Source organism: Triticum aestivum, chromosome 7B (assembly GCF_018294505.1).
Source record: "Triticum aestivum cultivar Chinese Spring chromosome 7B, IWGSC CS RefSeq v2.1, whole genome shotgun sequence".
NCBI classification, from domain to species: Eukaryota; Viridiplantae; Streptophyta; class Magnoliopsida; order Poales; family Poaceae; genus Triticum; species Triticum aestivum.
This window is the reverse complement of record NC_057813.1, coordinates 171990252-172062340: the sequence shown is the minus strand read 5'-3', so window position 1 is coordinate 172062340 and position 72089 is coordinate 171990252. Positions and strand designations below refer to the sequence as shown.

At 44.8% G+C, this 72089-nt stretch overlaps 1 protein-coding gene and 1 long non-coding RNA gene across 5 annotated transcripts; one reads left to right on the top strand and one right to left on the bottom strand.

Moving 5' to 3' along the window:
- Positions 1-15173: 15173 nt before the first annotated feature.
- Positions 15174-16643, bottom strand: LOC123158334 (uncharacterized). Its single transcript, XR_006479340.1, has 2 exons — positions 16351-16643; positions 15174-16265 (listed from the first exon to the last, which is right to left on the bottom strand). It is a non-coding gene; the product is annotated as an uncharacterized lncRNA (long non-coding RNA).
- Positions 16644-20234: 3591 nt separating this feature from the next.
- LOC123159283 (achilleol B synthase) lies at positions 20235-45868 on the top strand. 4 transcript variants are annotated; one of them, XM_044577111.1, is made up of 18 exons: positions 20235-20537; positions 27208-27393; positions 27898-27987; positions 28104-28289; positions 28897-28981; positions 30098-30264; positions 31024-31212; positions 31979-32092; positions 36900-37022; positions 37118-37237; positions 37571-37669; positions 42943-42999; positions 43295-43341; positions 43444-43587; positions 43672-43849; positions 45011-45085; positions 45188-45271; positions 45537-45868. In XM_044577111.1, the coding sequence occupies exons 1-18, from the start codon at positions 20340-20342 to the stop codon at positions 45648-45650; spliced, it is 2256 nt and encodes a 751-aa protein (XP_044433046.1). In that variant the 5' UTR covers positions 20235-20339; the 3' UTR covers positions 45651-45868. The 4 variants fall into 4 exon arrangements, with proteins under 4 accessions (XP_044433046.1, XP_044433047.1, XP_044433048.1 ...); XM_044577113.1 differs by lacking the exon at positions 20235-20537 and adding an exon at positions 26711-26867; XM_044577114.1 differs by lacking the exon at positions 20235-20537 and adding an exon at positions 28746-28753 and having other exon boundaries at positions 27210-27393.
- The last annotated feature ends 26221 nt before the right edge of the window (positions 45869-72089 follow it).

Genomic DNA, 72089 nt, shown 5'->3' with positions numbered 1-72089 from the left:
ATGTCCTCCATAAGCTTTGGAGTGACACTTGCGTAGGATATGTTCCTGTTCATGCTCAGGTACACAACGTCTAATAACACCATCTACTCCTTTATAAAGATGTGGGACATCCCAAAAGTAATGTCGCAAGTCATAGAAAAACTTTTTCTTTTGTTGGCATGTGAAGCTAGGCGGTATAAATTTAGCAACAATATAATTAGCATAATCAGCATACCATGGAGTGCTACGAGAAGTACTTATGACATTTAATTGCTCATCAGGAAAGCTATCATCAATAGGTAGTGGGTCATCAAAAACATTCTCTAACCTAGACAAGTTATCTGCAACAGGGTTCTCAGCTCCCTTTCTATCAACAATATGCAAATCAAATTCTTGAAGCAGGAGAACCCATCTAATAAGTCTAGGTTTTGCATCCTTCTTTTCCATAAGATACTTAATAGCAGCATGATAAGTGTGAATAGTAACTTTGGAATCAACAATATAAGGTCTAAACTTATCACAAGCAAACACCACTGCTAAAAATTCCTTTTCGGTAGTAGCATAATTTCTTTGAGCACTATCTAGAGTCTTACTAGCATAATGGATAACATTTAGTTTCTTATCAACTCTCTGCCCTAAAACAACACCTACAACATAATCACTAGCATCACACCTAATTTCAAAGGTAAGTTCCAATCAGCTGGCTGAACAACAGGTGCAGAGACTAGTGCTTTCTTAAGTATTTCAAATGCTTCTACACAGTCATCATCAAAGACAAACGGTACATCTTTTTGTAATAAATTAGTAAGAGGCCGAGAGATTTTTGAGAAGTCCTTAATGAACCTCCTATAAAATCTGGCGTGGCCAAGGAAACTTCTTATACCTTTGATGTCCTTTGGACATGGCATCTTTTCAATAGCATCAACCTTGGCTTTATCAACTTCAATACCTCTTTCAGAAACTTTGTGCCCCAAGACAATACCTTCATTAACCATAAAGTGGCACTTTTCCCAATTCAAGACAAGATTAGTTTCTTCACATCTCTGCAAAACTCGATCAAGATTGCTTAAGCAACCATCAAAAGAGGAACCATAGATGGAAAAGTCATCCATGAAAACCTCACAAATCTTTTCGCAAAAGTCAGAGAATATAGCCATCATGCATCTTTGAAAGGTAGCAGGTGCATTACATAAACCAAAAGGCATACGTCTATAAGCAAAAGTACCAAAAGGGCATGTAAAAGTAGTCTTTGATTGATCTTTAGCTGACACATGTATTTGAGAGAAACCAGAATAACCATCTAGAAAGCAATAATGTGTATGTTTGCGTAGTCTTTCTAGCATTTGATCAATAAAAGGTAAGGGGTAATGATCTTTCTTAGTAGCCTTATTTAATTTGCGGAAATCGATTACCATCCTATAACCTGTGATAATTCTTTGAGGGATCAATTCATCTTTATCATTAGGGACAACAGTAATACCTCCCTTCTTAGGGACACAATGGACAGGACTTACCCACTGACTATCAGCAACGGGATAAATTATACCTGCCTCCAGAAGCTTGAGTATTTCTTTTCTTACCACTTCTTTCATTTTAGGATTCAAACGTCGTTGAGGATCACAAACTGGTTTGGCATCAGCTTCCAATTTTATTTTATGTTGACATAGAGTGGGACTAATGCCCCTAAGATCATCCAGAGTATATCCAATAGCAGCACGGTGCTTCTTAAGAGTTTTCAATAATATTTCCTCTTCATGCTCTGAAAGGTTAGCGCTAATAATAACAGGATATATTTTCTTTTCATCAAGATAAGCATATTTAAGATTATCCGGCAACGGTTTAAGCTCAAACACGGGATCACCCTTGGGTGGAGGAGGATCCCCTAGGATTTAAACAGGCAAATTGTATTGCAGAATAGGTTCCTGTTTAAAGAATACTTCATCTATTTCCCTTCTTTCATTCATAAACATATCATTTTCATGATCTAGCAAGTACTGTTCTAAAGGATCACTAGGAGGTACAGCAATAGAGGCAAGACCAATAATTTCATCCTTACTAGGCAATCCTTCCTCACGATGTTGTTTACTAAATTTAGAGAAATTAAACTCATGAACCATATTATCCAAGCCAATAGTAACAACATTCTTTTCGCAGTCTATCTTAGCATTAACAGTACTCAAGAAGGGTCTACCAAATATAATGGGACAAAAGTTATCTTGCGGGCAACTGAGAACAAGAAAATCAGCAGGATATTTAGTTTTCCCACACAAGACTTCAACATCTCTAACAATTCCCACTGGTGAAATAGTATCTCTATTGGCGAGTTTAATTGTGACATCAATTTCTTCTAACTCAGCAGGTGCAATTTCATGCTTAATTTCTTTATATAATTCATAAGTGTTGGAAATATGCCCTAGAGGCAATAATAAATTAGTTATTATTATTATATTTCCTTGTTCATGATAATCGTTTATTATCCATGCTATAATTGTATTGATAGGAAACTCAAATACATGTGTGGATACATAGACAACACCATGTCCCTAGTAAGCCTCTATTGACTAGCTCGTTGATCAATAGATGGTTACGGTTTCCTGACCATGGACATTGGATGTCGTTGATAACGGGATTACATCATTAGGAGAATGATGTGATGGACAAGACCCAATCCTAAGCCTAGCACAAAGATTGTAGTTCATATGCTAAAGCTTTTCTAATGTCAAGTATCATTTCCTTAGACCATGAGATTGTGCAACTCCCGGATACCATAGGAATGCTTTGGGTGTACCAAACGTCACAACGTAACTGGGTGGCTATAAAGGTGCACTACAGGTATCTCCGAAAGTGTCTGTTGGGTTGGCATGAATCGAGACTGGGATTTGTCACTCCGTGTAAACGGAGAGGTATCTGTGGGCCCACTCGGTAGGACATCATCATAATGTGCACAATGTGACCAAGGGGTTGATCACTGGATGATGTGTTACGGAACGAGTAAAGAGACTTGCCGGTAACGAGATTGAACATGGTATCGGGATACCGACGATTGAATCTCGGGCAAGTACTATACCGCTAGACAAAGGGAATTGTATACGGGATCGATTGAGTCCTTGACATCGTGGTTCATCCGATGAGATCATCGTGGAACATGTGGGATCCAACATGGGTATCCAGATCCTGCTGTTGGTTATTGACCGGAGAACGTCTCGGTCATGTCTGCATGATTCCCGAACCCGTAGGGTCTACACACTTAAGGTTCGATGACGCTAGGGTTATAAAGGAAGTTTGTATGTGGTTACCGAATGTTGTTCGGAGTCCCGGATGAGATCCCGGATGTCACGAGGAGTTCCGGAATGGTCCGAAGGTAAAGAATTATATATGGAAAGTCCTGTTTTGGTCACCGGAAAAGTTTCGGGTTTTATCGGTAATGTACCGGGACCACTGGGAGGGTCCTGGGGGTCCACCAAGTGGGGCCACCATCCTCGGAGGGCTGCATGGGCCAAGTGTGGGAGGGGACCAGCCCCAGGTGGGCTGGTGCGCCCCCCCCCCCCCCAAGAGGCCCATGTGCCAAGAGATAAGGGAAAGGGAGAGTCCTAAAGGGGGAAGGCACCTCCTAGGTGCCTTAGGGAGGATGGACTCCTCCCTGGCCGCACCCTTCCTTGGAGGAAGGGCCAAGGCTGCGCCCCCCCCCCTTTCCCTTGCCCCTATATATAGTGGAGGGGAGGGAGGGCAGCCGCACCTGAGTCCCTGGCGCCTCCCTCCCTCCCGTGACACCTCCTCCTCTCCCGTAGGTGCTTGGCGAAGCCCTGCAGGATTGCCACTCTCCTCCACCACCACCAAGCCGTTGTGCTGCTGCTGGATGGAGTCTTCCTCAACCTCTCCCTCTCTCCTTGCTGGATCAAGGCATGGGAGACGTCACCGGGCTGTACGTGTGTTGAACGCGGAGGTGTCGTCCGTTCGGCACTAGGATCTCTGGTGATTTGGATCACGACGAGTACGACTCCTTCAACCCCGTTCTCTTGAACGCTTCCGCTTAGCGATCTACAAGGGTATGTAGATGCACTCTCCTTCCCCTCGTTGCTGGTTTCTCCATAGATAGATCTTGGTGACACGTAGGAACATTTTGAATTTCTGCTACGTTCCCCAACAGTGGCATCATGAGCTAGGTCTATTGCGTAGATTCTTTGCACGAGTAGAACACAAAGTAGTTGTGGGCATTGATTTTGTTCAATATGCTTACCGTTACTAGTCCAATCTTTTTTTGACGGTATTGTGGGATGAAGCGGCCCGGACCGACCTTACACGTACTCTTACGTGAGACAGGTTCCACCGACTGACATGCACTTGTTGCATAAGGTGGCTAGCGGGTGCCAGTCTCACCCACTTTAGTCGGAACAGATTCGATGAAAAGGGTCCTTATGAAGGGTAAATAGCAATTGGCATATCAGTTGTGGTTTTGCGTAGGTAAGAAACGTTCTTGCTAGAAACCCATAGCAGCCACATAAAACATGCAAACAACAATTAGAGGATGTCTAACTTGTTTTTGCAGGGTATGCTATGTGATGTGATATGGCCAAGGAGAATGTGATGAATGATATGTGATGTATGAGATTGATCATGTTCTTGTAATAGGAATCACAACTTGCATGTCCATGAATATGACAACCGGCAGGATCCATAGGAGTTGTCTTAATTTATTGTATGACCTGCGTGTCATTAAACAATGCCATGTAATTACTTTACTTTATTTCTAACCGGCCCATAGTAGTAGAAGTAATAGTTGGCGAGACAACTTCATGAAGACACGATGATGGAGATCATGATGATAGAGATCATGGTGTCATGCCGGTGACGATGATGATCATGGAGCCCGAAGATGGAGATCAAAAGGAGCAAAATGATATTGGCCATATCATGTCACTATTTGATTGCATGTGATGTTTATCATGTTTATACATCTTATTTGCTTAGAACGACGGTAGTAAATAAGATGATCCCTCATTGAAATTTCAAGAAAGTGTTCCCCCTAACTGTGCACCGTTGCAAAAGTTCGTCGTTTCGAAGCACCACGTGATGATCGGGTGTGATAGATCCTTACGTTAACATACAACGGGTGTAAGCCAGATTTACACACGCGAAACACTTAGGTTAACTTGACGAGCCTAGCATGTACAGACATGGCCTCGGAACACAAGAGACCGAAAGGTCGAGCATGAGTCGTATAGTAGATACGATCAACATGAAGATGTTCACCCATGATGACTAGTCCGTCTCACGTGATGATCGGACACGGCCTAGTTGAATCGGATCATGTAATCACTTAGATGACTAGAGGGATGTCTATCTGAGTGGGAGTTCATGAGATGAACTTAATTATCCTGAACATAGTCAAAAGATCTTTGCAAATTATGTCGTAAAGCTCGCGCTTTAGTTCCACTGTTTAGATATGTTCCTAGAGAAAATATAGTTGAAAGTTGACAGTAGCGATTATGCGGACAGTAGAAAGCTTATGTCCTTAATGCACCGCTCAGTGTGCTAAACCCCAAACGTCGTCTGTGGATGTTGCGAACATCGGACATACACGTTTTGATAACTAAGTGATAGTTCAGTTAAACAGTTTTAGAGTTGAGGCACCAAAGACGATTTCGAAACGTCGCGGAACATATGAGATGTTTCGAGGGCTGTAATTGAGATTTCAGGCTCGTGCCCACGTCAGAGGTACAAGATCTCCGACGATTTTCTTAGCCTGCAAACTAAGGGAGAAAAGCTCAATCGTTGGGCTTGTGCTCAGATTGTCTGAGTACAACAAATCACTTGAATCGAGTGGGAGTTGATCTTCCAGATGAGATAGTGATGTTTCTCCAAAGTCATTGCCACCAAGCTGCTAGAGCTTCGTGATGAACTATAACATATCAGGGATAGATATGATGATCCTTGAAGTATTCGCGATGTTTGACACCGCAAAAGTAGAAATCAAGAAGGAGCATCAATTGTTGATGGTTGGTGAAACCACTAGTTTCAAGAAGGGCAAGGGCAAGAAGGGATACTTCATGAAACGGCAAAACAGTTGCTGCTCCAGTGAAAACCCAAGGTTGAACCCAAACCCGAGACTAAGTGCTTCTGTAATGAGGGAACGGACACTGGAGCAGAACCACCATAGATACTTGGTAGATAAGAAGGATGGCAAAGGTCGATAGAAGTATATTTGATATACATTATGTTAATGTGTACTTTACTAGTTCTCCTAGTAGCACCAGGGTATTAGATATCGGTTCAGTTGCTAAGTGTTAGTAACTCGAAATAAAAGCTACGGAATAAACGGAGACTAGCTAAAGGTGAGCTGACGATATGTTTTGGAAGTGTTTCCAAGGTTGATGTGATCAAACATCGCACGCTCCCTCTACCATCAAGATTAGTATTAAACCTGAATAATTGACTTCTGGTGTTTGCGTTGAGCATAGACATAATTGGATTGTGTCTATCGCTATACGGTTATTCATTTAAGGAGAATAATGGTTACTCTATTTATTTGAATAATACCTTCAATGGTCTTGCACCTAAAGGAATGGTTTATTGAATCTCGATCGTAGTGATGCACATTTTCATGCCAAAAGATATAAGATAGTAATGATAGTGCCACTTACTTGTGGCACTGCCATGTAAGTCATATTGGTGTAAAACGCATGAAGAAGCTCCATGTTGATGGATCTTTGGACTCAGTCGTTTTTGAAAAGTTTGAGACATGCAAACCATGTCTATTGGTGTAGACGCATGAAGAAACTCCATGCAGATGGATCGTTTGGACTCACTTGATTTTGAATCACTTGAGATATGCAAATCATACCACATAGGCAAGATGACTGAAAAGCCTCGTTTTCAGTAAGATGGAACAAGATAGCAACTTGTTGGAAGTAACACACTTTGATGTGTGCAGTCCAATGAGTGCTGAGGCATGCAGTGAATATAGTTATGTTCTTACTTCTTGGATGATTTAAGTAGATACTGAGTATATTTACTTGATGAAACACAAGTCTTAATTATTGAATGGTTCAAGTAATTTCAGAGTGAAGTTGAAGATCATTGTGACAAGAGGATAAAATGTCTATGATATGATCATAGAGATGAGTATCTGAGTTACGAGCTTTGGCACGCAATTAAGACATTGTGGAAACTGTTTCACAATTAATACCGCCTGGAACACCATAGTGTGATGGTGTGTCCGAACATCATAGTTACACCCTATTGGATATGGTGCGTACCATGATGTCTCTTATCGAATTACCACTATCGTTCATGGGTTAGGCATTAGAGACAACCACATTCACTTTAATAGGGCACCACATAATTCCATTGAGATGACACCGTGTGAACTATGGTTTAGAGAAACCTAAGCTGTTATTTCTTGAAAGTTTGGGGCTGCGACGCTTATGTGAAAAAGTTTCGTCGTGATAAGCTCAAACCCAAAGCGGATAAATACATCTTCATAGGACACCCAAAACAGTTGGGTATACCTCCTATCTCAGATTCGGAAGCAAAAGTGATTGTTTCTGCAAACAGGTCCTTTCTCGAGGAAAAGTTTCTCTCGAAAGAATTGAGTGGGAGGATGGTGGAGACTTGATGAGGTTATTGAACCATCACTTCAACCAGTGTGTAGCAGGGCATAGAAGTTGTTCATGTGGCACCTACACCAATTGAAGTGGAAGCTGATGATAGTGATCATGATGCTTCGGATCAAGTCACTACTGAACCTCGTAGGACGACAAGGACGCGTACTGCTTCGGAGTGGTATGGTAATCTTGTCTTGGAGGTCATGTTGCTAGACAACAATGAACCTACGAGCTATGGAGAAGCGATGGTGGGCCCGGATTCCGACGAATGGCTCGAGGCCATAAAATCCGAGAAAGGATCCATGACTTTGGAAGAAATACTTGATGGTCGTAAGGCCGTTGGACACAGATGGATTCTAAAAGGAAGACATACAATGATGGTAAGAATCACCAATAAGAAAGCTCGACTTGTCGTTAAGTTTTCCGACAAGTTCAAGGAGTTGACTACGGTGAGGCTTTCTCACTCGTAGCGATGCTAAGAGTCTGTTGGAAATGGATTAGCAGTTACTGCATTATTTATGAAATCTTGCAGATAGAATGTCAAAATATTGTTTCCTCGACAGTTTTCTTGAGGAAAGGTTGTATGTGATACAACCAGAAGGTTTTGACAATCCTGAAGAACGCTAACAAATATGCAAAACTCCAGCAATCCTTCTAAGGACTGGAGTAAGCATCTCGGAGTTCGAATGTGTGCTTTGATGAGATGATCAAAGATTTTGGGTTTATACAAAGTTTATGAGAAACTTGTATTTCCAAACAAGTGAGTGGGAGCACTATAGAATTTCTGATGAGTATATGTTGTTGACATATTGTTGATCAGAAATGATGTAGAATTTCTAGAAAGCATATAGGTTTATTTGAAAAGTGTTTTTCATTGGAAAACCTGGATTAGGCTACTTGAACAATAAGCATCAAGATCTATAAGATAGATCAAAATGCTTAATAATACTTTCAAATGAGCACATACCTTGACATGATCTTGAAGGTGTTCAAGATGGATCAGTCAAAGAAGGGAGTTCTTGCCTGAGTTGTAAGGTATGAAGTTAAGAGTTAAAGCTCGACCACGGCAGAAGAGAGAGAAAGGACGAAGGTCGTCCCCTATGCTTCAGACATAGGCTCTATAGTATGCTATGTTGTGTACCGCACTGGAAGTGTGCCTTGCCATGAGTCAGTCAAGGGGTACAAGAATGATCCAGGAATGGATCATTGGACAGCGGTCAAAATTGTCCTTGGAGTAAATAAGGGACATGTTTCTCGTCTATGGAGGTGATAAATAGTTTGGCGTAAAGGGTTACGTCGATGCAACCTTTATCACCTATCCGAATGACTCTGAGTAGCAAACCGGATACGTATAGTGGAGCAACCATTTGAAATAGCTTCAACTGGAGCGTGGAAGCAGCATTTACAATATGACATGGAGAATTGTGAAGTACATACGGATCTGAATGTAGCAACCCCGTTGACTAAAACCTCTCTCACAAGAAAAACATGATCAAACCCGAGAACTCATTGAGTCTTAATCACATGGTGATGTTAACTAGTTTAGAGACACTAGTAAACTCTTTGGATGTTGGTCACATGGCGATGTGACCTATCAGTGTTAATCACATGGCGATGTGAACTATATTATTGACTCTAGTGCAAGTGGGAGACTGTTGGAAATATGCCCTAGAGGCAATAATAAATTAGTTATTATTATTATATTTCCTTGTTCATGATAATCATTTATTATCCATGCTATAATTGTATTGATAGGAAACTCAAATACATGTGTGGATACATAGACAACACCATGTCCCTAGTAAGCCTCTATTGACTAGCTCATTGATCAATAGATGGTTACGGTTTCCTGATCATGGACATTGGATGTCGTTGATAACGGGATCACATCATTAGGAGAATGATGTGATGGACAAGACCCAATCCTAAGCCTAGCACAAAGATCGTAGTTCGTATGCTAAAGCTTTTCTAATGTCAAGTATCATTTCCTTAGACCATGAGATTGTGCAACTCCCGGATACCGTAGGAATGCTTTGGGTGAACCAAACATCACAACATAACTGGGTGGCTATAAAGGTGCACTACAGGTATCTCCGAAAGTGTCTGTTGGGTTGGCATGAATCAAGACTGGGATTTGTCACTCCGTGTAAACGGAGAGGTATCTCTGGGCCCACTCGGTAGGACATCATCATAATGTGCACAATGTGACCAAGGGGTTGATCACAGGATGATGTGTTACGGAACGAGTAAAGAGACTTGCCGGTAACGAGATTGAACAAGGTATCGGGATACCGACGATCGAATCTTGGGCAAGTACTATACCGCTAGACAAAGGGAATTGTATACGGGATCGATTGAGTCCTTGACATCGTGGTTCATCTGATGAGATCATCGTGGAACATGTGGGAGCCAACATGGGTATCCAGATCCCGCTGTTGGTTATTGACCGAAGAACGTCTCGATCATGTCTGCATGATTCTCGAACCCGTAGGGTCTACACACTTAAGGTTCGATGACGCTAGGGTTATAAAGGAAGTTTGTATGTGGTTACCGAATGTTGTTCGGAGTCTCGGATGAGATCCCGGATGTCATGAGGAGTTCCGGAATGGTCCGGAGGTAAAGAATTACATATGGGAAGTCCTGTTTTGGTCACCGGAAAAGTTTCGGGTTTTATCGGTAATGTACCGGGACCACCGGGAGGGTCCCGGGGGTCCACCAAGTGGGGCCACCATCCTCGGAGGGCTGCATGGGCCAAGTGTGGGAGGGGACCAGCCCCAGGTGGGCTGGTGCACCCCCCCCCCCCCCCCCAAGAGGCCCATGCGCCAAGAGATAAGGGAAAGGGAGAGTCCTAAAGGGGGAAGGCACCTCCTAGGTGCCTTAGGGAGGATGTACTCCTCCCTGGCCACACCCTTCCTTGGAGGAAGGGCCAAGGCTGCGCCCCCCCTCTCCCTTGCCCCTATATATAGTGGAGGGGAGGGAGGGTAGCCGCACCTGAGTCCCTGGCGCCTCCCTCCCTCCCGTGACACCTCCTCCTCTCCCGCAGGTGCTTGGCGAAGCCCTGCAGGATTGCCATGCTCCTCCACCACCACCAAGCCGTTGTGCTGCTGCTGGATGGAGTCTTCCTCAACCTCTCCCTCTCTCCTTGCTGGATCAAGGCATGGGAGACGTCACCGGGCTGTACGTGTGTTGAACGCGGAGGTGTCGTCCGTTCGGCACTAGGATCTCCAGTGATTTGGATCACGACGAGTACGACTCCTTCAACCCCGTTCTCTTGAACGCTTTCGCTTAGCGATCTACAAGGGTATGTAGATGCACTCTCCTTCCCCTCGTTGCTGGTTTCTCCATAGATAGATCTTGGTGACACGTAGGAAAATTTTGAATTTCTGCTACGTTCCCCAACAATAAGGTATAACACTAGCACTAGCACCCATATCATATAAGCCATGATAACAATGATCTCCTATTTTAACACAAATAACAGGCACGCCTACCACAGGTCTATGTTTATCTCTATCACAGGGTTTAGCAATTCTAGCAGTTTCACCAGTGAATTGAATAACATGTCCATCAATATTATCCGACAAGAGATCTTTAACAATAGCAATATTGGGTTCTACTTTGACTTGCTCAGGGGGTGTATAAGTCCTAGTATTGCTTTTACGAACAATAGTTGAAGCTTTAGCATGATCCTTCATTCTAACAGGGAAAGGAGGTTTCTCAACATAAGAAGTAGGAACAATAGGATCATTATAAGTGACAATCTTTTCTTCAACTTTAATAGGTGCAACTACTTTTACTTCTATGGGAGGATGATATTTAAACCACTTCTCCTTGGGGAGATCAACATAAGTAGGAAAAGATTCACAGAAATAAGCTACTATCTGAGAGTCAAGTCCATATTTAGTGCTAAACTTACGGAAAATATCGGTATCCATAAAAGATTTAACACAATCAAACTTAGGTGTCATACCTGACTCCTTACCTTTGTCAAGGTCCCAATCTTCAGAGTTGCGTTTAATTCTATCCAATAAATTCCATCCAAATTCAATAGACTTCATCATAAAAGAGCCAACACAAGAAGTATCGAGCATGGTGCGATTATTATCCGAAAGCCGAGCATAAAAATTCTGGAGAATTGTCAATTTTGAGAGCTCATGATTGGGGCATGAATATAACATTGATTTAAGCCTTCCCCAAGCTTGAGCGATGCTTTCTCCTTCGTGAGGCCAAAAATTATATATATAATTGTGATCACGATGAACAAGATGCATAGGGTAATACTTTTGATGAAATTCTAATTTCACTCTTTTATAGTTCCATGATCTCGTATCATCACATAGCCTATACCATGTCAATGCGTCTCCCTCCAAAGATAAAGGGAAAGCCTTCTTCTTAACAACATCATCGGGTATACCTGCAAGCTTAAATAGTCCACAAATATCATCCACAAAGCGTAGATGTTCGTCAGGATGCTTTGTTCCATCTCCTGCGAAAGTGTTAGCTAGCAGTTTTTCCATCATACCCGAAGGAATTCCAAAAGGAGTTTCATTTTCAATAGATTCAGTAGGTTCAGTAGGTTGAGGAGAAACTCTTGGCTCAACTGGACGGGGTGAAGATACCACGAACAAGCCCCTCAAACAATTACTTTCCATAGTAACAAGTGATAGAAAATTTCAGCACACTAAATAAATTTTTCCTTACCAAATTCCACCTACCAAAGGCGCTTCACTCCCCGGCAACGGCGCCAGAAAAGAGTCTTGATGACCCACAAGTATAGGGGATCTATCGTAGTCCTTTCGATAAGTAAGAGTGTCGAACCCAACGAGGAGCAGAAGGAAATGATAAGCGGTTTTCAGCAAGGTATTCTCTGCAAGTACTGAAATAAGTGGTAACATATAGTTTTATGATAAGATAAATGGTAATGAGCAACAAGTAATAAAAGTAAATAAGGTGCAACAAGGTGGCCCAATCCTTTTTGTAGCAAAGGACAAGCCTGGACAAACTCTTATAATAGGAAAAGCGCTCCCGAGGACACATGGGAATATCGTCAAGCTAGTTTTCATCATGCTCATAAGATTCGCGTTCGGTACTTTGATAATTTGATATGTGGGTGGACCGGTGCTTGGGTACTGCCCTTACTTGGACAAGCATCCCACTTATGATTAACCTCTATTGCAAGCATTCGCAACTACAACAAAATTATTAAGGTAAACCTGACCATAGCATGAAACATGTGGATCCAAATCAGCCCCTTACGAAGCAACGCATAAACTAGGGTTTAAGCTTCTGTCACTCTAGCAACCCATCATCTACTTATTACTTCCCAATGCCTTCCTCTAGGCCCAAATAATGGTGAAGTGTTATGTAGTCGACATTCACATAACACCACTAGAGGGTAGACAACATACATCTCATCAAAATATCGAGCGAATACCAAATTCACATGACTACTAATAGCAAGACTTCTCCCTTGTCCTCAGGAACAAACGTAATTACTCACAAAGCATATTCATGTTCATAATCAGAGGGGTAATAATGTGCATATAGGATCTGAACATATGATCTTCCACCAAATAAACCAAGTAGCATCAACTACAAAGAGTAATCAACACTACTGGCAAACTACTAGCACCGATCCCGGACTTGGAGACAAGAATTGGATACAAGAGATGAACTGGAGATGAGATGGTGTTGGTGAAGATGTTGATGGAGATTGCCCTCTCCCGATGAGAGGAGCGTTGGTGATGATGATGGTGATGATTTCCCCCTCCCGGAGGGAAGTGTCCCCGGCAGAAAAGGTCCGCCAGAGCCCTAGATTGGTTCCGCCAAGGTTCCGCCTCGTGGCGGCGGAGTCTCGTCCCGAAAGGTTCTCTCTGATTTTTTTCTCATCGAAAGACTTCATATAGGAGAAGATGGGCGTCGGAGAGCCACCAGGGGGCCCACGAGGTAGGGGGGCGCGCCCAGGGGGGCGTCCCCCACCCTCATGAGCAGGGTGTGGGCCCCCTGGCCTTCATCTTTGGCAACGATTTTTCTTTATTTATTTCAAGGTATTCCGTGGAGTTTCAGGACTTTTGGAGTTGCATAGAATAGTCCTTCAATATTTGCTCCTTTTCCAGCCCAGAATTCCAGCTGCCGGCATTCTCCATCTTCATGTAAACCTTGTAAAATAAGAAAGAATAGCCATAAGTATCGTGACATAACATGAAATAGCAGCCCATAATGCAATATATATTATCATAAAAGCATAATGCAAAATGGACGTATCATACTACAATGTAATCGCTTGCCTAGATAATTTCTCACGCATGGATCAAGTGCAAATCCATCAATTGTATATGTCGACGGCACATACGATGCTTCCTTATGTTGGCCACGGCTTATTTTGTCTCATTATCCATGTTCTATTCTATGCTTCCAACCAAGATGAGTAATGTTGAGCCGTTGTATTTTCAAGCTTCCTAATTTTTGCCTTATTGTGTTTAATGAATAATCTTCTTAATTCTAATGCTTTGCTTCCTTAATAACCAACATCATGTCTCTGTTCATTCCCTCAATGTCCATATCTTTGTATTTGCTAACATAGTACACTTATTTTGTTTTCAGTGGAACCATGACAATGAAGCATGCGGAAGCAGAGGGTGTGCTTCTTGTCATCCACCACGTCACACATGTTCTCTCGACAACACCGCCCTGAGTCGATCCCCTATGTGTCGTGCTTACAACCCACCTGCACCACTCCCACTCCTTGATGCTTCCATACTTCACGTGTCTTGTATTTTACAAAATTTGTTCTTGCCATAGGTATCACCACTGAAACATGCCATGCTTTCACAGTATACTCCATATGTTTCTTGGTTCTAGGTAGTTTGATTCTAAAATTTGTTCTAAAATTGGTCTAGTTTTTCCACATAATTGCAATGTAAACATTATACGCATCATTAATAATGTACATGTAGTACCAACTGTTGATTCCATCCTATAATACCCATACATCATGCCTAACTGATATATGCTTCAAGTAGTTGTCTGGTGGCTTCGAGTCCGATAGTCGTCGTCAAGGCGGGTACATGGAGACACCTGGATCTACCTCAGAATGAACCACACACAAGATGAAGGGAAACAGATCTCTAGTCGTTAGAAAACAGATAGCATGGAAGCATCGTAATATTGGCGACTTGAAGGAATATGTTGTATGACTAGAGGAAGCAAGGAAATAAATTTATGCTAGGTTAGGAGCAAATTAGTTTTGCGATGGAAGCACTTTTTTGGTGGATGGAAACAAAAAGTTTCTTGTTTTGGAAACATAATAAAAGATATATTTGACTCCCATGTGGAAACAAATTGTTGGATGCAAAATTTTATTAGATTGAGTAAAGTTCTTGGACACTATTTCTACAGGTCCTAGCAAATTTTGATTGCAATAGAAGCAAATTGTTTCACCGATGGAAGCAAATTGTTATTCTGATGGAAACAAAAATAAAGAGGTACAGAGGACATAAATTTCATCTTTATCTTTACCTAATAATGAAGAAAATTAGATTTCTGTCGTCCGTCGTTGCGGCTGTTTTGCAAAAACGCCCTCCTATTTTCTGAAAATTGTAACCGCACTCCCTCTTTAAATGAAATCTACAAAACGATTCGGTTAACCCCTGGATTTATTAGAATTCAACCCGAGCTCCTTTCCTCTATGTTAGTCAGACACTCCCTCTCCAGCCGCGGCGGCGCAGGACTCACTCATGCCCTCCCCGGCGTTACTGTCGCCGCCTGGCCCTCGTCGGCCCTCCGCCCTGCAGTGGTGCGCCCGAGCTTGGGAGCGTCGTTGTTACGTCCGCGCTGGTCCTAGATCCTAGATAGAGGACCTCCTCAACCTTCGATCCCCTTGCTTCAATGGCGGCGACAACCCGTCCTTCCATTGACCGCCCGATTCCGGCCAACTCTAGCGCCTTCCCCGGGATGCCGCTCACGAGAACGGATCCCCTCGGCGCCCTCTACCTATTTGCCCTGCAGCCGGCCTTCCCCGCCGCCCCAGCGAGCCCCTTGGTCACCGAGGAGATGAGTTGCGCTGCCCGTGAGCACCTCTCCCGATTCCTCTCTTCTCTCGCCCGCATCGGCCGCGCCAGTAGGAGCATGCCGCGCGCCGTCGGCCATGGTTGTGGCCTAGAACTGCTGCCGCCCCTACCCTGCCATGCGCCGACGGCCATGGACCAGCCGCACGAGTAGGAGCACGCCACGGCGGCTGCGCATGGATGCGGCCGAGAATTGTTGCCCCCCCTAACTACAGCCTCGTCGCACCGCACCTTCCGTGCGCCCCTGTCCTGGGCGTGATGCTGCTGCCACCCGGTGCTGCTGCTGGGGCGTGCTGCTGCTCGCCTCTCCGGTCCGCCGGTGCCTCCCGCTCGGGCGGCGTCTCGGGCTGACAGGGAGGCACTGCGTGCGTCTGAGCTGCTGCTCGCATCGCCTCGCGACCACTGCTGGACTCGAGGGAGCAGCCAGCTGCGCACATACGGGGGAGGCCAGTGCGGGAGATGCCCCTGCTCGTTTGTCTGCCAACACCAAGCGAAGACCAAGTCCGGGGAGGCCGCAAGGGGGAGCACTGGAAGGACACGTCGCCGCCGCAAGAGTGAGCCGCTGCTTCCATGTTCCACGAGGGCGGCGCCATTGTTGTGGTGGAGCTGCTGCGTCCTGTTCGAGAGAGAAAAGAGAGGGTGATGAGAGAGAGGAAACCGAGGGTAGAAGGAGAGGGAGAACCGCAGAGGAGCTGGCTCACCGGCGAGGTCCCGCTGCTCTACTGCTGCTTCAGATCCCTGGCGGAGCGCTCTCGCCGCTCGGGCGCGTGGTATCTGGGAGACTTGCTTTGTGCAAGATAAACTGAAAACGAGATGGAGATTCAGGCTTTTACAAAGGATAAAAATAGACCATGTGTAAGCACACCAGAAGGGTTTGTGCACGCATCGCTAAGCACTGCTGGGGATGTCACACGAAGCCACCAGACTTCACACGCGTCGACCATGCTGACCAAACGAACCACGCAAAGGAGCAGGGGAGGATTATTAGAATCAGATCGGGTGCACTCCACAACAAGGAGGAAGAAAAGATACCGGCCAAATGAGAGCAGAATCGACAAAGATGTATGTTGTTGGCACCGAATTTACATTCTGATCTGCCTGCAATAATAATTGGTACCGCCCTTGGATTAACATGCACTTGCATGTTGAATTACTTTCGGCCTAACAATAAATGACGGGCAAAGCAAATAACAAAATATGACATGTGCGGAATGTTGATGCACATACAATTCTAAAAAAAATTGAATACGTGTCAATTTTTTCTGCCGTTCCAACCATGGGCCTATTTATTACCATTGCAGTTTGATCAATTCTCTCAAATACTACCTCCGTGTGGGATTAAAAGGCATGTGACAGCCAATTCTCTGGAACGAAGGCACGGTGTAGCTTTTAACATAATTTTTATCCCGTTGCAACGCACGGGCCATTTTCCTAGTTACATCAAAGTGATAAACGTAAATTTTATTAGAATCCAAATATTTATATAGTTTTTTCAAGATAAACAAGTATATACAGGAATAATTGGTAAGACATTCTCGTTTAGTTGAGTGATGGAAGCAAGTCAAACTTGGTTCTAAGATGCACGGCTCCGAGAATTAACTGCTAGACTTAAGTTATGATGCAGTCACACTGATCACATAATAAAAGCTGAACATTACCCTATCACCCCTCTCGTACAGATCTAACATCCATTAGCTATCAATCCTACGGCCACGCACTGGTCTATTGGTTCCCATCGTTCACATGTTCGGCTTGTTAACTACTATATTACTATTTCAGAGCAATAATGTAAGGCTGGTCATAGTGGGAGTAACATAGGTAGTAACATACATACCACATAAGCAAAAAAGATGATGTGTGAGATAATTAATGAAGAGAGACGCAAATAGAGTAACATAATATGTTACCATCACATAGCGGTTCCGAATGCAAAATGAGTCTACAAAATAATAAATGAGGTGATGCATGACACTGCACATATGTTACTACCCACTATAGAGGTAGTAACATAGACTAATAACATATGCATGTTACTAGTCTAAGTTACTCCCCACTATTACTAGTCTAAGCCATGTTGTCATTTACAAAAGGAAAAACCGAACATGACTCATCGTACCATTCTTTGTTAGGCTGGTTGTAATGCTAGTATCATAGTTAGTATCACGCATGTTAGGAAATTTCGATGAGGTGATATAGAATTAAACAAAGAAAGAAAAGGTTGGTATCATATCAATGATACCGTATCATAATAAATGTTATGCTACTATGTGTCATGCATGACAATAAATAAAATAGTACATAATATTAATATATGATACTATGCATGATACACTAGTATCATATGCATGATACTAGTATATGATATTAATATATGATACACTAATATCATATGCATGATACTAGTATATGATACTCTCCATTAAACCAGCCTTATGGACGCTAATTAATATATTCGGGCGACCCACACATTAGGCTAGTCATAGTGGGGCAAATTAGGTAGTAACATAGCGTATTTCAATTTTTTTTTTGCTTATGTGACATGTAGTTAATGAGGAGAGAGGTGTTTAGAGTAACATAATGTAACATAAAGCTTTCCGAGAAAGGATGAGTCTACAAACTAATAAATGAAGCCATCTATGACACTGCTATTATGTTACTTTGCACTATGAAGATAGTAACTTAGACTAAAAGCAACTCCAACGGGGCGACCCATTTCGTCCGTCGCCGTCAGTTTGGGTCGGCGCGGACAAAAGTGAAGGCCCAACGCGCCGACCCAAACCCAAAACGCGTCTGCGACGCATTGCGGCCAAAATTTGCGCCCCAAATGCGTCGGCGCGGACGCGGAACGGACGTCACGCGCGTCTTCTCGATGTCCGGCGCGTCCCCACCTGGCGGTCGTCCAACTACCCGCCCCCTTGCCGGTCAACTTAATTTATGACCCAGGGCCCACGCGTCAGCGACAACGATCGTCCTTTTTTAAGCCGACCGTGTGGCGGGGCCGTCCTCATCCACTTCCCATCTCATCTAGGCCACGCTCGCTCCCCCGTCACCGGCAAGCAAACCCTAGCCACCCCAGCCGTCCAAATGGGGCTCTTCTCCGGCAGCTGCAGCAAGTCGAAGGGCAAGGCCCTCGTCGTCCCCTTCCTCGCGGAGTTCACCCGCCTCCGTCTGCGTCGGCTCGCCGGCAGAGGCAGCGGGTGAACGTGCTCGTGCACCAGGCGGAGTGGCACTGGCGCCACCGCGTGCCGCTGTCGTACCCCGACGTGACGCTGCCGCACGACTGTCATCTGGATCCGAAAAGAATCCCAGTGCCGGCAGCGCCGCGGTCGGCTAGGGCGCATGCGGAGGAGGTGCGTTGCCGGCGGGCGCTCCTGACGCCGGAGCAGCGCTGCGGCGAGGCCTACACCTTCGACTCGCCCAACTGGGCGCGCTGGTTCGCCTTCGAGCACGAGGAGGCGAGGCGGCGCGACGTGCGGGAGGTCGACCGCAGCGTGCCGCCGCCGCGCTCATCGTCAGGGAGGAAGACCAGGCGGCAGAGGACGCCTACCAGGCGGCCCTTTCGGCCGTCTACCGGGAGAGCGAGGAGGACGAGTGGCGCAGGATGGAGGAGCATAAAAAGAAGAAGCTCGGTACGAGGCGGCCATGGCGCAGGCCATGGCCCTCTCCGCGGCCGGCGACTGCGTGGTGCCGTCGGTGGCCCCGTCGTTGCATGGGCCACGGCATTCCCCTGGGCCGGTCCTGCGCCGATGCTCATCGACCTCACCAACCCCGAGGACGACGACGACGATGACGCCTAGGATGCGCTGGGCAGCGCGCCACCTCGTAGTTAGGTTGTTTTTAATTTCTTTTTAATGCTAATATGGACGCGTGGACTCTTGCAGGCCTTCCTGGCCGGTTTTAATGTTTAATTAAGTTATTTTCAATTCAAATATAAATGCACAGTTTTTTTTATCGGCGCCGTCAAAATGGGTCGTGCGCGCGTTGGACACATACGTCGACCCAAACACGAAAGCGGACATCCGTGTCCGCCTAGCCGACCCAAACGGACAAAAAACAAAAAAAATCACCGTTCATTTGTGTCGGCCCGTTGAAGTTGCTCTAATGTCATATACATGATACTAGTATAAGTTACCCCACTGTGACCAGCCTTAAGATCATCGAGCGCTCTACACACCTACCACCTGTCATCGTACTGCGGAATTAAAGGGTGGTGCACTGCTACTATCTTCGGAAGCTTTCTGTCGTATCAGGCCGCAATTTATGGAAAAAATAAGAATAATCGGGTTGTTGATTTATATTGATTGCAGTGCGTGCGTGTCGACCTCATCAGAAACCCACAGTGCAACGGGAGGTGATCAAACCCCGGCCCTGTAGCACTCGTCCGGAGCGCGACACGCTGACAGCCCGTTTTCGACATCCTTCTCGTTCAAGCGTGCCCCCACAGCATCAAATAATGCGTGCCCAATAAATCCCCTTAATGGCCTGTGCGTGGTTCTGCGGGCCATCGGCATCACTTCATCAAGTTAGGTGGCAGGCAGCAACAGCAGCTTCATTTCACCGTACGGCGCCGGCTCATATAAACCCCTTCGGGCTGCATGGCTCTCCAGCCATAGCCGCAGAGTGTTTGGGGTCAGCGATAGTGATCGGGCATTTCGTGAGCTAGCTGAGCTAACCACCTGTTCAGAGAGAGATGTGGAGGCTCAAGGTGTCCGAGGGTGGCGGCCCGTGGCTGCGGTCGGTGAACAACTTCCTCGGCAGGGCAGTGTGGGAGTTCGACCCCGACTACGGCACACCGGAGGAGCGCGCCGAGGTGAAGAGGGTGCGCCGGGAGTTCACCGACCGCCGTTTCGAGAAAAAGGAGTCGCAGGATCTTCTCATGCGCATGCAGGTATATACTGTATATACTACTAGTAGATGGTCATGCATGCGTGCACATGTATATCCATAGGAGACCTGAGACCAGCCAGTGATATCATTTTGCAACCATATCAAGTCGAAAACCACATAAACTATATATATAGGAACCTCCGTTTCAAAAATATATATATATAGGAACCTATAAGGCTGCGTTTGATACAAAGTATCAGAAAAACTAAAGTATCAAAAACTACAGTAATTTAGTCAATAAGTACACAATACCATGATTTTAAGTTAGCAGAGTTTTTTGAAGTATTCAAAATACGTGTTTGCCTACAACACATGATGTTGTAAAATTTGTTGGCTAGCTGTTGTGGTAGCAATGCAAAGACATGCAGCTGGCCGGTTGTGAACTGTTCCCGTTGCGTATATCTAGCTTGGTAGGTTGGCTAGCCCTTGCCATTCGCGTCCATATGAACTGAAGCAGGTAGCAGCGGCACAGTGGTCCCCTCCGGTCCCATATGGCGGTGACCTCCGTGTAGCAGCGGTGCGGTGCTCCCCTCCGGTCACATATGAGGATGGGTCGCGACACCGTCTGCAGATACCAGCGGGCAGCGGCTAGTCGTCTATTCCATCACGGACGGAGCTTAGCAACATGCGGAGTGGGGTTAGGCATGGCCATGCGGAGGAAGGGGCTGATGGCCGGAGCGAATGGAGGGAGGGTAAAGGACAGTCTACTCACCTTTGGCTCTTTCATTCCCATGGCCGCCGAGGGATATATCTCCAAGATGGCGACAGCGACGGCGGTGGGAGCGATGCCTCTTTTTTATATCGAGCGATTTATTAACACATCGGGAAAGAAGATAACGACGATATTACCTTCTTTTCAGCTGCTCTGCTTTTTAAAATTAGTTCTAGAATTTCTTTTATATAGAGAAAAACCACAGTTTACCTAATACTATAGTTTTAAAACCATTGTTGTTAATGGCAGCCAAACACCTCGTTGTAATTAAAACCATGGTAATCCAAAAAAACTGCAGTATTTTTAGAAAACTTCAAAAATACCAAGCTATCAAACGGGGCCTAAAATATAGACACAGTTGCCTCAAAAATGGATGATTGGGCATTAGATTGGCCTACATATCCTAGAAAAACGCGTTCTCTCTCTGCTATGGTTACCGAAAAAGGGTTTTCTCCCGTTTTGTATTTCAAAGCAAACCACCTGTTCATGGCACCCTAGCTATGTACAGGGGCGCAGCGGTCGCGGGTCTTCCGCGCTTCTCTGCTATGGTTCACGTGAGTTGCGACTATATTGTTTTCTTTTTGAAAGAGAGAGGGTTCAACTAATTTTTCTATGTATCCATCTTTTTTCTTGCGAGGCGTATGGTTAAATTGCTCTTTACATAAAACCCATGAAAAACAAAGGTCCTTATACATAGCTAGGGTGCCATGAACATGGGTCTGCTCTACTTTATTGTCCACGGTACGTACTGTTTGACATGAATTTGCCCACTTGTGTCCTTGTGGCAACATGCCTGCGTGCTGTACAAACATGCATTTGTGATGTATACAAGCATGGACCACATTTATTACATAATGTAAGTACTATATAGAGTGCAGCAATAAACATACTCATACAGTGCAAATCAATCACGCCAATTAATTTGGATACCAATGATATGAAAACTTCACATACTCATACAATACATATTTTACAGCCTCTTTTGACTTGCAGGGTTCTCAATACACTGATATAGAAAAACAAATTATTGAAGTGAGATGTCATCTTAAATCCAATATGATCAGAAAACTAGATGAATTTGGGTCAAAGAGTATCTGACACCACAGGAAAAAACAAAGGGAAGTGTATCATGAAGTTTGATTGAATGGAATTTTTACTCCAAAATAGAGTGCAAATCAATCATCTATATCTATACCAATATAAAAAGACACAAAGGGGCAGATCCAACTGATCTCGGCCATCAAACTAAGTCAATCCAACGACCTAGACTGCTCCAATGGCAAGCGTTAAACGTGTTTAACATGCAATTAATATCATACCAAATATTACACTAATCACAGGATTAACAAACAAATAATAACATACCTAATATTTGCGTGCAATTAATATATTACCTAAATATTTACGTGCGTTGCACGTGCGCATTTACTAGTTAAGAAAAACTCCGAAGGATTTCATCACGTGAATCCAACAAGCTACGCAGGATTTTTTGTTCCGAAGGATACAATTTCTATAAAATTCTTTTGGATCAAGGGAGCTCTAAGTTTCTCTAGAATTTATTTATTTTAATAATAAGGTTATTTATAGGAGGAGTGTTTTCTTTGACACGACAATCCAATCAAATTTGGACCAAGATGGTATATATCAAAGACCCATAGTGTAGTAAAACAGTGTTTTAGATTATTATTAGGTACTCCTGAATAACGAGAGGACATATTAAAAGCGAGCAAGTTGAACAGTCCCAAAAGTGAGAACAACACCAACACGTCGACCTAGAACAGGCATTTTGTCCATTTTTTGTCCCTTTGGATCGGTGTTTTAGGCGGCGTCCGGCCCCGTTCACGTTTCATTGCAACGCATTTTTGTTCACACGGTCGGTATGACCATGCACAATTTTTTGTATACATGCCAAAAGTTTAAATCACAACCAAATAAAAATCTCATAGTTTACACCCAAATAAAATATCATCGTTTACGAACCAAATAAAATTTAAATTGTCACAAATACAATGAAAAGAAAAAGGAGCTATACATCTATAGGTTGCCAAGGTGAGCTCACATATGCTAAACAAAATCATCTTGAGCACATTTCATGATAAAATTGGATGAACTAAGCAAACGTTGCTACTCCTCTATGCTGGGGCACAATATTTTCACCTAAACTGAAACCCCTGGTCGAAGATTTCATCCTCACGCTAATCCTCTACGATTATGTTGTGCATGATCACATAAACAGTCATCACCTCCCACAACTTCTCGGTGCTTCAAGTTCTAGTAGTATGCCAAATGATGCCCCATCGAGATTGAAACACACTAAAAACACGCTCCACATCCTTTTTAGCACTCTCTTTTGCTTGGGCAAATCTCCGTCTCTTCTCTTCTACCGGGTTGGGGATTGTCTTTAGAAAAGTAGTCCACCAAGGATAGATACCATGGGCTAGGTAGTATCCCTTGTTGTAGTGGTGGTCATTGATCTCAGTGTTGACCTCTGGGCAGTTTCCTTCTGCAAGCCTTCCAAAGACCGGAGAACGATGAAGCACGTTGATGTCATTATGAGAGTCGGCCATGCCAAAAGAAAAGTGTCAAATCCAGATATCTTGTGAAAGCCACGACCTCAAGTATGACAGTGCACCCTTTGACATGCCCCCTATACTGCCCCTGCCAAGCAGATGTACAATTCTTTCACTCCCGGTGCATACAGTCTATACTAGCAAGCATCCCCGAAAAACCCCTATATGCATTGATCGTCAACAACCTGGTTGCATCTGCAGTATTTGGCTCTCTCAAGTACTCCGGGTGAAACATTGCTACCACAGCCTTGCAGGGTCTGTACATGGATTCAAGGCAGGTGGATTCACTCACGTGGACATGCTCATCAACAAGATCATCGGGCATTCCATATGCAAGCATCCGAATAGCTACAATGCATTTTTTATAAGAGGAGAAGCCAACCTTTCCGAGGGCACCCTTCTCGCATCCGAAATAATCATCATAAGCTCACCCCCTCTCGGATACGATTGAACACATGTCTAGCCATGCGGAAGCGGCGCCATAAGAGTTTGGGTTTGGACAGTAAGGACGTGAACTGCAAAGTAGTCTTCCCAGAGTAGGCAATGACCGCTCTCTCTGTCATGATTAAACGCCAAAGCATGGCCCGAGATCGTCCCCTAAACCTCGGTCGTTGCCTAGCTATGTGGTTATTGACGATCCAAGTAGCAACCACAAACTCCTCATCGTCTGACGATTCAAATGAAGTTGTTGAAGTTGTTGAAAAGGACCCATCTCCACTATCGTTTTGTACCTTGCGGGCAAAACATCAAATACCTTGCGGGCGTGGTGGAAGAAGCCGACCAGTGAAGAGCCCCGTGGCTCACCCACTCCAAGCAGCAAGCCTGCCGATGTGGAGGTGACCATGGAGCGAGGACGCTGGGCTTGGAGCTCCCGGCGGCATCAGAGGCGTGGCTTGGGCGTGGAGGTGCTACGACGGTGGCAAAAACAGGGCCTCAAACGCCGGCAGGAGAGGCCAGCAAGTGCGGCGTGCAGCTGGGGGCGTATTTGGGTGCGGGCGTCCTATCGAGCGTCCAACTAGCCGGCAGTGGTCGGCGGCGTTGGGGGCAGGGTGGCGGGGGTGTGTCGCTCGTTCGTTTTCGTCGCTTTGTGTCACAGTTTGTGTCAGTTTCGACCCAAACAAAACTAAACGGAAGCGCGCGAACAAAATGCGTCACACGTTGGAGTTGCTTTGCGTGGATTTTATTTTTTTTGAGAATTAGCCACGAAAAAAGAGCAGGTGACGACCATGACCGCATGGCCCCGCCCTTCCTGCGAGCACGAGCACAAGCACTGTGCTCTATTAAACGGGGAAAAAGTCCATTTTAAACCTTCAACTTGTAGAGGTCGGACGAAATGAACCCTCAAGTCGAAATCCCGGTCGATTGCACCCTGAACTATACAATCCCGGTCTAAATCAAACCCTAGCATCCTTTGAACCGGGATTCGTCTGGTGGGCCGGCCCATTAGAGTTTTTTTTTTCGTTCAAAAATAAAAATTCCAAAGGGCGCACACCGGGAGCTCCTTTGTGACGCTGCTTGCGTGAAGAGTAGAGGGTTCGCATATGCGTAGGACAACTGGGCCGGCCCATTTGGCTTTCGCGAGATGTAAAACGCGAAAAAAGAAACAGACGAGAGCGATATAAAACGCTTCCCTGGGATTTGAACTAGTAACTTCACGTTGTTGTGCGCGCTGGGCTAGCCATAGCAGCCAACTAGATCTTGTGGTAAATGTGCAACGCCACGCAAAAAGAAACAGGCCAGAGGGATAAAACTTAACATTTTCTAAATATCCCAAAAATTGAAGTTCCACCGAGGGATCAAAACGAGGACCTCCTGATAGGGAACCAGGTCGCCAGCCACTATAATTCCTGGGTCTTTCTGTATAAAATTGCAGTCCGGTGCATATGATGTAAGCTGCAACCAATTTAAGCATTTTTTAAATTTCAAACATGATTTCTTTTGGAAAATGTTAATATTTTTTGAAACAAGAACATTTTCGAACAATTTTTGAAAAATACTAACAAAATTTGAAAACATGAACATCTTTTGAAAAATTACGATTTTTTTCAACTCCTGCAAAAATGGAAAACAATAAAACACAACGATTTAGAAATAAAAATAAATTGAAGAATGATCATTTTTCGCAAATTGCGAACAATTTTTTTGAATGCTTACATTATTTTAAAGTATATAATAACCGGCCCATTTGGAGCTATTGAATAGCAGGCCCGCAAAAAAATCTAGAAAAGTTCTGCAGGGACCAATTTATATTCATTGAGCAATTTCTAATATACGATGAACATTTTATAATGCATGATGAACTCTTTTGTAATATACCATAAACATTCCTAAATATGCAATGAACATTTTTGTAACACGCAATGAACTTTGTATAATATAGGGGAAAAGAAACAGTAAAAATAAAAAAACATAGAAAGAAAAGATTATAAATATAAATAAAAAAAGAAAAATAAAAACGAACCAGGAAAGAAAAACCAGAAAAAAACAAAAAATGAACAAAAAAACGAAAGCAACAACGCGCAGCACGCGCTGCGGCGAACTGGGCCGGCCCACCCGCGGGCGCTGCGGGCTTTTTCTTCCCAAATCCCGGTCATTCTTTGCCACGTTAACAATCCCTGTTTGGAAAATGACCCCGAAGGTTTGATTTAGACCGGGATTACAGAGTTCAGGTTGCAATCGACCGGAATTTTGATTTGAGGGTTTGTTTCGTCCGACCTGTACCAGTTCAAGGTTTGAAATGGACTTCTTCCATTAAACGGTGCCACCAACGGACCAACCGTCCCCGTACGCCGCGGCGTCAGTGAGCGAGCACTGGGATGCGGCTATGGGCCTTCGCATGCACTAGTAGTGTACAGTATATCGCGGTCCACCTCCCGAAGCCCGAGCCCACTCTACAGATGCAGTTTCTGCGCTTCGCCCCACGCCACGGCAGTCGTCCCCATTGCCGCCGCCCGCCACAACCCAGCCGCCGCCGACGCCGACGCGAATCTCTCGACTGCGATGAAAGCCATCCGGGCGGCGGCCACGCTGCACTAGTTACTGCGTCCCGGTGAGCTTGCTGGGCCAGATATCGCATTTCGCTCTCTGATTTCTGGAGTCGTTCACTTTTGCCCTCTTAATTAACTCTGTTCAGGGTCCTTACCAATCAAGCAGAGACACCATCTTACACATAGCACGTGGTGTTGTCCAGTGATGTAATTAAACGACATATTACTGTACACGCAATTGTGATGATTAAACAATGACCGGAAAGCTAGGATACAGGACAATCTTCAGAGCTCAAACTTCTTTACAAACATATCAGTTTATTGCTCTATTGATGCAATATGGGCTTCAGTAATTATAGCATCCACCGTAAAATTCTCACCATGGACTATTATGTATTGCAGTATGCAAAAGAAAAGCATCTTCAGGTGGACCTTCCAGCCATCAAGCTTGCAGACAGTGCACAAGTCACAGAAGAGACTTTACTAACATCATTGAGGCGATGCCTTAGCCAACATTCTGCTCTACAAGCACACGATGGGCATTGGGCCGGGGACTTCAGTGGAATTTTGTTCATTATGCCCATCTTGGTATACATTTTGTTACTTATGACACTATATTTGGCTTTATTTCCTGGAATATTTATATTTTGTTGGTGGATATTGCTAGGAGAAAGCATAAACCCTGTTGTTCTATGGTGAATCGGATTGTTTGCCACATAATTTTGTTTTGAGTAATTACTTAAATTTTTACTAAAGTTTTCCCCAACAGTTGGGTGTATCTGTCTATGCCCTTTATATAACTTCTATGCAGCGCCTCAGTGACCAATGAAATTGTATAGTAAAAGTTAATTTACCTTTGCTATGAAGGTTTGTCATTCGATTACCTCTTGTTGTGTTTAAGAACTATCTAGTTATAGTGCAACATATACTACTCCATACACAAGATACATCAGTTTACTTTACCAACATAATCTAATAGTTTCAGATGTTGGACAGTTCAACTTGATTTTGGTTTGTAGATAGTCGTGGATTAGTTATCAAGGGTTGCGTAACATAGTTAGTGTCTGAACTAACATTTGGTTATTCTCGCAGATATTTGCTCTACATGTTACTGGATCACTCAATACTGTCCTATCAACAGAACATCGATGTGAGATTTGTCGCTATATTTACAACCATCAGGCATGCAAACTTCGATTCCAGCTATTTACTACCAATAGTCTTTATATCCTAAATGTGCATTACTGTTCGATGGTACAAAAAACCATGACAAAATTATGCGCATGTAATCTGTGTAGAATGAAGATGGTGGTTGGGGCACGCAAGTGTTGGGTCCGAGCACCATGTTTGGATCATGCTTAAACTATGTTACCTTAAGGCTTCTTGGCGAGGTGGAAAATGATGCCTTAACCAAGGGACGTGCTTGGATTCTATTGCGTGGAAGTGCAACTGCAATACCACAATGGGGAAAGATATGGCTCTCGGTATGCCACGGAAACGTAAACAATAAGTAATTTGGAATATATGTATGCTTGTGTGTGTGAAAATAAGGGGGTTCCTTTGGGCCTGGGTTCTTTGATCTAAAATTGGGTACTCTTTAGTCTAACACATGGATTCTCTGTCAAACCCCTATATATTAAGAACCTTTTCCCTAACTAGCTTGAACAATCCTAAAGTGAAGTTTAAACAGAATGCTTTTTAAAATGAATTTTTTTGTATGCATGTGCTAGATTGTTAACAAATCAGCAAACAGATTAAATTTCTTAAAACCTTTGATATTGAATGATATTTTTCCAAGCTAATATCTTTCCTCAGATTAATATGTCTTTCCATGACTGCTTGTTGTTTCTATGCCGATTACTAGGGTAGATTTTAGCATATTATTCATCTTCACTTTAATAAAGTGGAAGCAGTCATAGTAAAATATATTCGCTTTGCAGTTTCTAGGGTATGTTTGGAAACTCTGAAACCCAGAATTATCAAATGTTGGTTGCCAAAAGTCCAGTTGCAGCTATTTACTTGTCTAGAAATTGTTATTTCTTGACTAAGGAGGGGTTAATGCAAGAGATTCATGTTTTTTTTCTACTGAAGGTGGTTGGTTTATATGAATGGTCTGGAAATAATTCGATCATTCCTGAGTTATGGCTTGTCCCGTATTTTCTTCCGATTCATCCAGGTACTTGTTATGTTGTTTGGGTAAATAATATTGATCTTCGAAATATGTAATGCCCCTCCCGAAAAAATGCAATGGACGCCATATTTGCTCTTACTATCTAACTTTTTTATTCTTCTCCTTACTATCTAAATTTTTTATTCTTCTCCTTTTTAATCCTACACTAAATGCATGTTTTTATTGATAACATGTGTGACCATATTGACATGTTCATGCATATATTATTGGCTATTAGCTAATTTGATTTTGATAGATTTCAAAAGTTACGTTTGCTTGTAAACTGTAGATAAGTTTTGAAAATGTTTTAATATGCTCAATCTTCATTGCATCCCTTTTGCAATGACACGGATTGGTGGGATACCACTCATTAAAAAGATAACAATAAGTTGGATTTTCTTGGAACGTAGTTTATCAAGTGCTAAACTATTTTCATAGGTTTTATAATTTTGACACTCTCCATTTAATTTTATGAAATGTACTCGATCATTCAAGACCACTTCATCTGTTTTCACAATATTATGAATATTCTCCCTCTGTTTTTATTTACTCCATGTATTAACTTTGTCTGATGTCAAACTTTATAAACTTCGTCCAAGTTGTTAGAAAAAAATTAACATATACATACCAAATTTGTTACTGTAAATGTTCAAATTGTTTTCTATAAACTTGGTTAAACTTTACAAAGTCTGACTTCAGTCAAAGCTAATATGTGGATTAAACAAAAATGGAGGGAGTAATATAAGTTTGTATCATGCATAGGATGATGATGGTTCTAAACTAATAAGTAACAGGAGATGCTTGTTAGCTGTGAAATTAAATTTTGGTGCTCAGTTGTATTGTTTACGTGGCTAAAAGGCAGAAAATAAAAAAAAATCAGTAACGAGGATCATAAAAAATGCATTTGAATTGTTGTTAGTCATTTGAGCATCGCTTGATTTGTGTGGGTTCTCCAACGACCCGCCCACCAGGGTTCAACTCCCGCATGGGGTGGAATTTATTCTGCACCGTGGAGTGACCAGCAGTCATTATTCTTTAAAACAATGCCACTGGGTGTACTGCCTGGTTGGTCGAGTTTTCTTTTTATAATCATCTTATTCAGGTGAACTTTCTCTTCCACAGGACGATTCTGGTGCTTTTGCCGGTTGGTTTATATGCCAATGTCTTATCTTTACGGCAAAAAGTTTGTTGGCCCAATTACACCAACAATAGTGGCAATAAGAGAGGAGCTCTATAGTGTATCATACAGCGAGATTGATTGGAACAAAGCACGTGATACTTGTGCTAAGGTTTGTTTAGTGAGACTGCTTTCTCTAAAAGCAAAACTTACTTTAGAAGCAAATACAGTGGATAGTACGTTTTTGTTGAAAACATATGAATTGCGAAGTGCAAACCAGCTACATCATTTGCTAATTTATGTTTGCCAGAAATGTAGGGAAAGGCTGCGTACAATAGACCCAAAGTGGTCGGACCCTTCCCCAGACCCTGCGCAAGCGGGAGCTACATGCACTGGGGCTGCCCCCCCCCCCCCCCCCCCCCATCTCACATGTAGTAGTAGTAGTAGTAGTAGTAGTAGTAGTAGTAGTAGTAGTAGTAGTAGTAACAGTATATGTAATGACTTCTAGTTATATATGTGACATAATATGATTCAATTATGTGTAAGTTCCAGGTAGAATGACATTGGATATCTCTTGTTACCTCATTGCTCGTTGCTTAGTTCAGCTTTGCAAATTATGTGTATGTATACACTACATGCTTACGTTCTTTTCGAGTCAAATTTTGTTACTATTATTACCTCTAGTGTTTTCATGAAACAAAAAAAAAACAATTACCTTCTGAGAAATATGACTATGTGGAAACATACGTTGATGAAGCACTACACAACTGGTGAAACTGCTGATCAAACTTGCTAAGAAAGATCACCATTTTTTATTACTCATGAAGAATCCTTAGTATTTTCCTTGGATTAAACTGTCAGTTTTTTAATTTCTTTGTCTAGATATATGCCTTTTGCTGCTTGATTATCTGTTATGATTTGTTGCATGCAGGAAGACCTTCGCTATCCACGGTCGTTGCTGCAAAATGTTATTTGGACTTGCCTTAATAAATTTGTAGAACCAGTGTTGAATTGTTGGCCAATCAATAAGTTGAGAGATACAGCGCTGAAGAACCTCATGAAACATATACATTATGAAGACGAAAGCACTAAATACATTGGCGTATGTCCGATTAACAAGGTAACAGAAGCAGATGCTGTGGTTTTCTAAGGAAAAATGTTTGGGGCCAGACCTAATTCTTTTACTAAGGACCAAGCTTTATATTTGGGGCCAGGCCTGAGTTAAATAGGAATGTGTTCATATCATGCATGCTTTGCAAGGCTTTGCCTGTCCGTATGTCATTTTCCTGTAATATATATTCTGGAAATCTTAACAATATCTATGGGAAAAGCCTCATACTCAATACTGTTTGTCTCCACACATTCTAGGTGGCACCTGTCCTGATATACTCCCTCCATCCCAAAATTCTTGTCTTAGATTTGTCTAAATACGGTTGTATCAAGTCACATTTTAGTATTAGATACATCCGTATCTAGACTAATCTAAGACAAGAATTTTGGGACAGAGGGAGTATGAAACACTCACTGCAACAATGTTTGGCCACCCTCATTATGCAATTATATGACACAATAACCTTGGTACATTACTGTACTAAAAATATGCATACAGAGGAAGAGTAGAACTACAGATGTTTAGTATTATTTCGTCATGTATTTGTAGAGTGGGGCAATTCCGATCTATCTCTACAACTCTACCCCTGAAACTGAAAGTGATTGCATTTGTAGCTTATTCCTTCATACATGCCAAGTTCATTTGTTAACATCCCTATTAGCAATTTTACCATCCAAATAACCCCATTGCCATTTTTCATATTTTCTTGACAGTTGCTTGCAATTAATCTTACAAACTGATTCATTTCACATTGACAACACTTGTTGATTGCTAGGCACTAGATATGATTTGTTGTTGGAGCGAGGATCCAAATTCAGATGCACTGAAGTTGCATCTTCCAAGGATCTATGACTATTTATGGCTTGCAGAAGATGGCATGAAAGCACAGGTAACACCATCTTGTGTATCTTGTCCGCTACTTGTCATTCACTCCACTTGTTTATGGTTCAGAGTTGCTGAGGACCATTATCAGTAACCTTTAAATAAATAGCTCAGTTATTTATCTTGTTGATCCTACTCTTGCTAGTAGATTATCTGTTTCTGCATTTTGTATCTCCTGAAAGTTTGTTACCAGTGAGACCTAATTATGAGAAAAGAATGTCACATACAATCAGTAGTCCTCTCGTTGGAGCATGACCTAATTGTTTGCACAGAAAGATGGCGCCTCGTTCGCGACTCGCCCCCACCCCCTCTCCATCATTTGAGCAATCCGTAACCTCTCAATCGCTAGTGAGGCCAAACTGTTCCCAAGGCCCATTTATCTCTCGGCCTAAGAATTTTCTTGCATGCCCCGAGTGGATCAAGATTGGACGATTTCTAGGTACCAATTGATCCAGCTCGGTATTTGAATAGATGGTCATTTAGTCCCCAAGCAATGTGCTTGTATTCTTTAGTATATATGGAATAAAATATATAAGAAAACCATGGAATTAAACTGTAGCGTTCATACTAACTGACAAATGAACTAGGATATTGCAGATTCTGTAAACATAATTAATCAATACTTTGATTGTTTTCTAACAAATGTCTAGTTGTCTAGATAAGAAACAATACATCTTGTTGGAAAGCATCATGCATGCGGGTAAACAGGTTAATTGAATTATCTAAGGACAATAAAATGGAAGTACTGGATCACTATTTGTGGACCAATTTATGATTTTTTTTCGAAAAGGGGGACTCCCCGGCCTCTGCATCAAAACGATGCATACGGCCACCTTTATAGATAAATAAAGAGGTTCAACAAGGTCCAAAAGTCTGGAATAGAAGTAAAGGCAAGCTCACACAAAGCCACAACGCCAAAACAAAAGACAAAAAAGCCACAACCGGCTGGCATAGGAAAGATAGGTAAACTAATCGCCTATCCTATTACATGACCGCCATCCAAACCGGTTGAAGATATCCCGAGCTACCATCTCCCATCGGATGGATCCAGTAACCAAACGCTCCCTGGCCTCCGTCGAAGTGAGTAACGACCACATACGGATCAACGCAGTAGCTCGGAAGATAACCTGCAAAAAATGAATAGTTGTTGTTCTGTTAAAAGCCAAATCGTTTCTGCAGTTCCAAATTGCCCATAACAAAGCACATACTCCTACGCGAATGTGTCTAGCTGTTTCGGACTCTATCCCAGCAAGCCACGTTCCAAATAACGTACTGACAGAATTCGGGGGAGTAATGTTAAAGGCAATATGCACCGTGTGCCACAACACTTTGGCCAACGGGCAATCAAAGAATAAGTGCTTGATAGTTTCATCCCGATCATAGAAACTACACCTAGTAGAACCTGTCCAGTTGCGCCTAACCAAGTTATCCTTTGTTAGAATGACTTGTTTATGTACAAACCACAAACACTTTAATTTTCAAAGGAACTTTGACTTTCCAAACAAATTTGGAGCTAGGAATGACACTAGAGTTGATGACATCAAGATACATCGATTTAACTGTGAACTCTCCAGACCTAGTGAGCTTCCAGCACAACTGATCGGACTGATGAGATAGCTGAACCTCCATCAGTCTACTCACTAAATGGAGCCAAGCTTCCCACCGGTTGCCAACAAGCACCCTCCTAAACTGAATATTAAGGGGAATGGACTGCAAAATCGTGGTAACAAAGGCATCACGTCGTTGAACAATCCTATACAATGAAGGATACTGAAGCCCCAGCGGCGTTTCACCAAGGCAAGTATCCTCCCAGAAGCGAGTGGTGTTGCCATCACCAACTATAAACTTTGTCCTATTAAAGAAAGTTGCTTTAACTCTCATAAGCCCCTTCCAAAAAGGCGAGTCAGTCGGTCTCACTGTCACCTGGGAGAAAGTCTTGGACTGAAGATACTTACTACGAAGAATCTGCGCCCACGTGGCCTCAGTCTCAACTGATAATTTGTACAACCACTTACTGAGAAGACATTTGTTCTTGACCTCAAGATTCTCGATACCAAGGCCCCCCTGGTCCTTTGGTCGACAGATATATCCCATTTAGCGAGTCTGTATTTTCTCTTTAGTTCATCGCTCTGCCAGAAGAATCGGGAACGATAGAAATCCAACCTTTTCCTAACACCAACTGGGACTTCGAAGAAAGATAAGAGAAACATCGGCATACTCGTGAGCACCGAATTAATAAGGATCAATCGGCCTCCATAAGACATGAGTTTGCCCTTCCAGCAACTATTTATGATAGTTAATAGAAAAGGTGAACTAGAAATTCTCTAGAGCAAAAGATTACGTTTGTGGAAATTATAACAGAAAAATAAAAGCATTGATACAGAATCTTTGGAAAAACTAGTGAAACAATTAAAAGAACTAAAAATAAAGAAAGTAAAGAAAATAAATGAAAAAGAAACATGGAACCATATGTCTATAAGCACGTTAACATGTGGCTACAGCTCAACCAATACATATAAAAAACAAAGTGTACCATATCATTCTTCTTGGGTCTATTCCTTTGACCTTCTCTTTTATTTCTGTGACTTTCTCCTTGAATTGTGAACTCCTTGGCCGCGTTGACCCATCTTGACTTGCATTGAATTGACTTTATGCCACACAAGTTCCCATATAGGGAATACTATTGTAATTTGGATTTTCTACTTCACAGACAATGTAGCAACACATTTTTGAGCTACTTTTCATTAATCTAGCTTTATCATAATTATAATTATTCGGCATGTACTTTATTTAGTACCATGAGATGCACTTAGAAGTTAGAACCACAACATTCTTTTACCGAAAAAGGCTTTCGCCCCACTTTATATATAAAGCACAGATCACAACAAGCACCCAGTACAAACACACGCCACCGCAACACACGCACACACCCAGGGCAGGATACATAGGCGCTGAGCGCAGCAACACCACCCCTAGCACTACCACCACGAAGAGATGAAGCTACATATGATGGACCATGTGCTCCAAGGCGGCGCCTTGAGGAAGGGTACGGCACTGGAGCGCCGCCACCGCCCGATCCAAGGATCAGAGTTTCCCCTGGAGCCGCATGATGGGCAATGAGAGCCGCGACGACGCCTTCAAGAAGGGAACGATCTCCGCCGTCGCCGGTCCGTCCGAAGATAGAGCAGGTTTTCACCTCGGCCAACACTCACCGCCACCGAGCCACACCCCGCAACCACGCCACCCACACGGCCATGATGACCGGGCAGCACCAAGGCATGGGCTTTGCCCAAGAGCACCGCGTTACCACCACCAGGGCCGCCGCCCCGGCATCCAAGACCTTGACACCACCTCACTCGAGACCCGCCGCAACCCCAACAAAACAGACGAGCGGAAAGGTCCCACCTTTCGCACCCCTGGGCGACCCCCAGTGTCGAGACCTGATAGGTCGGCCAGAATGGCATCCACGGGCCCGTCCTGCTACCCCGTGCGCGAGACGAGCTTGGTCCTGTAGCACCGAAAAGGGGACGAGGTCAGTCCTGCTACACCGTGCGTGAGACGAGCTCAGTCCAGCTGCATCGTGCGCGAGACGAGCTCGGTCCTGCAGCACCGGGCGCGAGACGAGCGGTAGACCGCAGCTAGGAGAGAACCAGCCCTTTGATGGGAGCAGCGCCTGGGCGACAAGGAGATGGGGTGAAGGCCGAGACGGCCCGAACACAGACGAGCCAACGCCGGAGAAGCCAGCCGCCGCCGCGGGCAGATCCGTCAACCACCGTGAAGCCGCCACGACACCGGGAGAGCACCACCGTCGGACCTCCCCACGTCGCGACCAATGGCCGAAGCAGCGGCCACGCCCGGCCGCTACCCAACCCGCGTCGCTCGGCGAGCTCCAAGCGCCGGAGCCGCCGGGCACGCACCACCAGTTCCACGCGCCGCCGGCCGGCCCCCAACGCCAGATCCGGCCGGCCCCCAACGCCAGGTCCAGCCGGTGCCCAGCCACCCCATCGGAGAGGAAGAACCCCGGCTGCAGCACCACCACCTTAGAGGGGCCGCCGGTCGCCCCTGCAGCCGCCAACCGCCAGCACCCGCCGGATCTGGGCAGGGGCCGCCAGATCCACCGCCAGCACGCCCTCGGGCCTCCAGAGCCCCACGAGCCGAGGTGGAGGGGGGAGGAGGAGAGGAGGCAACGCCGGCAGGTCACCAGGGAACATGGCGGAGGAGGGAAGCCAGAGCAGAGGCAAGCCGGCGCCAGACGCCACCGAGCAGGGGAGGCCGTCCTGCGACATCCGCCACATGCGCGAGGGAGAGAGCCGCCCCGCCGCAGCCTGCGCCACGCGGCCTTTGGCCGGCGACGGCGAGGGAGGGGGAAGGGGTGGAGGGACGGGGGCGGCGGCGCTAGGGTTCCCTCCCAGGGGCGCCCGCGGGAGCGCCTCGGGAGGGGAGGGGAGGGAAGTTTTTTACCATGAGATACACCCATATTCATATCCGAGATGTTTTAACTTACCCAGTAACCTTCCTAGTAGAAAGGCAGCAGAACTTTACAGTGAACTCAATATATTCCATGTTTTGATAGAAAAACATGCACTATTTTTTTTAATGACTTGTCAATTTTTTTGCTGTACTAATTTGTTTGTTGATATATCCATATAGCTATGGTGATGTTTTCCCTGTCTTTGACAAGAGAACCGCATTACATACACATGTGGAATACATGTTTTTCTTCATTTAATTTCAAAAAGCACCAAATACTTGTTTGCAATGTGAAGAGGCATGTGTACTAAAGACACCTTTATCCCGTACTTTCTTTACAACAGGTTTATGATGGTTGTCAAAGCTGGGAGCTTGCTTTTATTGTTCAAGCATATTGCTCGACAGACCTTGTTAATGAGTTTGGTCCAACACTTCGGAAAGCCCATGAGTTCATTAAAAGTTCACAGGTTCGATGTTCTCTATCTCATAACCATGTATACTGTAAAAAAAAAATATTTATTTGCATAGTAAATTTTGACATGCATTTCTTTTGTACGGGAAGGTTCTTGAGAACCATCCTAACAGTGAAACTTATTACCGCCATAGGTCAAAAGGTTCATGGACACTTTCAACAGCGGATAATGGGTGGTCTGTATCAGATTGTACTGCAGAAGCACTTAAGGTCAAGACAAGTTACTTCTAATATTCCCTCTAATCTAGAAATGTGGAAGGTTCTTTGCTGTTAAAAGACTGATATACTGAGCATAGTACTTTGATATGCACTTCATCATTGATTCTAATAGGAACATTGATCTAATCAACTTAATTAGTGTGTTTTGCACGCATTATGGTTTACACACATGAAAGGAGAACAGAGCTAAAACTCATGCACATAAAACTCATTATACACATATTATTGTCATTCTGCACAAAATTTGTAATCTTTTATAATACATTTTTAGGTCACTACTTAGTACTTACATACTTGATTTTTTTTTCTAATACTCTTCTTTAGGCATTGTTGTTGTTGTCGAAGATCTCTCCTAATCTTGTGGGGGATCCCGTAAAAGGAGAAAGGTTGCATGATGCAGTCGATTGCTTACTTTCTTTTATGGTATGACTCTAACCTATTTACTTTTGTCAATTCGGAGGTACTATAGACGAATGATACCTTTTTTTCGAAAAGGAGGATTACCCCTGGCCTCTGCATTGAGCGATGCACACATCCATCTTTATTGCATTATTCAACAAGGCCTTACAAAGTAAATAGATCAACCCAAAGTCACCTTCCTGGTGAAAACTGTCGCCCTACCTACAAGATTGATGATGTGCCCTAATCTCGTGGCACGCATATCAAGAAATCCGGTGGCCTCACAAGCAGCCCGCCGGCTAGCCGAGAGCACCAACCGGTCTAGCAAACCCTCAGCATGTAGAATCCATCAGCGCCTTCTTCCGCAGTCCATCTTCAGGAGCAATCAATGCACTGATTCTGGCAGACCCTTCTGCCGTCGACGCCACCACGATGCCGGACAGCACCAGCCTCCTGCCCATCAAACGGTATGCAGAGCGAAGACCCCGATGCACCTTGCCGCCAAGACTCGCCATCGTCAACACTGTAGATGGCACGCCACTCCACTTAGTCACCGCACGAGAAGCATATGGAGACCTGCGCCCAACCACGAAGCCAAACACTTGTACCTCGAGCCGATGTACAACCCCAAAGATGATGCTCCCATGGGGGTGACAATGCAAGAACCTCGCCATCATCTGATTCGGAAAGCCAGAATCTGGGGTTTCCCCCAGGGCACACAGGGATCGCTAATCGCCACACAACGCATCCAACAAGGTAACGACGCCCGCGGACGCCGCCGTTGACGATTCTGGCCGAGGCCAAACCAAGCTTTCGCTGGCAAATTCGTGCCCATCCCCGGTTGGACCACCAGATCTACCTCCTCTATCATCTAGCAAGCCCATGGGTGACGTCTGCCGCTGGGAAACTGCACGACCGGAGGCGCACCACCACCCTGCCTGTGTGAGCCATCAACGACGAAGGGGCCCTCACCGCTGTGCCGCCGGCATCGGGCGACGCACATGTCTAGGACACCCGCACAGATCTCCGTCGTAACGGCATCTCGGAGCCGCCACGGAGGAAGGCCCTGTCGTCGCCATCATCCCCCGCCTGGGCTTTGCCCCGCGGAGCTCCGGCGGCGACGGCTCGAAGCCCTAGATCGGATCGAGAGGGAGGAGATCGGGGGGGAGGGGGTCGAGCAGAGGGGCGGCGGCGGCTGGGGGTCGAGGAGCGGCGGCGGTTTCTCAAGAGTTGGCGCTGGCACAGATGGATAAGACCACATTCGACGAATGATACCTAATCCAATCCACTATGTTCATCTCTTATGTGGTGGTCTAAATAAAGCTCGTGTGTGGCCATGACTCATGCTTAATGCTATGAAATAAATCAAAACCGTTAGATCCAACATTCGGCTACAAACGATCGAGCGTCTATGTCTAGCAACCCGGAATTTTTTATGTCACAAAGTAATTTTGTATCATGAACTAACGACTCACCAAGATTCAGGATCGAATCTTTGATTCTGTATACACATTGGTTAAATACAGACTGTTAAGGAGTATTAGTATTGGTATAGGTCTCTGTACGTGCTTGTATTAGTCTAATTTCATTACTTGTACTCCAAGTCTCTTCAATACAGTTAAGTTGCTCCTCTAACATGATATCAAAGCCTAGTTTTTTTACTGGATGCACAACTCATCCAATTCCGATCAGTTCCTTATTTTGGTCTCCTTCTCAACATCGCTTTCCCTGATCGATACCTAATCATCTACTCCTAATCGAAACCCCAATCAAGTGTCCTCGTCTCCTTCTCAATTTCGATCCCATCCTTTGGTCTCTGTTGATCCCCTCTTCTCATATCGATCCACACCACATGGCAACAAAAATCAATGAGGCTTCCTCCCAATTGGATCACTGTTTTTGTCAGTGCCCTCCACCAGCACTTCCCGGCGCCAGCACCAAGATGCATCCACCCGCCATTCCTTGTTTGTCTGATACCCCTCACCAACCACTGGCTCCGCATGCTCTCCCCCGCGCACAACCCTGCCTCTAGATCGAAGTTGGTCTGTTTCGCTGACTTAGTGTGATCCCACCCGTGTTCGTGTCGGATAAATTAGCAATTTTTAATTGATTTAATCCATAAATAATCATGAACATGCTGTTGATAGTATTAAACTCATACTGATATCTTATCAGGTAGGCATGTACTACGCATATAGCAGAAACATCTACGTAAATAGCTAGTACGGCCAACATAGAATAAACAGGAGAGGGGTAAACGAATTATACCCTCCAAGGCCAGGTCAAAGCCGCGGTGGTGGCGGCAGCATCCTCAGCAGTCTTCTTCTCGGCTTTGTTTGTCTGACTCATGGCGATGTCGAGAGGACGAGGACGTAGTCGAAGTTGAACCATAGCGAGCAGTCATGTAGGAGATGCTCCTCAAAAACCTAATCGCCCTTCTTCGGGTGCACAATCACAAAGGGTGGGGTTCCGGAGGCCTGCTCTCCCCATGCACCCGATGGACATGATGGATCGCCGGAAGCAGCAGCATCGAGTGGAACGATGGTGGGTTTATGCGCGAGGCAGTAGAGCAGATGTGATATGATCTGGGTGACGACTAGGGTTGCCGACACCTCCAATATATAGGTGGTCGTGGTAGGGAGACGTGGGGCTGGATCCATGCCCGAGTCGGCAACAACCCATGATCTGACGTCTCGGGTTCTTATTGTGTCTGTTAACGACTTGTAATTAATTACGTCCGTTCATGACTCACAATTAACGGCCAATTAATTATCCATTCCTGACCGGCAAAAATTAAGCACACACATGACATAGGTCTGAGCTTGGCTCGGCTTGTTGATGAAACACGGCGCGCACGTGGGCAAGGCATAGCGTGGCAAGGCGGGCAGGAGGAGGAGCGCACGTGTACCACTTCTCTTCTCAAGCTCCAATAGCATATGGAAGAGAAACTCTTATAAAGGGGTCTCAACTCTCCTCCACTTGTGAGGTGGGACTAAACTTCCCACAACCATGTCATGACACCCAAATGGGCCCTGAGAGATTTTTTTGAAGTTGTTTTATGGGCCTAAAGCCCATCTATATTTCAACAATCCTCCACCAGATCTCGAAGGCCCATAGTGTTGTCCTCTGTTGATATACCATTATTTTTGGTGGAGACCAGTTAAGGTTGAACATCCACCTAGAGCAAAGAGCTACACTCCACCACAACTGAACAATGGACTATGCCTTGAAATGTCAGTTTGGTGAGAAGTTTCACCCAATGTCTTACCGGTACTAGGCTGCCAAAGGCTAACCCCGGGGTGGAGCATATTAGTCACACTTTTGCCCTATTCATGAGCTTACTAGAGATCACCCTTCTCATAGATTGACCAACAGTCAGGCTCATATAGGTGGGTTCTTCCAAAGATTGTTTTGTAGGATAGTATCTTGCTTATACAAGCCTCAGAACACATTAAGACAAAAGTCAACACAAAACCAACTTGCCATACAGTTTTCAGAGTACTGCATCTCCAACGGAGTAGGTTAGTAAAGTTACTCTCCTCAGTTAACCAGTAGCTTGTTTTCCCAAGTCCTACTTCATGGGATCTCCGATCACATAGGTTGGGTTACCGCCAGAGCAACTCATGTGGGTCTCATACACATCTCCCTCAATGCATTCTCTATCACAACTCGTGATAGCCCATTTGTGAGGGGATCTGCCAGATTCTTAGCTGACTGGATATAATCCAATACTATCACTTCGGGGTTTCTTAAATGTTTGATAGATTTTAATCTCCTTATGTGCTTTGCAGATTGCATGTTGTCCTTTGAACTTTTTGCCTTGACAATGATTGTCTGATTGTCACAGTTCATACGGATAGCCGGAAATCGTTTTTCAACAACTGCAAGTCCATCAAAAGCTCTCGAAGCCATTTTGCTTCTGTACATGATTTGTCTGATGTTGTGAGTTCCGCTTTCATTGTCGACTTCGTTAGGATAATCTGCTTGCAAGACTTCCAGGAAACGGCGCCACCATTAACTGTAAACACATATCCACTTGTGGCCTTCATCTCATCAGCATCAGATATCCAATTCGCATCACTATATCCTTCAAGTACCGTCGATTATCCGGTATAGGGAAGTCCATGGCTCACAGTACCTTTCAGATAGCACATAACTCTTTCACGAGCATGCCAATGTACATCACCCAGATTGGAAACAAACCGGCTCAGTTTGCTCAAGCAAACGCGATGTCAAGCCTCGTAGCACATGCTAGACCAATAAGTTGAGAGTATCTCAATTGATCTTTAGTTGTGCCTTTGAACTTTCAAATTTGCGCACTAGGATCATATAGTGTTGGCGAAGGTTTGCAGTACGAATATCCAAAACGACTCAAAATATATTCAACATGGTGGGATTGCAAAAGTGTCATTCCACCCTCATTATCTCAAATAGCTTGTTCAAGATAACATCAACCACACCAAGATCTTTCATCTCAAAGTTATGAGATAGAAAAGTCTTGACCTCCTCAATGACTTTGAGGTTGGTTCCAAATATCAATATAAAGTCAGTGATAAAATAATACATTTTTAATACTAGCAAACATTGATAAAAATTCATTGTAGAGTTTTCTCTTCTTCAAAGCATCACTGTTTTCTGATTCTATCATCATTATCAAGGTCTGTCTACTTGATATCATTGCCGCTCTATTTAGTGTTAGCCTCGTGGAATGGACCTAATGGTCAATAGCGACAGTTGGGCTTGGCCTGCTTGTCTGATGCCTCTAGGGATTTCCCTCTAGGATGCTTAGACAGCCAATATCCAAGAGCTGTCCCATGAGAGTGCCTCCTATGCCTTCCTGTGTCTAAGGTCTTCCAGGGCCCCTGTCAGTGCCACATCAGCCACCAGCTAATTGTTTTATTCATTTTGGTTGGCTTTTTTTTGTGACTGTATGCTAGGCTTGGTTAGGCTTGGTTGGGCTGTGACTTTGTCTACTTTCTGCTCCCCTGGATTTTTGTGCATCCAGCACTCTGGTTTGTATTATGAATCATTTGTACAGACGAGTAGATAACCAACTGCGTAAAATACAATCATATGTATCATAATCAGTCCTTTAAATTATTATTATTTACTGAAACTGTTTTTTCTACTTATGTATGTTTTATAAGTTTCTCTGCTGTCTTACAACGCCATTTTCTTATTCTACTGAAATAGTTGTACTTCTGTTTTGCATTTCTTATCTATGGTTTATCTGATCTGCCAGAATGATTAACCTTTCACATAAATTATCGCTGATCATACTTTTTTCTCCTTTGAAGAATAAAGATGGCACATTTTCTACATATGAGTGTAAGAGAACTACATCTCTATTAGAGGTGAGTATTTCACGGTTTTACTTCTATTGTATGGAAAACCAAGTACGCCAATTTTTTGCGGACTCTACGTGTGATCAGGTTTAAAAAACCATACAGAAAATAATCTTGCAGTCAGGCCAAACAATTTCAGATTGCAAATTCACAATGTGCAGGTTTCATTTTGTTTGACTTTTGTTTGCTCATCATTATTCCTCCTGTGTATCATATATCTATCGAGAATGTTCAAATGATAATGTTGTTTTAACATGTTTTTCCTGACTACACATACACTAACCTGGATTGTTTTTGGCAATAGGTTCTCAACCCTTCTGAAAGTTTTCTGAACATTATTGTCGACTATCCGTAAGGATGAAAATATATCTTCTTTCTTGCAGAAAATATCATTGTTTCTGTTTTTCTTCATATACTTGAAGTGCTAATTCACGCCCTTCAACTAATTGATAGATCTGTCGAATGTACATCATCTGTGCTTCAGGCCCTAATTATGTTCAAAGAGCTTTACCCTGGGTACCGCAAAGAAGAGATAGGAAAATGTATTAAAAATGCTTCCAAGTTCATTGAGGACAAGCAACGAAAGGATGGCTCATGGTACCTATTTTTTATTTTTTTGGTGTTAATTATTTGACCTTCTAAAATTTGCAGTCACTGACTGGATTATTTACCATCTAACAGGTTTGGCACTTGGGGTATATGTTTCACTTATGGGACGTTCTTTGGTGTAAAAGGATTGATTGCTTCTGGAAGAACTTACGAAAATAGTTCTTCCATAAGGAAAGCATGCAATTTTCTGTTGTCAAAGCAACTAAGTACAGGTGGATGGGGAGAGTCTTATCTTTCTAGTGAAACTGAGGTAATTCTTGCTTCTTTCTGTATTAAACACACGCTCTGTTTAGGGTTTGGCAAGGTCATGCTTGGTTGGCATACTTGTTAGCTTGATAGGCCAGATACAAGATGCTATCTACCTATCCATGAAAAATCTTTCAACCTCATTCCCACTCTCCCAGTACCAATGACCTGTAGTCATATCTTGCAGCTCACTATTGCAAACCCAAAATCCACAAAGATTTCAGAAATTCAAACCATTTCATTGGAATTTCATTAGGAATATAGTCAGCAGTGGAACTCTTGGTCTATCAAACACTTGTTCCAGTGCCAGGTCCATTATACACGCAAGGCCAACTGATGGGCAACACGCCTTATAAGATGGCTTGGGTGGTCGGCCTTTATTAGTTGTGCTATGCTTCCTCCCATGACTCAGTTTGTTCATATCGTCTAGCTAGTCTTGAGTAGTAATCCTGTATACCTAGTTGATCCCCACTAATTTTATTCATCTCAACATGCATACATGCCACCTCACCACACATGCCACCTCATCAAAGGTCCACCCCAATATGCATGGGAACTTTCTAAGGATTCTAATCCTCTAAAATTCCTATGAAAATCCTCAGAATCAAAGGAGCCCTAAAATGAGATTAGCGAGGGGGTAGCTTAACTGCCTGCCTCTTTTTGAAACCTACTTGGTTGTTTCACCATGGTTTATGTGCATACTTTTATTTACTCGTAGGGTACTAGTTGTATATGGGCTATATGCCTAACTCAGCATCCCACAACTCCTATGCTCTCAGAGGAATTCCAGTTTCCACACATAATATTCTTACTTATTATTCGTCTATAATCAATTAATAATGATGTTTTCACATGAACAGAGAAATTAGTCACGTCAGTTGGTGCGATGGCATAAGGATAGGGAAATGGTGACAAAAAAATGTAATATTATAATTGCGTTGCCGATATTGCGCTTAACTTACCAGCCTGAATGTTTCACTGTAAAGCCCTCATTTTACAAGATACCAACTTGAGTTCTTTTATTCTATAGTTAATCGCACAATGCTTGTCCAATTAGCATCACTATAACTCGCAATTGTTAAATGCTATTCCTTTTGACCCATCGATATATTGTCCCACTAAGTCAAATTTAGTGAAAGTAAGTCTGGTTTCCGCTATTTGATAGGCTTATGTGGAGGCCACTAGTCCTCATGCAGTGAACACTGCTTGGGCAATGTTGGCTTTAATTTATGCTGGGCAGGTATGTTTGTTCCTCGTTCATTTGAATTGACTCTAAGCAGCTAATATATCATTTTAAACTGTTCTAATTTCCATGTGTTATCATCATGGTCATTCTGTTCAGGTTGAACGAGATCCTACTCCACTATATCATGCTGCAAAAGAGTTGATCAATATGCAACTAGAGACAGGAGAGTTTCCCCAGCAAGTAAGTATTACAAAATTTAGGCCTATAGAAGTATTACATTATCAATAGTTTATACATAGTTCCCGTGTAGCATAATATTTCTTAATCATTGACCTGGATCATACGATCTTCAGAATAATGTTTTTCATGGCACAGACCCTACCATGATCCTGTAAATCCTCTGATAACATTGGAGCACTTGGACCTGTTATACTAATACATATATTTCAGTATCATGCCGTGGTTACTGCCCTGAAGCAATCTGAACTTTCACCTTTGATGACAGGAACACGTTGGATGCTTCAACTGCTCCATATACTTTAATTACGGCAACTATCGCAACTTATACCCCATTTGGGCTCTTGGGGAGTTTCGTCGTCGACTGCTTGCGAAGAACTGAAACTGATGACGATGATATGTCGCTTCACTGCTCTTAGGTTTAGGTGTGGTCGTGCCTGTGACGAAAAGGATGACCTTAGCCAAACTATATTATATATGTGTGTGTAACACATACTGCAATAACACTTACAACCAAAGTGACTAATGCAAACATAATAGCGCCTGTTTGGTTTGTACATCTATGTTTTGGACTGCAATGGCATGTCAATTACTTTGCTCTGTGTGGTGTGGTATCAAGATTTTAATCACGGCCCAAACTAGCGCCTTCAGGTGTCAGGGGCTCACTAGCCAGAATTAAAAGTAAAATATAAGAGCAATGGAGGGGAGGTGTATCTGACGTCGACCAATTTTTTTTCCACAAATCTATTGGCTAGCTCCTACTAGAAAATTTATTTGTTCTTGCAGTGCTCAGTACCAGTCTATGGTTCAGTTACTTACACTCTCTGTTCCAAACTAAGCGAAGTTCTATGTTTGTCCTTAAGTTTAACCAAGTCTATATAAAAATATATCAACATCTACAACACCAAATTTGCTTCATTAGATTCATGATGAAATATATTTTCATACCAAATTTTTTTATAGCATATTTTTCTATAGACTTGATCAAACTTAAAAAAGTTTGACTTAGGACAACTTCAGTTATTTTGAAACATAGGGAGTAATATGTTAATTTCGCTTTTGACCAGCATTGTACTCCCTCCGTTCCTAAATATAAGACATTTTAAAGATTCCACTATAAACTACATACAGATGTATATAGACATACTTTAGAGTGTAGATTCATTCATTTATCTTCATATATAGTTTATAATGGAATCCCTAAAAGGTCTTATATTTAGGAACGGAGGGAGTATAAAACTGCTGGTTTATTGGCTGAATGGCGAAAGGCTAGTACTCAAAATTCATTTTAAAACCAAGGCACAAGGAGTTCCTGGCTTTATTATATAATAAAGCTCATAACGCCGTAGTAATAACAAAGTCATATTCTCGAAAAAAATTAACAAAGTCATAGAAAGAAAAGATTGAGGACATTTGAGATAGCACGCACATGTTCTACTAAATTCACTTTTTTTTATCAAAGCTTCTTTATTTTTTATAGAATTTTATGACTTAGTGTGGGATGCATGCACTTCCAGTGTGAACATGAAATGAAGCACCGAATGCAAATTGTAAAATAAAATATAATTGGACTCTTTTTCATCTTAGATCAATCAAATAACCATTTGAATGATATTGTGCATCATCATTTAGCTATTGCATTTTTTTCCTACGTGTCATATGTATAAGACTAACTAGGGTATTCTCTTATTGCCCATGGACTTAAATATATTTTGGAGGCACAAGGGCCCATTTACAAGGCAAGGCCATAAGGGTCTTTATGAAATCTTTACAACAGTTATGGCATGCTCAATTATCATTTAGCGTAGCCATGCTAGGCTCTACAATGAGCGCACATGCTCGCCACAAAAAGATAAAGGATAATAGCTACACAATTCTAGCAACAGTTAAAGCATAGATTCTCGCCACAAAAAGATTAAGGATAATAACTACAGAACTCTAGCAATAGCCCTTTCATGATCTTCATTCTATGAGTCAGAGGTCAGTGGCGTGGACGATGCAGATCCCGATGAGGCCACGTGTGTGACCCGCTACTGCGGCGGGACGCATGGACGGAGGTTGACATAGTGGTCGATGACAAACACCTTTGTCCTGAAGAAAATGGTGTAGGAGCGGGAGGTCGGTGGGTTGATGTCGACCGATCCGCCTTGCCCGCGATGAAGGTGAAGGAGCCCAGGGTGAGGCTTTTCGGTATTACCCGATACTCTTCGAAACCCTTTTGGTGACCCCGAAACACTTCCGGATCCTCTCGAAACTATTCTGAATATTAATGAAACAATTCCACAAATATGTTCTAATCACTCATGTCCTTCTAACACTCAATGGATCGTGATTGCCTTGAGCTTGTGACCCCATAGGTTCGGTAACCCATAGACATGAGCGAAACCCCTTCGTTCAATGACCGACAGCGGAACCGTGGACATCCATATCGACCCATATGAGTACACGAATGATATTCAAGTGAACCTTTGGTTATCATGTGATGTTCCCTTTGCTTCACGATACTTCACAAAACTTGGGATGCATCAATATCCTCCTGAGTCATCACAAGCTCACTATACTGTTATCCTTGTTACCGGTTTTGTTCTTCTTTCTTGTTATTGTGTTTCAGCATCCTCATGACGGAGTCACTTGTGTCTACCCAGACGATGATGGGTCTAGTCACACCGTGAGGGCCCTACGAATATCTCTCCATTGTCATAGGAGCAAATCCCAATCTTCAGCTATCTAGTCACTTGTCAAACTTTCCGATGAACATGTAAATTATCATTATGATTACCGTGTTACAGGTGAAGTTTGAGCAACCCCAAAGTCCACCGTACGGTAACAAGTGACTACGATACTCTCATGGTCTAAGGAGCAAGATCACATGTTAACACTCCATGTTATTACAATTGATTACAGACGATATTAACTCAATTCATAACAAACGAATATGGATCGATTCAATATGATCATTCTTCCAACGTCATAATCTCAATGTTGTTTTAGGTCTATCTTTACACTTAACGATATCCTAAGATCCAAAAAATGTGATCATCAACAACACTTGAGCTAGTCTTAGAGGCAAGACTAGGAACCTTTATTTTATCTGTTTATCATTTCACACGAGCATATGAGTTTTCCACTGAATCACATATTCCAGGATCATAGCAGTTATAGCATGGAATATAAACACTTAACTATGAATACGAAGATATAATAATACAATATTATTACCTCTAGGGCATATTTCCAACAGTCTCCCACTTGCACTAGAGTCAATAATCTAGTTAGGACTTTTAACTTTTACACCAAAGGCAATCTGGCACTATAGGAATCAGCTGATTTGCCGTCTGCCATGGCAGACAGCAAAGGACCGGAAAGCGGATGGCAAAGGACTTTGCCATCAGCCGCGGACGGCAAACATGCCCGGCAAAGTAAGCTCCGGTAAACAGCTCATTTGTCGTCTGCTTTTGGCCAGCTGACAACAAAGACTCCTTTGTCGTCGGTGGTAGATGACAAAGAACAGACGTTAGCCACGTTAGGTGGCTAATGGGAGGCTTTGCCGTCCACCGGCTGATGGTAAACGTGCCCTCCCCTTTGCCGTCTGCCTTGTGACATCAGCAGACGCGTCGCTCCACCCAGCTCTTTGTCGTCCGCCACAGACGGCAAACCTCTCCAGTCTTTTCCGTCTGCCACAGACGACAAAGTGACCAAAATGGGTCAGCTCCCAGGTTGCACAGGCTGCTTCCATGTGGCCTCTTTCCCGTCAGTGGCAGATGACAAAAGGCTATTTGTCGTCGGTGGCGGACGGAGAAGTGCCTGTATTGTTTCTGTTTTGTCTATTTTCTGTTATATCCCTGCATTTTCAAAAGACATATATGATATATAGTTTCAACCTCAAACATAGCCCATGTATCCAATATCTAGCAGTCCATCAATGCAACAAAACACATAGGGTATTAAAAGATCCAATACATACATAGTTTCACAGAGTTCATCCATGTATACATACATAGTTTCACATTGTTCATCAATACAAATGAAAAAAAGAACTAAACACTAACAATCCATCAATGTTGCTTCCATGAAGTGAATCAAACCTGCAAAAATGGGAGTAAGAAAGTTAGAAGAAGAAGAAGACTAGAATAAGAAGAAGAAGAAGAAGAAGAAGAAGAAGAAGAAGAAGAAGACTAGAAGAAGAAGAAGAAGAAGAAGAAGAAGAAGAAGAAGAAGAAGAAGATGGAGACGAAGAAGAAGAAGAAGAAGAAGAAGAAGAAGAAGAAGAAGATGGAGATGAAGAATAAGAAGACTAGAAGAACTTCTTATTCTTCTTCTTCTTCTTCTTCTTCTTCTTTTCTCATCTTTTTTCTTCTCTTCTATCTTTTTATCCTTCTCATTCTCATTCTTCTTCTTTTATTCTTCTTCTTGAAGAAGAAGAAGAAGAAGAAGATGATGAAGACGACGAAGAAGAAGACTAGAAGAACTTCTTCTTCTTCTTCTTCTTCTTCTTCTTCTTCTTTTCTCATCTTTTTTCTTCTCTTCTATCTTTTTATCCTTCTCATTCTCATTCTTCTTCTTCTATTCTTTCTTTTTCTCCTCTTTCTTCTTCTATTCTTTCTTTTTCTCCTCTTCCTTGTTTTTCTTCTTCTTATTCCTTATTTGTGTCATTTTAGAGCTAACTTAGGTACCTATGCCATTTTTAGCTAACTAAGCTTATTATGTCAATTTGAAGGAAAATAAAGGTAATTATAGGTCATTTTTGTGCTAACCTAGGTGATGATGCCATTTTTGAGCCAACTTAGGTAAGTATAGCTCATTTTTTATCTAACTTAGGTAATTATGCCATTTTGGAGGAAAATAAGCTAAGTATATGACATTTATGAGAGAACCAAGGTTATTATGCAATTTTTCAAATGAATAAGCTAATTATGTCATAAATGAACTAAATAAGCTAATTATGTCTTGGAGGATAATTAGCTAAATACGTCTTTTTTGGGAAAATAAGCTAAGTATGTGGCATAATAGGGCTAACAAGCATGTACAAGCTAATTATGCATTTGTTAAGCAAAAGACTGGAGAAAACTTACCGTCATCACAACAAATGCGATCAAGATCGCAACTAAGGTAACAAATGATCCAACAGCATAATGATACCAAGCCTCATTATGAATGGTATATTTTCTAATCTTACTAATCTTCAAGCGTATTGCATCCATCTTCAAGCGCATTGCATCCATCTTGATCTTTTGATCATCGACGACATCGACAACATACAACTCCAATTTCACCTTCTCTTCTTCAATTCTTTTCATTTTTTCTTTCAAATACTCGTTTTCAACTAAATTTAACTTCTCGACAAGAGGGTCGGTTGCAATTTTTGGTTCACATACCTCCTAGATAAAATATCTCTATGTCAACTTGATGGCCATAATTGTCATAAATGTGAAATGCAACAAATAGTTATAAAAGATAATATATCACATCTGAATCATAAACCGGACGAGGGCCGACGGGGACGGATATCAAGACCATGACACTATGTATAACAAACAATCATACAAGTAAGAAAATTATACAAGTAACTATATAAATCATACAAGTAACTACATAAATCAAGTACAACATAAAAAATAAATACCTACCATGAACTAACAATATATATATAAGCCAGTCTATTTTGCTAATATTAGCAGAATAACTATTCTGATAACACTTCCGCACTGCACACTAAAAGCAAGTGCACCTCATTGTTTGAACCAACTGTGCTGCAGTACTCACGCGAGTGAACTTCTCATCGCAGAAAATTGCACTCTGTGTTTTTTTGGTACTTTTTTTGCTCTAGTTTTTTAGCCATTTGTCGGAACGATGTGTGTAATATACCGTTGAAAAGATATGGATTAGGCGCTACTTCTCCATGTTGAACACTTTTTGAGATTCCTCACGGTTTAAGAGCTGTTTCAAAAATCGTGCGGCCCACGAATAGTGGTAGCGAGCGTTTTTTTGCATTTTTTTTCTAAACCGCTCGTCGCAATGAAGCAAATGATACACCATTCGAAAGATATCGTCAAGGCACATTCTTTTATATCTATTTTCTATAATTCATTACGGTTTAAGAGCAGTTTTAAATTTACTAAATCGCGGAATTCTGTTTTTTCGATTTTTTTTGCAATTTTCATACTGTTTTGGCTCCAATTTTTAAACCGTTTGTCGAAACGAGGCGTGTAATACGCCGTTGAAAAGCTATGGACAAGGCGCAACTTTCGTATGTTGAAATGTTTTTGAGAATCCTTATGGTTTTTAGTTAATTTTGAAAATCGTGCGGTTGACGATTAGAGATAGCGGACGTTTTTCGTGAAATTTTTTCAAACCGCTCAGTGGAATGATTCAAATGATACACCATCAAAAAGATATCGACCAGGTGCAACTTTTTCATGTAGAACACTCTCTCTAATTCCTTACAGTTTAAGAGTAGTTTCGATTTTATCAAAATGTGGACACTGTTTTTTGCGACACCCAAATTGTCGTGTGCACTGCATCAGACAAATGAGTGCAGTGCTTCAGACTGAAACCGCACTGCATCTGACAGAGTAAAAATTGTCATGTGTACGCGATGAGCAACTGCACTGCATCAGACTGATGAGTGCACTGCTTCAGACAGAAAACCGCACTGTATGAGACAGTAAAGTGAACTTCATGTTTTGTTTTATTTGGGTCGTAATTTTCTAAGACAAGGAAGTGGACCGCGCTTCATATCGAGCATAAGTTAACCGCATTACTTTTTTTGTCATTTCCATAACATTTTTCTGCACTTCACATTGTGAGTAAGTGCACCGCGACACCACCCAAAGTGAACCACATGAGGGTTTTTTTCATACTTAGTTTTTTATGGGGGTAGATCAGACAAGTGAACCGCAAAGACGTGGGATGTGCACCACAACATGTATCAAAGTGAACTACATGATTTAGTTTGTTGTTTTTAATTTTTATTTTGTAAATTCATCTAAACTACATGATCAATGATCGTGAGATGCATCAATTTTTTTGTGTTCGTCTTCTCATGCAGAATATAGTTAACTGAACCACAGGGTGTGTAATGCAACCCCCAGCAGCAACCAAGACCGTGCACACACAACCAAAATGTAACTAAGTGTGGGACACATACAAAGTTGAAGTGCATGCACGCAGTACATCGGCAAAATCTATAACAAAAAGAACTCCAAAATGAAATTCTGCACACAAACTGCAGCTGCAACCACGGGCTGAACACACCCACAAGATGAACCACCCGAGTACATGATGTGCACTGCGAAGATTGGGCAGATCTAGTGAGGGGTCTAGGGAGTAGCACGCCGACGTTGGGAGGCGATTGTGAGCACGGTAGACAGCGAGCCACGCGGCCATAAGCAGAGATCTACGAGGGACAACTGCTTGTGGGGGAGCTCCTGGCCGTGGGATACGACAGCGCGGTGTTCTGGGTTGAGTCAGCGATGGCATCTTGACAGAGGGAGGTGTGCACTGCCGTGACCGTCGCCGGTGGAAGGAGAGACGACCCCGGGGGCGGTGTATCTCGCGTGCATCGCAGTGGAGGGATGGCGCGGCGGCTCCATCCAATGTCGGGGTTGGGGACTAGGCCTTGGAGGCCGGCCATGGCAACCGAGCTGCACGGGGTTGGCGGCGCGATGGGTGGTCGCTGCCACGGATCCCTCGTCACAGACCCCCGATGGCGAATCAGTGTAGAAGATGGAGGGGTTGGGGCGTGAGGTGGGAGGAAACCGGGGGAGGAGCGCGGGGTGGATCCAAAGATGGCGCATCGCCGAAGCCCTTGGATTGCTGGATCCATCGACAGCCCGTCGAGGGAGCCTGTGGCTGGCCGGATCCGGCGATGGATCATCGTGGGGAGTGTCGGTGTCAAAACCGGCAGATCTCGGGTATGGGGTCCCGATCTGTGCATCTAAGGCTAATGGTAACAGGAGGCAAGGGACACAATGTTTACCCAGGTTCGGGCCCTCTCGATGGAGGTAAAACCCTACTTCCTGCTTGATTGATCTTAATGATATGAGTATTACAAGAGTTGATCTACCACGAGATCATAGAGGCTAAACCCTAAGAGCTAGCCTATGATGACTATGATTGGTGTGATCGTCCTCATGCGGACTAAACCCTCCGGTTTATATAGACACCGGAGGGGGCTAAGGTTTACACAGAGTCGGTTACAAAGAAGGAAATCTAATATCCGGATCGCCAAGCTTGTCTTCCATGCAAAGGAGAGTCCCATCCGGTCACGGGACGAAGTCTTGAGTCTTGTATCTTCATAGTCCAACAGTCCGGCCAAAGTATATAGTCCGGCTCTCCGGGTACCCCCTAATTCAGGACTCCCTCAGCAGCCCCTGAACCAGGCTTCAATGACGACGAGTCCGACGCGCAGTTTGTCTTCGGCATTGCAAGGAGGGTTCCATCTCCGAATACTCCAAAGTAATTATCGAACACTTAGACCATGTCCGGATCTGCAAGATGATCTTCACATACCACCATAGAGAGAATGATATTCCACAAATGTAATCTGCTGACAATCTTCGAACAACGTGACACGACACTAGGGCCGAGTCATTATTCGAACCATTTTTTCCACAACCAGCCACATCGCATATTGCGTGGCGGTTTCCTCGGCATGTCTTGTCGAAACAGAGATCATGTCCCCTTGTCACGGGATTCCCATCAATACGGGTATGGGTAACCCAACCGCACCATCAATCACGGTGCTTGGGAAATAATCGCTCTTCAACGAGCAAGTGGGGAGGCGCTCTGTCTTCGTCGCCTCTATAAAGGGATAAGGATTTCCCCATTTTTACCCACGCCTTCTTCCTCCTCTGCTTATCCATTCTCGCTCCCTCGAGCTCCAGCGCCCTAGTTCACACCTTCTCCGCACAGACAAACATGTCCGGAGCAGGGCGCAAGTGGGTGGCCTCCATCGTGAAGGAGAAGCATATCACGAAACTCCGGGCGGCTGGATACTTGGCCGCAGATATTCCACACCGGCTGCCAGACACAGGGAAGATCGTTCCGACTTCGGGACCCCACAAGAGGGTCGTGTTCCTTGCCCACTTCATCCATGGACTGGGATTTCCACTTCATCCCTTCGTCCGCGGGCTTATGTTTTACTATGGGCTGGACTTCCATGATCTAGCCCCGAACTTCGTCCTCAACATCTCGGCGTTCATCATCGTGTGCGAGGCCTTCCTCCGCATCAAGCCTCACTTCGGCTTGTGGCTACGAATCTTCTGCGTGAAGCCGAAGATCATGAGCGGCCAGCAAGAAGAGTGCGGAGGCACCATGGTGGGCAAGATGCCCAACGTCACCTGGCTTGACGGCTCCTTCACGGAGACCGTGAAAGGGTGGCAATCGGGGTGGTTCTACATCACCGAGCCACACAACGCCAACTGGGCGGCGGCCCCCGAATTCCGATCCAGAATTCCCATGCGGCTCACCTCCTGGAAAAAGAAGGGCCTGGCTTGGGGCGAGCCTGCGGAGCTGACCGGACTTCAGAACTGCATCAAAAATATGATTGACAAGAAAATCAAGCTTGTTAACGTGGTCCAAGTCAAGCTCGTCCGCCGAATTCTTCCGTGCCAAAGACGGTCTTTTAATCTGTGGGATTTCGTCCCGGCCGAACACAAGACACTTCAAGAACTCTACGCCATGATACACAAGGATGCGTGGAAGGTGTTGTTCAAGGCCTCCGAAATACCTCCTCCCACATCCGAGGACCGCGATCTCCACGCCGCACGACCCCCTCGTCCGGTGAGTTTTCTAACCATCACCAGATGTAGTTTTCCCAGCATACTCATGGGAGGATATTAAGTCATTGTGTGTACTTAATCAGGAGTACGTGGAGATGGCGGAGCGGATCGACTGTCCGGCTCCACTGCCAGAAGATCCGGCGACCGCTCTCCTGACGGAGATGCTAGTCCCGGTGCCCTACAAGGCGCCGGAAAAGAAGGCCGAAAAGAAGGCCCCGGGGACCAGGAGGGGTCTCCGATGCAAGGCCGTATAGGACGCCTCGTCCGAAGACGACGAGGCACACTCCTCCCATGAAGGGGAGGAGGATAAGGAGAAAGAAAGGGCCGCCCCATCCGGGGAGGCCGAAGGGTCTAAGAAGGCGGCCCAGGGGACCAGGAAAGGTCCCCGGTGCAAGGTCGTCATAGGCTCATCGTCCGAGGACGATGAGGCAGATTCCTCCCGCGCAGGTGGGGAGGATCACGAAGAAATGCCACCTCCCTGCACTGGGGAGGAGAAGAAAAGGAAAGCCGCCCCGGAGGGGGAGGCTAGGACACCCAAGAAGGGAAAGGTGTCCCTTCCGGATTACTCCACCACGGCCGCCTACAGCGAGGAGGAGTGGCTGCCCAGGGGGTAGCCCCTAGTAAGATCGTAAGTACCCGTACTTCTATTGTACTTTAGTGCGACTTTGCTTCATAGTCTGCTATAACACCGAACACGCATATGCAGTCCGGCCAGGGCCCATCCCGAGGTATCTTCTTCGGATGGGCCTTTGAGCGATTCGGCGATGAATTCTCTCCAAACAGCCACTTCCCCTCGGCCTGCGGATGACACGGAGGTGTTGTCCCAAAGGTTCCCTGAGCAAGGGGGGAGGTGACTCTGGAGACGCCCCAAGGCGAAATTCCAGACGTCGGGCGCACAGGGCGCCAGATCCCCGCAGATTGTGCCAACGGGAGCCACAGCAAGTCGGGCTCCCAGCCGGACACTATACCTGAACCTCCAAAGGTTCCGGATTCAGGCAGGCAGCCCCTCGCTAAGGAGGGCGGGCCGTCCGGGCCAATGACTTGTATTACACCAGAGGCGTCAGATGGTATGCTGGAAGCGCTTCGCAGCGCTTCCATGGATGAAGAGCACCGTTCTTTTATGAGTGCGGTGATTCAGAAGGTTCGGTCTGCCAAAAGCGGATTGACCGAAGCCTGCACCAGCCTCCTGACAGGCTTTGAGGTAAGTAATCAAAAGTGTGTGAAATTATCACCCGATAGACAGTAGCCCCTGACACTCTATTTGGTGTTCGGAAAGAAAAGCCAAACGGAGGGTCAATTTTAATCCGCAGGAATCTAATATTAGGTGTCTATGTGAATAAACAGGTGGTGCTGCTTGCCGCTGCTGCTCGCATGGCGGAAGTCTCTGGACTCAAGCGAGACATGGAGCAGACCCAGGGAGAGCTCAGCCTCACCAAGAGGCAGCTCGAAGAGAACAAAGGTGAGTGATACCCCGTTCATATATCACAAAGAATAAAAATGGATGACGCTAAAAAATGTCATGATTTTGCAATAGGGGCCACGACCGAAGTGGCGTCCCTGAAGAAAGCGCTATCCGAGGCCGAAAACAAGGTGGCCGCGGAGCGCATTGAGTGTGAAAAGCAAAATGCTAGGGTGGGCGAGGTACAGCAAGAGCTCCAGGAGCTCGGCAAGAAGTTCGAGTCCTTGGAGCGTGACTTCAAGACGAAGGAGTCTGAGCTTGTGAAGGCCCTTTTGATCATGAAAGACGCCAAGGCTGAAGCCGAAAAGGCCCAGCAGGAAATCCAAGCGGCCAAGAAGATAGCGGCGGGTAAGACATTCTTTATGCAAAGCAAGCATGTGGAGGAGGCGTTTCTTTTACTTACCCGAATTCGGAGCTCCCCAGGGGCATTCGCAAATCTACCACGCAGCATATCGGATGCCCCGGAGTTCTACCGTGCCGAAGAGGGGAGCTCAACGGAAAAGTTGTTCTGGTCCCAGTATGCTGGAGCCGAACACTCGACGCCTCTGAGTGACCAGTTAAAGCAACTGGTTGAACTCCATAGGGCGGCCGAAGTGGCTATAAAGGATTTCATAGTCCAGATGTGGCCTGGTGAGCCCTTACCCGCCAGGTACTTCGGCCTGATAAAGTGGATGGTGAATGCCTATCTGTGGCTGGAAGTAATCAAGCGATCCATTTGCATTGAGGGTGCCCGCCGGGCCTTTGCCCGTGCGAAGGTGCATTAGGGCAAGCTGGATGCAGAGAAGCTGGCAAGGCGCATCGTTATCCCGAGAAATATTATGATGGTGTTATGAAAGGCGCTCGCCTCGTGGCCGATGAATGTACAAAGGACACAATCTTTAAGTGAATGTACTCCTGTCATTTTTGTAATATAAAGACGAAGTTATTTGTGCTATATAGCGCTTTGTTGATTTAAAATATTACCTTCTGTGCGGCTGTTTATAAAATTCTGAAAGTAGGCCAGTCGTCGGCTTCCACCCCCACGTAACTAGTACTGGGGTGTTCGTGGAAATCTTAGACACTCTTTATCCAAATATTTGGTCCCTGAAGGAGGTGTTTGGCACAGCGAACAGGGCAATCGGACTATGCGGCTTTATAACTTTCACTTAGCCATAGAAGTCTATAATTTTAAATTTCAGCGATTCCCCTAGTATCCGGAAAGCCGAATTGGGGCGCTATATACGCCTAAATCGGACGAGGCCGATTCCTCGCCTAAAGCGGAAAAATCTTTAAGGATTTTAAGACCTCTCGAACAGCGACCAGCTCTCGCCACATCATGCCGGTTAGTTTTCGGCTTTCTCTACTGAGGTGCTCGTCCGGAAGAACCGGGACACAATCGCAGTAGTTCTCCCTGCGCTACCTTAGCCGATATAACGGAACGTAAGGTACCAAAACAAGGGAGCCGGGCTAACCCAACTATTGACCCAAGACATGATTCAGAGCTGATGCATATAATGCTATAAGTTCGGGGTGCCGCACTGTCAAAAGTGTTCGGACTTACCTTGCCGTATTAAGGGGCAACGTAAGAAGCCCCTGGCAAACTGAGCGTACCAAGGTGTACGTATGCAATAGTAAATGAACATTTATATGAAAAATGTGTAGATAGGAATAATAAGCCGACGCTATGTATAATCTCCCATTGATGAATAATACGTCTAAGCGTATGTTTACAATGAATGTGTTAAGCAGAGGTAAATAGGACTGTTTGACATGTCCTATCCAAGGGCGGGCCACATGTAGGTATATAAAACAGGTATAACGACCGTGAATAGATTCCACCTAGGTATTCCCTTTGTGTGCAACGCCTTTTGCCTCCTTGGATTTCTCTCCTGTGGAAGTCCGACAATCCGGCTCTTCTGAAGAGGCTTCCCGAAAGCAGGGTCCTGGAAGATAAAGGGGGTTATTAAAGTATGTTGCGGCTGAAGCGCACTGTTGATTGTGACACTATTGCACCTCCGCCTATGCCCATGGTATTTTAAGTGCGTAATTATGTACACGTGGCACGAATGCTGCCTTAATGGGGCTGGAGCGGAGGCCGGACTGCTAGTCGCGCTCTTGGCGTGCCTGACGATCCTGTTGCGGGGTACTTCGGACTCGCTTGGCGGTGTTCGGAGTTGTTGTCGCCGGATTGGTGGTTTGCCGAAGGAAGCTGCTTTGTACTTCTGCCACGAGGGTTGCAGTATGCTCTTTCGTACGGAGAGAGCGGTCCATGTTTCCGTTGACTGTTATGACCCCGCGAGGTCCTGGCATCTTGAGCTTAAGGTATGCATAGTGTGGTACCGCATTGAATCAAGCGAATGCGGTTCGTCCAAGTAGTGCATGATAGCCGCTACAAAAAGGGACGATGTCGAAGATTAACTCCTCGCTTCGGAAGTTATCCGGAGATCCGAAGACCACCTCCAGTGTTATGGAGCCCGTGCAACAGGCCTCTACCCCTGGAATTACACCTTTAAAGGTAGTTTTGGTGGGCTTGATCCTTGAAGGTTCAATGCCCATTTTGTGCACTGTGTCATGATAAAGCAGGTTCAAGCTACTGCCGCCGTCCATAAGGACTCGTGTGAGGTGAAATCTGTCAATGATTGGGTCTAGAACCAATGCGGCCGAACCGCCGTGACGGATGCTGGTAGGGTGATCCCTACGATCAAAGGTCATCGGACAGGCTGACCATGGGTTGAATTTTGGGGCGACTGGCTCCGTCGCATAGACGTCCCTCAGTGCCCGCTTTCATTTCCATTTGGGAATGTGGGTAGCATAGATCATGTTGACCGTTTTCACCTGGGGAGGAAATTTCTTATGTCCCCCCGTGTTCGGACGCCGGGGCTCTTCGTCATCGTTGCTGTGCATCCCCTTGTCCTTGTTCTCGGCATTTATCTTGCTGGCCTGCTTGAACACCCAGCAGTCTCTATTAGTGTGATTTGCTGGCTTATCCGGGGTGCCGTGAATTTGGCATGAGCGATCAAGTATGCGGTCCAGATTGGACGGTCCCTGATTGTTTCTTTTGAATGGCTTCTCTACTGACCGGATTTTGAGCCACTAAATCCGGCATTTACTGCCGTGTCTTCAGTGTTGTCGCCATTGTTCTGACGCTTATGTCTATTGCACCATGGCTTGCCGTTATTGTCGCGGACGTCTAAAGTGCCGGAGTTTATTGGCGTGGTGCTACTGCGAGGCAACCAGCTATCCTCGCCTGCGCAAAAGCGTGTCATGAGTGTCGTGAGGGCCACCATGGATTTTGGTTTTTCCTGGCCGAGGTGTCGGGCGAGCCACTCCTCGTGGATATTATTCTTAAAGGCCGTCAGGCCTTCGGCGTCCAGACAGTCGACAATTTGGTTCTTTTTAGTTAGGAACCGAGTCCAGAATTTTCTGGCTGACTCTCCGAGCTGTTGGGTAATGTGGCTCAAGTCATCAGCATCCGATGGTCGCACGTATGTGCCTTGGAAGTTGTTGAGGAAAGCGTCCTCCAGGTTTTCCCAACTTCCAACGGAATTTGCCGGCAGGCTATTTAGCCAGTGTCGGGCTGGTCCTTTGAGCTTAAGGGAAGGTTACTTTATGGTGTGTAAATCGTCACCGCGGGCCATGTGAATGTGGATATGGAAATCTTCGATCCATACTGCGAGGGTCTGTTGTGCCATCGTATGATTCAATGTTTACGGGTTTAAACCCTTCTGGGAATTCATGATCCATTACTTCATCAGTGAAGCAGAGGGGGTGTGCGGCGCCTCTGTGCTGGGCTATGTCGCGATGTAGTCCGACTAAGTCTGGTCGGTTGTGTTCAGCCCGACCGGATTTATTGTTAGTGTATCCAGCAAGACGGTCATCGTCATGTGCTGTGGCGCGCCCTCGTGATCCGTAGATCGATCTTTGTTGTCCTGCGTTTTTTTCCAATATGTCTCGCAGGTCCTGCGTATTGCCCCGGGCCGTAGTGAACTGGCGTGGGGGTGCAGGCTCGTATTCGGGATGATATGCCATTTTATCCCAGCCACGAGGTGGCCGGTCAGCCGTGTGGCGCTCGAGTCCATATTCCTCGGCTGCCAGGACTTCTGTCCATCTGTCTGTGAGCAGGTCTTGATCGGGTTGGAGCTGCTGCTGCTTCTTTTTCAGGCTCCTTGCAGTGGCCATAAGCCGGCGCTTGAAGCGCTCCTGCTCTACGGGGTCCTCAGGCACGCCGAACTCGTCGTCGCCGAGGCTAATGTTGTCCTCGGAGGGGGGCGTGTAGTTGTCCTCCTCCGGGTATCTGTCCGTTGCTTGTTCGTCTGGGCTGTCCTGCCCGTCTTCCTGTTTGGCCTGCTCGAAGGCAGGCTGCTCAGGGTTATATTCATCTTTGGCATCATCCAGATTGTTTTCGTCTCCTGTGCCGGTATTGCTGTGGTGGGGTTTGGAGCGGCGCTGACGACGCCCATGCTTTGCTTTCTTCCTTGAGGGGTTATCCTCAATTGCCTCATCGCCATTGCTTTCTTTCGGAGTGTCCACCATATATGTATATATATCATATGAGGAGGTGGCTGTCCACCGCCCTGTGGGTGGTGGTTCCCGTTCTTCTCCTACATCGTCGTCCATACCGTCAATGTCTTTAGAGTCGAAATTAAGCACGTCAGTCAAATCATCGACCGTGGCTATGAAGTGGGTGGTGGGTGGGCAACGTATTCCTTTGTTGCCTGCTTCCCAGTCGAGCCGGACATAGTTCGGCCAAGAGTCTTCTGACAAAGAGAGAGACCTTAACGAGTTTAGCATATCGCCCAAGGGTGAGTGCTGGAAGATATCAGCAGCGGTGAACTCCATTACCGGAGCCCATCCAGAATCGGCGGGCTCGGGGGTGCGCGGTCTGGGACCTATAGCCGGACACAAGTCCAGGGGTCCGGAGACACATGCTTCCTTGGGGATGAAGTCCGTGTTCAGCTCTAGTGCTGATGAGTGTGTAGCCTCCGGGGCGGGGTCCATCTGCCCGTCCTTGGACGATGCAATCTGCCCCGGATTTAGGTTCGGGGCTTCTGCAGGTGCGATATCCCGAGTATTGTCCAACAGCAGGTCTAAGCTGCGCTCATCGTGACTGTTCGGCGTTCCTGGCGTAGGCCCGAATCCGTCGAAGATCAAGTCTCCACGGATATCGACCGTGTAGTTCAAATTTCCGAACCTGAACTGATGGCCGGGGGCGTAGCTGTCGATCTGCTCCATATGGCCAAGCGAATTGGCCCGCAGTGCAAAGCCGCCGAACACGAAGATCTGTCCAGGGGAAAAAGTCTCACCCTGGACCGCATTGTTGTTGATGATTGAAGGATCCATCGAGCCTTGCAGCGACGACACAGAGGAACTCTCTATGAAAGCACCAATGTCGGTGTCAAAACCGGCGGATCTCGGGTAGGGGGTCCCGATCTATGCGTCTAAGGCTAATGGTAACAGGAGGCAAGGGACACAATGTTTACCTAGGTTCGGGCCCTCTCGATGGAGGTAAAACCCTACTTCCTGCTTGATTGATCTTGATGATATGAGTATTACAAGAGTTGATCTACCACGAGATCGTAGAGGCTAAACCCTAAGAGCTAGCCTATGATGATTATGATTGGTGTGATTGTCCTCATGCGGACTAAACCCTCCGGTTTATATAGACACCGGAGGGGGCTAGGGTTTACACAGAGTCGGTTACAAAGAAGGAAATCTAATATCCGGATCGCCAAGCTTGTCTTCCACGCAAAGGAGAGTCCCATCCGGTCACGGGATGAAGTCTTGAGTCTTGTATCTTCATAGTCCAATAGTCCGGCCAAAGTATATAGTCCGGCTGTCCAGATACCCCCTAATACAGGACTCCCTCAGGGAGGCCGTGGATGGCTTCGTCGGCGCGCGGGATGGACACGCGACGGCCTAGGGGGAAGGTGGTGCGCGGCGGCCCAGGGGGAAGGTGGTGCGCGGCGGCCCGGGGGAAGGTGGCGTGCGACGGCGCTGGGTAGGGGTGTTGTGGTGGCCGGGGGGAAGGTTGGCGGTGCGGGGGAGCAGGGGAGGTTGCGGTTTGGCGGCGCGGGGAGGGTAGCTGCGCGGCGACGTAGAGGAGGTTGCGAGCTGGGAGACGGGGTCATGGGGAGAGAGAGAGGGAGTGGAGGAGTGGGCATGAGAGGATAAGGCGGGCTTCTTTTTTTGCCTGCAAAGTTCGGTTCACTTTCTTTTGCGGGTTAGTTTGTAGCTACACGTCGGTTCGATAATGTTTCCAGAATAAGCCTATGTGTTATTAGAATAAGGGTCTTAATGGTGTTATTAGAATAGACCCATCCTATATATATAACACAAATTGAATACCTGACATGAACTAATAATAATCTTGATCACTGGGTTCAATAAATGCTCCGGGATCAATAAATGCATCATCATCATCACTATCATGAATGACGTGCTCATCTGGTTCAGCGGCATCAACATGTGGAAGGCCACCATTAGGTAATCGTTTAAGCATTGAAAAGTCATCTGCAGCAGTAACCTCTTCTTGCTCCGGCTCTTCTTGTTCCGGCCCAGGGGTGGAGTCGGATTCACTATCGCTGTCTACTTTAATGTTCTGGGTGACGTAGAGCGTTTCTTAAAGCGTTTTTTGGAAAGACGTGTTTCTTGGAAGAATTCACCTTCATATGTGTCTGGGTTAATGTGAGGTTCATAATCCTCTTCATTGGGGGGAGGTGGTCTAACACGTGGCGGCACTTCATAAATGACATCCCAACCATTCAGATTTGGATTAGTTTGGCAGGCTCACGGTAGAGAGAAAACTTGGGTCACCTGTTGAGCCGTAATATAGACATCGGGAACATCTAATTGGGTGCTTTGTTCGATTTCGACTAGCCCTATATGTTCATGAGTCCTTCTAGTCTCCTTTGGCTGGAACCACTAACATTTGAAGACTACGACGTTCGGTGGGTTTTCACCACAGAATAGAAGTTCATAAATTGCTTCAACTCTCCCATAATACTCGGTACCTCCATCGCCGATAGTAGAGACACAACAGTTTGTAGATTTTCAGTCGGCCATTGATAGCTCTTTGCCATAGGTACGAAAGCGATACATGTTGATGTCGTATTTGTTAAATGAATGGACCTTATAATCAAAACCATTAGCGACTTGTCTCAATTTGGCGTCTATAGACTCTGAATTAGCCTAAAATTTTAATATGAAAGGATTGTTGCATTAGCCACAAATTAGATGAAGAAATGAGAATGGTGTAATTGGAATTACCATTTGTTTGAACCAAGAGATGAAACCGGGAAAGCCGCCTCCTTGCTTTGCCAGAAGCTCATACTATTTTATGGATTCATTTTCGATCTCCGCTCCATCCGAGAATTTGGCGATGTATCGACTGTATCAAATATCCGACAATAAGAGCATTTCAAAGGAATTAGAAGTTGTGAAACAATTTACTATGATAACTTACTCGATGTACGACCGCACTTCTGTTAGGTTGTTGAGGATATACAACGAAATGGTCTGCCATTCTTCGACATTCAACGATATTGGTTTTGAAGCACCGGCTGGTGCGAGATTCCCTTTGAATAGGTTGAGGTTGGATCCACCTTTTTTAGTGTCGCCAGCATTGTACCGAGGCTTCAGATTATGCAAATGATGATTTTTGGCTTCGTAGTGTGCTGTCACGAAGTATGCCGCCTCCTTAGTAATGAATGCCTCGACCATCGATGCTTCAATTCTATGTTTATTTTTACATTTTCTCGGAGCGTCTTCTGTATCCTCTCAATTGCGTAGCACCAACGGTTTTGCATGGCCCCCCAATCTTGCCTCGGTCAGGAGATGTCAAGTGTTGCATTGGATTAAAGAAGTCCGGCGGAAAGATTTTCTCTAACTTGCAGATCAACTCTGGCACCAACTCTTCCATTTCTTCTAGCACGACAAGCGATAGTTCTTTCACACAAAGAACACGAAAGAAATAGCTCAGCTCTACCAGTACTAACCATTCATCTCCAGGGATAAAGCCACGCAACATCACCGGCATTACCCGCTCAATCCATATGCGCCAATCATGACTCTTGAGACAAAATATTTTCAATTTTTCAAGACTCTCCCCTCTTTAGATTCGCTGCATACAAATCGGGGAACATCAATTGCATTTTCACCCACAAGATAATTTCCCTCATAGCTGGCCTTCCAAGATTGAACCATGCCTTTGGCTTCGTCCAATTCTCACTACTAGGGAATAGCCTAGTAGTAACGCGGGTTTTTTGCCTATCAGTAGCGCGGGTAACCGCTAAAGCTAAAGGTTAGTAGTAGCATTTGTCAACACGCACTACTGCTATATCTACTTAGTAGTAGCGTGTGCTGCAACAGCCCCTACTGGTAATTACTAGTAGCGCATCTCCCTGCCCGCGCTAGTACTATTGTTCCATATTCTATTTCTTCTTTATTTTAGGCCGTATTCATACACCTTTATACAAGTTTTCATACATTAGCAATTTAGAGATTGTTTTTACATATAATGAGTTATTAAATCACTAGGTGAAAGAACCATAGATTAGTTTCAAATGTATGGATCCTAAGTGGCCAACTCATGGATTATCACGATAATCCATGACTTGATCACTTAGGATCCATCCACTTGAAACTAATTCGCGGTTCTTTCACCCAATGATATAATAACTCATCATCATCATCATCATCATCATCATCATCATCATCATCTGTCACGACCGGTTTTTCAATAAAATACTTATTGAGAAATCGATCTCTTGATTCCAGTATAGGAAGAGTTATCCTTACTGGTAGACAAATACTTGAATACAGAAGACCAGTAGCATCAAATATATTACAGGGTTGAGCTGAGGATGCTCAACAATTTATTACAAACACGCCAATATTATACATAAGGGCGGTTATGACACAGTGGTGTGGTGACATGCTACTTGCTCGAGATAAAAGTGGTGGTGGATAACTTGACTCCTAAACTGGTAGCTCATCGAGCGTCGAGGTGAGGCTCGATGAATTTATTTCTGGGGTAGCGGAAGCGGATATAATACAGTGACCAAATCCAGGATCGCACGGGACTGACTGGGACTCCTCTAGGCGTCGAACTCGCTATCGAACTCTTCATCCATGAGATCGCCTTCATCAACATCTGGCCAAATCAACAAGCCAGGTGAGTACTTTGAAAGTACTCGCAAGACAGTTCGGACCAAAGATATAACAATGCATGCATGAATGCGTCATGAACAAAATAATAATGCTCATTCCAATAATAAAGATTTGCACAACATGATAAGTAAAACAAATAACTGAAAATCGATCGGGTGTCTGGAGCGACGCCTCGAAAGGTAAACAAAATAAGAAAAATCATGCCACAGTCGGGTGTCTAAGCGACACCACATAAAGGGCTTATACTAAAAAGTAAAAGACAAGTGTGCCACAGTCGGACGTCTGAGCGACATCGCAGAAAGGGCTTTTATTGAAAATAAACAACAAGCGTGCCACAGTCGGACGTCTGAGCGAAATCACAGAAAGGGATTATATTGAAAATAAATAACAAGCGTGCCACAGTCGGACGTCTGAGCGACATAACAGAAAGGGCTTATATTGAAAATAAATAACAAGCGTGCCACAGTCGAACGTCTGAGCGACATCATAGAAAGGGCTTATATTGAAAATAAATAACAAGCGTGCCACAGTCGGACGTCTGAGCGACATCACAGAAAGGGCTTTTATTGAAAATAAACAACAAGCGTGCCACAGTCGGACGTCTGAGCGACATCACAGAAAGGGCTTATATCAAAAGTAAATAACAGGTTATTCCATCCACAAGAATAAACTTTTAATCGGACTTAACACTCATGTAGTCTACCGGAGTTTTGTCACTGGGACTGAAATTTGACAGATAAGATGAACACAGTACTTGGACATGTACAAGATGATTCAAAGGATTTTTGACTCTGCAGAGTTTGTACTAACTGCCCACAGCCAATGGATTTCCGTAGTCACGAATGACTAGTTCCGTTTACGGTATTTCGGTAGAAACACATCCAACCAGTACATACCTATTCCACCTCACGATGCCAGGAATCACCCTAGACAACGTCCAAGAAAAACTTTGAGACGGGGAGGTCACAACCTCGAATAGCATGGGATCAAATTTCTATACGCGCGCTCTAAGGGGTGCCCCCTCTCGGTCCCAACCGGAAACACCCATGCCCCCTGACCGGATGACGGGCTTTAATCCAGGGCCATGGAACCCTCATCCCGGCCTCTCTATTTGGTGTGTACCAGGAAAACGGTTTGCAACTTACTAAGCCATATTCCTTGCGGAAAACATGTGGCAGTATGGAAAGGAAATGAATGGGAATGTGACTTGATTCACGTTGACACTGAAGTCAATAGACTGGCATAAGACTGGCATGCCACAACACTGCCATCTTACCCATTCTCATGCCATCACATGGCCATGCACATTTGTATCCAACAACATATGGATTTCCGAAACTCACTTGCCTCTTCTTTGCATGAAATATAACATTCAAAGAAATGTTCATAAACATGCCATGAAACTACTAAATGCAAACATGCACAACCTCATCATATCAAGAGTTCAAACATGCTTGCCTGGTTCGGAGTAGTCGGAGTCTAACTTGGTGAAGTTCGCGGCTCCGTCACCTCCTCCGGTATCTACGGTATAAGAAAAATACGTACGTAACGTAAATACCGCGAGTGCACAGAAAAGTGTTCCAAATATTTTCAAATAAATATGACAAAAAACTAGACAGAAAAATAAAGATGACAGAAAAAGAATCATTCAAAAACCATTTTCTGTTTAAACGTTATAAAGGTTTTAAGACCACGGACCCATCTATAATGAAACAGAAAGTTTCCAGGGGCCAACTGAATAAAACAGAAAACGATTCAGAAAAAGATAAAACACTGACGAGGGGGTCCCACCCGTCAGGTTTGAATTTTTGAACGGGGGGGGGGGGGAGAACAGAGTCTGCCGGCGCCCGAGAGATGCGGTGGTCGCCGGCGGCGATCCACGGCGAGGCAGGGGGATCGGGCGGTACCGGAGTGTTCAGCGTGTCCTTCCGCGTCGGTGGGTGGTGTTGTTGGTCGCCGGTGAGCACCACGTCGACGGCGGCCCTAGCTCCGGCGGACGGCGGCTCGGGTGGAGATGGATCTCGCCGGGGAGGGATGCGAAGGCCAAATTGAATCTTGGGTTAGCTTACTGGTTGCCCGAGGTGGTTACTGACGGGGTTTGGGCATCGGAGATGGCCTCACCGGAGTGAATCGAGCTGGTGGCCGAGGCAGATCGGGGCGGCCGGAGTTGGGGGAGGAGACCTCCTCGAGGTCCTCCTTGAGGCTTGGCGTGGTGTTGGTGAGGTCCAGTGGTGGTGCGTGCAGGAGAGCGAGCTCGGGGCTCCTTTTTATAGGCGATCCGAGGCGGTGGCCATGAACGGAGTTCTCCGGCGATGGTTACGGCGGCACAGAGCTTGGTCGGGGAGGTTTAGGGAGTTGGGCGTCAACATGGAGTTCTACTGGTTCCGTTTTGACGCTAAACAGGCTGGGATTAGGGGTCCTGGGTGGATTCGACAGAATGGGGCGGCGCGGGCGTCGGCGGTAGAGGGCGCGCCCTGTGCTTGCCGGGCCACGGCGACGGTGCTGCGGGGGTGCGCTGGCATGCATGAGCCACGCGGAGGGCTAGGGAGCAATGGGCGGCGCAGAACGGCGTTGCGAGCCGGGCAGGCTCCGTTTGGCCGCCACGGGTGGCTCTGCCACCGCAGAGGCTGCCGGCGTTGAAGATGCTCGCCGCCACCGACGCCTGCGTCCGTCCAAGCGGGCCGTGCGGTGCTCTGGCCAGGGGGAAGAGGCTGTGTGCAAAGCGCCAAGGTGCACGGGTGATCAGTGCAACTACTCCTGACGAAAAACGACACTGTAAATCTGATTACTGAACTTACTGAAAGTGCACATGAACAGTGCCGGCCAAGTGTTCGATGAAATGATTTTGGCATGTGGGGAATTTTTCTTGAGCCGATCTTTGGTGTGGTGGTCTCTCATTGCATCTGAGGGCTGCCTGAATTTTGGTATAATTTTTGGGGAAGAGGAGATATGAATTTCACCAAAAATGATGAATCTGGTCCAAACTTGCAGAGGTGAATTTGAAAATTTTGAAAAGAGAAGAGTGGATCTTGATGGTTCTAGGTTGTGGGTGCTAAGGACTATCCAGAGGAGTTGGTTTGAGATCAAAACTCAAAGGAATTTAGGCACTTCCTTTGTAGAGCATCTAGGCTTAGAAATAAAGGCAGAATTGTTTTGGGGAAGGAAATTGAATGGATAAAAATCCAAAAATGGATCTAACTGGTTGGGACAGAATGTTTGGGTTGCCCCAAGGTGGAAGGAGGGGTTTTGGGAGAATTTTACCACAAGAGGCATGGTAAAAACAAGGATGGATCAAAACCAAAGAATAGCCCAAAACCAAAAGGTTTCTTTTTAGAAGAAACTAAATCCAAGAAATGCTTTTGAGAAGGAAAACTCAGAAGAGAGGTTTTTAAGAAGGGTTTAAATGACCTTCTTCAAACCAAGCAAGGCTTTTGCTGAAAACAAAAACAACAAATTTTTTGGAGTGTCACAGCACCTACCCCCTTAGGAAAAATCTCGTCCCCGAGATTTCAGCTGATCCTCAAACAGGTGTGGGTGCTCTGTCCGAAGAAAATCCTCTCTTTCCCAAGTTGCTTCATTCTCTGTGTGATTGCTCCACTGAACTCTGAAAAACTTGATGGTTTTCTGTCGGGTCCTCCTTTCAGACTCCTCTAATATTTTTATTGGACGCTCCCGGTAGGTGAGGTCTGGTTGCACGTCAATGTTTTCATGTGATACTTGCTTCTCTGGGTTGCTCACGTACTTCCTCAACTGCGAGACGTGGAACACGTCGTGGACATCGGATAAATCTTCGGGTAAGTCTGCCTTATAAGCTGGTAGGCTACCGTGCCTCTTCGGGCCACTATACAGAATGGTCCGATGAATCTTGGTGCTAGCTTTCCCTTAACCTTGAATTGTTGCAGACCCCTCATAGGAGAAACTCTTAGGTATACAAACTCTCCGGGTTCAAAACAGATTTCCCGATGCTTTCGATCGTAATAACTCTTTTGTCGACTTTGAGCTGTCTTGAGTCGATCCCTAATCATCTTAACTTTTTCCTCAGCCTCCTTGAGCATATCTGGGCCGAAGATATGGCTGTCTCCGGTTTCTGACCAATTTAGCGGTGTACGGCATCTTCTCCCATACAGAGCTTCAAAGGGTGCCATTTGCAGGCTGGCTTGATAACTGTTGTTGTATGCGAACTCTGCATATGGCAATCTTTCTTCACAACTGGTTCCGTAGGTGAGGACACACGCCCTCAGCATGTCTTCTAGAATTTGGTTAACGCGTTCAGTTTGCCCATCAGTCTGGGGGTGGTATGCGGTACTGAATGCTAGTTGGGTTCCCAGTGCCTGTTGTAGGTGATCCCAAAATCTAGAGACGAATGTGTGCCTCTGTCAGATATGATAGTCTTTGGGACTCCATGCAGGCAGACGATACGGGCAAGATAAAGTCTGGCCAGCCTCTAAGTGGTGTGAGTTGTCTTCACCGGGATGAAATGTGCCACCTTAGTTAATCTGTCGGTTATGACCCATATGGCATCATTTCCGTGTCGTGACCGTGGTAGTCCAACAATGAAATCCATTCCAATCTCGTCCCACTTCCACTCGGGTATCTTGTTTGGCTGTAATAGCCCGGCTGGTTTCTGGTGCTCGGCCTTTATGCGTTGACAAGAGTCACAACATGCAATGAACGTGGCTATGTCTCTCTTCATACCGTGCCACCAAAAAATTTCCTGAAGGTCCTTGTACATTTTTGTCCCTCCAGGATGGATTGAATACGGAGCGGTGTGGCTTTCAGCCAGAATCTGTTGTTTGAGGTCCTTGATATTTGGTACGCAAATTCTTTCTCCGTACCACAATATTCCCTGCTCGTCTATGTTGAATTCTGAGGCCTTGCCCAAACTCACTTTCCTTTTTATGCCATCAATGCTGGGGTGTCCATGCTGAGCCTCCTTAATATTTTCTATCAGGGTAGGCTGTATTTCCAAATTCGACACACTGCCTTCGATGACCATTATTAAATTGAGTTTGGCAAATTCCTGTTGAAATACTGGCCTCAAATTTGGTATACTGTCGTTGTCCGAGCTGGGGTTCCGACTAAGGGCATCTGCCACTACATTTGCTTTTCCAGGATGATAGTGGATTCCAACATCATAATCCTTCACTAACTCCAACCAGCGTCGTTGCCGTAAATTGAGTTCCGGCTATGTGAAAATATACTTAAGGCTCTTATGGTCTGTGTATATTTCACAATGATTTCCAAGTAGAAAGTGTCTCCATTCTTTGAGTGCATGGATGACTGCTGCCAACTCCAAGTCATGAGTAGGATAATTTTCCTCATGCTTGCGAAGTTGTCTGGAGACATACGCAACTACATTGCCTTCTTGCATCAATACGCATCCGAGGCCCTTCGGGGATGCGTCACAATATACCTCAAAATTCTTGTGTATGTCTAGCACAATTAATACTGGTGCCATTGTTAATTTCCTTTTTAGCTCTTGGAAGCTTTTCTCACAGGCTTCCGTCCATTCAAACTTCTTGTCTTTCTTGAGCAACTGCGTCATTGGCTTTGCTATGGTGGAGAATCCTTCAATAAATCTCCGGTAATAGCCTGCCATTCCCAATAAACTTCGTACGTCCGTTACGCTAGCTGGTGGTTTCCAGCCAAGTACGGCCTTGGCCTTTTCCGGGTCTACTGCAATACCTTCTTGGGTTAGTACGTGGCCCAGAAAACCCACCTGTCTTAGCCAAAATTCACATTTGCTGAACTTGGCGTATAGTTGATGTTTCCTGAGTTCTCCCAGTACCATCCGGAGATGTTCGGCGTGCTCTTCTGGTGTCTTGGAGTATATCAGAACATCATCGATGAACACCACAACAAACTTGTCCATACATTTCATAAATACTTTGTTCATGAGGTGAACAAAATATGCGGGGGCATTTGTTAGTCCAAATGGCATTACTGTGAACTCATACAGTCCATATCTGGAGGTGAAAGCTGTCTTGGGAATATCTTTTGTTCGCACTTTTAATTGGTGGTATCCCGATCTCAAGTCAATTTTTGAGAAGACTTTGGCCTGAGTGAGCTGATCAAATAAATCATTTATCCGTGGCATTGGGTATTTGTTCTTGATTGTGACCATGTTAAGAGCTCGATAGTCTATACACAATCTCAGTGTCCCATCCTTTTTCTTGGCAAATAAAATTGGAGAACCCCAAGGTGAGGAACTAGCTCGTATGTATCCTTTCTCCAATAATTCTTTTATTTGCTTCTTCAATTCTACCAACTCGGATGGTGCCATTCTGTATGGTTTCTTGTAAATGGGAGCGCTTCCGGGTGCTAGCTCTATGCTGAATTCTATCTCTCGGTCTGGTGGCATGCCTGGTAGTTCTTCTGGAAATACGTCTGGAAATTCACACACTGCTGGAACCTTGTTCAGCTCAGAAACGTC

Bases quoted from the DNA above. Each gene is read 5' to 3' on its own strand.
- LOC123159283 (XM_044577111.1), top strand. From the start codon at position 20,340: ATGTGGAGGCTCAAGGTGTCCGAGGGTGGCGGCCCGTGGCTGCGGTCG. The intron at 20,538-27,207 runs GTATATACTGTA...TATGTATTGCAG, and splicing joins ATCTTCTCATGCGCATGCAG to TATGCAAAAGAAAAGCATCT. The intron at 30,265-31,023 runs GTTTGTTTAGTG...TGTTGCATGCAG, and splicing joins CACGTGATACTTGTGCTAAG to GAAGACCTTCGCTATCCACG.